Raw genomic sequence first — 72,089 nt, 5'->3', positions numbered from 1 at the left:
AGAGTGAAAGCAGGAGTTTAGATAGGAGTAGGAAGGGGTAGGGCAGAACACTGGAACAACTAACATGAGGGCACAGGGGTTGAGCAAAGGAGACTGGCCAATGGGGTGTAAAGGATTAACAAAATACAACAAAGGATTCTGGGGGTGATTTTTTTTTACTCATCACAACCGAAAGGGTTGTGGCTTAGGAGTCAGTCCTCCAAGGGACAGCAACAAGCTCCTCCCCTGCTTGTCTGGCCCCTATACTCCTGAATTCCTTGTCTTCTATCCCTGGACCCCTTTGGCATGTGGATGAAATAAACCCCATCAGAACTCCATATAGAAGACTCTTCCTGCCTCTTTTTTGCCATGGTGCATGTGTGTGTGGAATGTGTGACTGTTTGTGTGCCTGCCTGAATGCCTTATGGTAGAGATGCTTTCAGGAAGGTAGTGGCAATTCACCATCTAACCACGCTGCTACAGCTTGTCACAGTTTTGGAGACAGACACATAACAAGACACACTATGCTCATGCAGCAACAGCTCACTTTATTGAGATCTTACTTCCTTATATGCCTAAGAAGCCCATAAGGTTAGTCCTCATTGGCTGAACCAGTTACCTCCTGGTCAACCAGCCAATAGAAGCCTGAGTCCCCAACAGCTTGGACCTGCTCTTACCGGTTGAATTATATAAGTAAGGTAATAATGTAATTGATCACATAGATGCATACCGACATCCCCATGTAATGCGGTCCCATGAACCTCCCCACCTCTTTGTCATAATGTTGTCTATCATCACCTTAGGTTTGGGTGAATGGACATCACCAGACAATTGCAGTGACAGGAAATTATTTTAAATTATTGGATTTTGAGATTGCTCCAGTACTGTAAAATGATTTAACGTGTAAACAGCATGGGCCACTTTGCTTTGTGTGACTTCACCACACATTCCCTCTTTCAGTTTTTCTAACATAGGTTTAAAGTGCCATGTGCCCTTTCTACAATGGCCTGTCCAGTTGCTTCTCAGGGAATACCAGTTTGGTGGGCCACACCCCAGAACTGTAAAAATTGTTTCATTTTATGTGATGTGTATGCAGGTCCATTATCTGTTTTTATGTTACAAGGGATACCCAAAGCAGCAAAGGCTAATTGCCAATGTGCAATGGCATCCCGGCCTTTCTCTCCTGAATGTCCTGATGCCCATACGGCAGAAGAAAAGGTATCAATTGACACATGCATATATTTTAATTTTCAGAATTTTTGAATATGTCTGACATCAGTTTGCCATATTTGTAGTACTTTTAATCCTCAGGGATTAACCCTCATCTGTAATGCAGCAGTGTGACCCTGGCAATCAGCATATGTGTTTACTATGCTGTGAGCCTCTGTGGTGAAAAGCAGAAATTGTCTCTGTAGGGCTTGAATGCCTTGGTGGAAGAAGGCATCTGATGCCTTTGCCTGAGCCAGCATCTGGCCATGGTGCTGTCCAGACAGGCCCAGACAGATGGTCTGCTCTTGCATTGTCCTCTGTAATAGAACCTGGGAGATAGGTATGACTTCTGATATGGACGATGTAGTAAGGACAAGATCTGGCTTGAATAGTGTGCCACAAGATTTTAGCAAGCCAAATAATGGTGTGTTGTTAACTTCCTTTAATAGAGCTCCGTCCATTTTTTGCGTTGTATCTGGTAGCCAATGGTAGCGTTGCTAGGTGGTGCAGGCGAAGGAGAACACACTGCCCCTTCTTGGGTGCAGTGTTCCATGAGTTGAGCAAACACACCCATAAACAATAATTTGGCTTGGTGGACCAGTCAGACCTGGATTTTCAGAACAGGATCTTTTCCTTTCCCCGATGGTCTTGGCTTTCATGATGATCAAGAGGCAAAATATGAGGGAAGTTTCAGACAGACACTCACAATGGGATAAGCTTAAATGAGATAACCAATTCTGGTTTTCTCAGGGATAGTCATGGGTGGAGTGGGGGTGGAAACCATAGCATACATTTGTCCCATAAAGTCTGAGTCAATAACACCAGGGTTCACATAGATACCTTGCATCGTAGCAGGAGACCTTCCAATCAATTAAGCGGACTTAATCTTTTCCCAATAGGTCCTCGAGGTTCAAGAGGACTCTTATGCACCTTTGGGTTGCATATGGTTACTGTGTTGGATGTGAATACATCCACTCCAGCTGCTCCTCAAGTCCTTAGTGTGTGCTGGTCATATAAGCCTGCACAGGAAGGCAATGAGAAGCTTTTGTTTTTGCACTGAGTCTTTCATTTCCCTGGTCTTTGGAAGAATATCCGTTAGCATTAAATTTTTATCTCCATTGTTTAGCCACATGACCACATTTTCCACACTGATTGCAATTTATATTTATATTCCTGTGTCTGGGAATTGTCCCTGTTGAGATGGTTTTACAGGAACGATTTGATTTCAAATGGCCTTACGGTTCATATCTACAATACTGAAGTGACACTTACAGCAGCTGCTATTGAATTGCCTAATAAGGTCATATCGTGGGAATAAGAACCTACTTTAGCACAGGCATTTATTAATTCATTTAGTGATGGATTTCCGTTGGTTAGTAGTTCTATGATTTTTCTTCAGTCCTCGCTGGCGTTATCTTTTACCACTTGTAAAATTAGGTGATTTCCGATCTCTACATTAACAATTTGTTTCTCCATTGCATCTTGCAAACTCTCAATAAACTGCAGATATGGTTCATTAACTCTCTTCTTAATCTTTGAATATGTTTGGGTTGGATTTGCCATATTTGCTACTTTAAATAAAGTACTCAATTCCTTGACCTGTGCTAGAACCAGTTGCTGCAGCCTAGCCTGGAGTCATGGATCACCCACTGGTGGCAGCTTAGAAGTTGTGAGATCCCTGCCTCATAAGGTAGATCTTCAGTAGGGAAATCTAGATTTTTCAAATGCTGTTTTTCCACTCTGCTTTTCCATGCCAATTCAAAAACCATATATTGGATCTTTGAAAACATTAATTTCATGAGCTGCTTTATATCAAATGGAGTTACCTCCTCTGTTGTTAAGAAATGTACCATATTAGCAATAGCAGGTGATCCTAAACTGTGTTTGGTAATGAGCTGGTGCAGCTCAGCAAGAACTGGCCACTGGAAAGGGGTGTATTTGTTTAGAGCAGTTCTGCTGCCTCTTATTATGAGGAAAACTGCTAATGTCCCATACTCCATTTCCTAGCCCCTGGACACAGGCACATCAATGAGTTCTGCCCCTTCAAAGTCCCTGTTGACAATAGGATTGAACAAGGTTTTTGGCAGTAAGACAAGGGCGGTGTTATCATGGTGTCCCACAGAGGACACTTTGTAAGCATCCCGCATCCCTTGGTGGTGTACATTCAAGGGGCCAGCTCCAGCTCCAGTGAACTCTTGGCAGCGGCAGCATCAATTTGGGGGTTGCCAGACTCTCTGCTGCTTCCAGGCATGACATTTGTTTGGGACTCGGTATTAGGTTCTGTTTTGTTCGGGCCAGGGTTTTATGAGCCTTCAAAAGGGAATCTAATACACTCAAGGATAGCTTAGCTATTACCTTTGGAGGCGAAGAATGAGCAGGATGGCTTCTACTGCAGTGTTTGAAACAGAAAGGTTTAATAAAAGGCAAAATAATAAACAGAAAATCCGAGCCAGGTACAGAGGTCTGCTCCTGCTAGAAAACATGTTCACAAAAGCCTCGTGGTCCTTTTGTTCTCTTCTTTTCTACCTTACGGCTCAGGCGGGACTTTTTGGCTTCTATCCAATTAGGTGACCCCAAGGTTTTAGTGAAGTCTCTGGGGTCCTATAAGGTGGTTTTTCACCTGATCGTTGGGAGAAACTTCTGGGCTTCTTTCCTTTTTTGGGGGGACAAAGGCTAGCTTTGCCACTCTGTCATTAGGGGGCATTCTCCTACACTCCTACAACTCGGGTCTGGGAGGAAGCAGTTCTGGTGTAGTCGGGGTCTGTGCAGGCACTGTTAGAACTGTAAAGTGCTCCATCACCATGGGAATCGTGTGGCCAGCACAACCAAGTGCTGCCTCAGAATCCCCACTTGTGACAGCCACAGAGCATGGCTCAGTGGCAGGCAGGGCTTGGTGGCAGTCACACACCTGGCAACAGCCAGTGACAGGCATCGTGTCGCCGCAGTTGATAGCAGGGCATGGAACGGCAGATACGGCTTGATTGTAGCTAGGCATCCTGCAGCAGCGAGGGGTCTCACTGGCAACAGGCTTGGGCAGATTTATAGTTGCCAAGAATAGTTCCACAGCCAGGCAGGGCAGGGTCCCACAGTTCCACAGGGGCGGGGCAGGGTCTTGCTGCGGCTAGGTACAGATGTAGGGGTGTTTTCAGGCACAGCAAAGCACGGAGAGGTAGCTCTGCCACAGGCAGAGACAGATACAGGGATTTTAACCAGTGCATCATGGTACAGAGGAGCTGGAATCTTGCAGGGGCCAGGCGCCGTTTCTGTTATCTCAGCCAAGGCAGCAGGGCATGGCAGAGCGGCAGCAACCCCTGCTTTGTGGCCAGGCACAATCCCACAGAGACAAGGCATCTTGCAGTGGTGGTGGTTAGGTGCTCTGCAGTGGCTGCAGCAGTGATGAACCTCCCCGCCGCTACCAAGCACCACTTCTGGGGTCAGCAGGGTACAGCAGAGTGGCAGAGTGCCTGTTCAACGGGGCTTTGTAGCATGGCATCTCTATGCCCTCTGAATTGGCAGCCACGCACTCTGCTGACAACACGCACTGCTCTTTGGTGGTTATGAAGGTTTCTGCCAGCACAGCAGAACAAGGGGCAGTAGTGCACAGTGTGGGAAAGTGGCCAGTTGTTTCAGAGGTCTTGGCAGCTCCAGCAGGGCACAGAGCGGCTGTAGAATGCCCATTTAACACAGCATGGATGCTTGGGGCGGTTCCACTGACAGCCCCAGGGATCCTGGTCCTGGAGGGTGTCAGGGTGCTCCCTGGGTAGGTCGCCCTCACTTGGGGAGGCGCCATGGCTCTGCCCGTAGGCCTACTGGCACGTTGTGCTTTCTGGACCCACCCTTTTCTTTTGTTCACCCAGCACAGCATCTGCCTACCCACTGCCTTCCTCGGTGCCCTGCTTTTGCCATTTGCCTCGGTGGACAGTGCCAGCTGCAACCCCTCTGTCATCCTCACCACCCATTCGGTCTGCAACAGTTTTATCATGTTCATTACGAGTCTCCAAGGTTTAATAACATAAATGGCAGAGTCGTCTCCTGTAGAGGCAGCTGTGAAGACATGTTGGCCAGCCTGCTCCAAAGTTTATAAATTTAGAGCGGCCTGTTCTGACATGTCCAGTCCCTGGCTCTCACACCATGTCATTAGGGCTAATAAAGCCCGTTCCTCTTACTTTTCAAATATTTTCTTTAAAATAGGAGTCCATGCCTTCAGGAGGGGGTCCTCTGGTGTTGAAGCCCCTGCTCCCATGCTGGTGGTGTCTTCCACTTACAAAGAGAAAAAAGTGAAAGAAAAAAATAAAGGGAGGTCCTGACCAATCATGGCTCTATATGCCATTCTTTGCAGCCCAAAGGCTGTGGGCAACTCTTCTTGGTTGCCCCACAGTGCTGTGAGCGCGGCTCTTTGCAGCTCGAAGGCTGTGGGCAACTCTTCCTGGTTGCCCCGTCTGTCTCCCCACTCCATTGGTGGCAGCTGTTGTGATCATGTTGGGGTCCACCAATTGTCACAGTTTTGGAGACAGATACATGACAAGACACACTGTGTTCATGTGTGGGAGGTGGCAACGGGGAGGACAGAGATAGAATGCCATGGGAAGATATTGTGTAGACCAGGGTGAGAGATTCCCCATGATCCTTTTTTTGCCCATGTAAATGTATGTCTAGCAATTGGTTGCTGTTCCTCCCCTGGTTCCAGAAACTTCTACCCCTCCTGTTCCCCCATTGGCCCTCCCCAAGATACCACTCCCCTCCCCTCCCTCATTGGTTGTCATTGGGTCACCCCATCCTAGCTCCTCCCTTCTTCCCCAATCCCATTGGCTTGTTTGTACCCTAACCCCTCCTACCTTCCCCCAGTTATATGCCCTGGCCCCTCCCCTGTTCCTGGCTTCCCGGCTTGGTTGCCTTCAGCAGAGGTTCTGCTCCTGTCTGCTCTCCTCACCCTTACCCCATCCAGATCCTCAGAGCTTCCTTCAATAAACCCTGCTGGACCTACCAAGTGAAGAGTCTTCCTGTCTGTCTGGTCAGGCTTTATTTACATCCGGGCTCGAGTGCTAGGTGGGCTGAGGGAGCTGGTCATCCGGATCTAGAGGGGATCGCTCTTGGGAAGGTGGTCACCCCAACAACACCTGCCCAGGGGTTCCCACATGCATGCAGCAACAGCTCACTTTATTGACATCTTACTTCCTTATATGCCTAAGAAGCCCATGAGGTTAATTCTCATTGGCTGAGCCAGTTACATCCTTGTCCACCTGAGTCCCCAACAGCTTGGTCCTGCTCTTACCAGTTGAATTATATAAGTAAGGTAATAAGGTAATTGATCACACATTTCCATTATAAATTTGTAATTATTTACACTTTGAGGCCTACAGGCCAGCTGTAGGCCACCACAACAGCTAGCTAATCAAAATACAGAAAAGAACTAAAAGAGAAATCTTCTGTCCATGGAGAACCAGTCAATCATACATCCAGAGGTCTGTTAACTTACTTTCCCTGATTGGCCTGTCACACAGGGGATCATCAAGTGTGGACTCTGAGTGTCAAAGCTGTGGGTAACTTTGGTATTGTTCATCTCATAAAAGAAGAGCTGACTCTCACCACTGAGACCCTTTAAGGAGCAGGCAGAATAATATACAAATTAAACAGGTGGTGTGTTGTCGGGACCCAGGACATCTCTGGATGCCCTGGATGTCTCAAAACCCTGGCAGGGGCTCGGAGACCCTGGCAGGAAGCCAAAGACACCTGGAAATTCGATCTTAATTCATGGAGCAAATTGCCAACCTTATATGAAGAACTACAGGTCACAAAAGTTTAAGTAGCATAGTAGTAGGAATCACAGGGTGAAGGGAAAAATTTTGGAGCACTGTACAGAGGGGTTTTGTATGTTGTACAGGGGGGTTTGAAATTCTGTACATGGGGGTCAGGAGTTCTAAGATGGAGGAATTTGGGCGTGCCCTGTCCTTCTTCTTTCTTCTCCTTGGCATCCATGTTCAGGATGATGTTGGCATGTGTGGATTGGTTCATAGAGAAAGTGCACTTGCCAACAAGGGCAGAAAGTATTGGAAATTAAAGGTAAATATCTAATACGTAGTTTTCACTATAAAAGAGACAACCGCCCCGTGGGCGGGGGAGAGTGCCCTTGGCTGTCTTGCTGATCAGACCTCGGCTGGACAGACAGAAAAACTTTGTAGATAAGAAACAATAAACTTAACTGAAGACCGAAAAGCAAGAGTCCAGACTCCTTCTTCGAGAGTGCGGCCTGCCCAGAACCACTTTTTCCCGTGCTGGGGCAGAGACAAGTAACAGCCGACCAGTGTGTGGGCAGTGTGTGGGCATCATTATGGTTTGCCCAAACATCAGGAATTATCAAGTGAGCAGTGGATTGCTGTTAGTTGTAGTGTTAGTTCCAACTCCTCCCATAGTAAGTAATGGGGAGCCTTCTATCGCTATTGCTTCAAAGTAATATTCGGCTTATGCTACCAAAGGCTCTTTTAGTATTACTTCTTTCTCTTGTTACTTCTACTTGGCATGTTAATCAGCCAAAACCAAATATATGGATAACTTTAGCCAATTTAACAAGACAAGATACTTTATGCTTGGCTATGGCCACTCCCAAAAACCTATTTTCTACTTGACTTGTTGGGTTAACTTTAGATACATGGCCACATGTCCCTTCAGCTCATGTTCTTCATTTTAAAAATCATGCCAATGCCTGGGATCAATGCGTTCCCTATGTTCCTCATGCAACCTTTGAGCCCTATGAATTAGAATTTTTGGGATCTGTAAAAATGGACTTCTGTCTTAAATTTAATTATTCTGGGGCCAACCAATCTAAAGAATGGGATGTTTCTTCGAGGCAACCCATACTCAGAAATAAAACTGACTGGTATAATTACACTTCCACCACCATCTCTCAGTCTACTAATGATCCATTATCATTACCAGAAGCGGTGGTTTTTATATCTGGAGACAGAGCGTGGGCTGGTCTTCTGTCACCTATTAAGGGAGGCCCCTGCAGTCTAGGACGACTCTCGCTGTTAGTACCCAACACATCCATGATTTCACAACATACACTTCCACAGAGAGAGAAATACAGTATTCATGTATTTACCCCTGATTTCAATAATAACCTCTGACTTTTGTCAGAGTGACTTTCGGTCCCTAATGTGGTGTTGGGCTGCCTCCTTCTTTGTTCCAGGAGTAGTATCCAGAAAGGCACTGGGATTGTTAAACAGACTAGGCTGCTGGTTAGCTCACCAATCTAATGTTACTTCACTAGAATGAACAGAATGAACATCACTAAGGGCCAATCAGAGCGCCAAGATTCCACCAATCAGTGAGTGGATCCAAATCCCACCAATCCTGGACCTAAAGGATGTTATAAAAAGGGGAGTTTTCAGTTGGGCGGGGTTCTTTCTGTTCCATGGGCAGTGGGATCAGTTTGCGGGAGACAGAACTGGGTGTGTTTGTAACATGTTGATATCTTTGAGCTGTTGTGAGGGGGTTCAAGCTTATCTTGGACCCTCCGTTCCTTACGGCTTATTTTTAAATAAACGAGAGCCTTTTTCATTTTTCTTCAAAATCTGGCCTTGTTCATTCTTAACATCTTTTGGGGCCTCAGCCGGGATAGGCCACACCCCGAAACAGTCAGGGGTAGCCCAGGAGAGAGAGACATGACCAGTCACCTTTTTGGCTGCCAGAGATTTGACTACGTCGGACCGTGGAAGGGAACGTGCCTATTCCTGAGGCCGGAAGGAACTCAACAGCTCAAAAAGGTAAGCCCTCAGGGATTGCGTTATCCCTGAGTAACGCAAATGGTGTTTAAGGCATAAGGCATGCAAAGTGAGTGTGAATGAGATGGGGGCTGTAAATACAGATCCCTAAAGTGAGTGCGGACCTCCCAGTACTCCCAGGTTCCGGACGCCTGCGAGGGGGCCGGCCGGGAATGGAGGGAAGTGCATGTTGTTACTGAGTGAGTGTACATCTATGGACCCCTGGGAGTAGGGAAGACAGGGAGTACCCTACCTATAGCTGCCCTTACCCGCGCAAGCTCCCGCTCCTCCAGAGACTGGAGGCTCCTAGGGGTGCTTTAGTCATTGGCCCGAGCTGTTCCCCCTCAAACTAGGACTCCAGTTGAAGGGGGTCATAGAGGGGGGCACATCCGATACCCCAAGCTAGGATCCCAGCAGAAGGGTGTTGTAGGAGTATCTGGGGGTGTTAGTGGGGCGGACTTGCCCACTGAGGGGTAGAGCTCTGACTGCTAGCTAAAACCACCTGGAGGGCTGTTACTCAGGGATAGACTGAGGGTAGTCTAACCCCTGGGAAACTAGGACCTTGGGGGTGGGAGAAAATACTCTCACATGGAGATCACTTGGTAGGGTGGCCACTGTGTGGGGGAGTGCCCCCTCTTGGAGGCTGGAGAAAGGGAGGGTGCCAACCCAAGGGGAGTAGGGCCCCCTCGAACTAGGACCCCAGTTGATCCTCCTAGTTGACCCCTGGAAGGGGGTCATAGATGGGAAGTAGGCTCACCCTGAGCTAGAATGCCAGCTAAAGGGGGTCATAGGGATAGCTGAAAAGTCTTCGCAGCAGCGGTGACCCACAGAGGGGAGGTGGGCTGGCAGCTGTGGAAGGGCCCTTCCAGTCACTAGGACTAGAAGGGAGGTTAGAACCAGCCCAAGTTAGGGTGGATTTTTCTTTTTGTCAGTTGAAATCAGAACATCTAGGGCATGAGGTTCGGGGGTGAGGGCGAACCAAAAGTCCCCCGACCGCTCCTTAGAGATTTTGTGTTATAGGCCGAATGGTTGCCACTTTGAGGTTTTGTTGTGTGGCGCTTTGAGTGACAGGCCAAGTGGTGGCCATTTTGAGTTTTTGTGGTGTGGTGCTTTGAGTGACAGGCTGTGGAGCAGCCATTTTAGTGACAAATCATTATTATTATTACTATTATCATTAGTTGCGGTAAAAAGTGTCTTAGTTCTTGTAATCGCCATCTTTAGTTAAACTCTTAATCGCTAATCCCCTGTCCTTAATACTCTTTAATATTTAATTTCTCCTTGAACAAACTGTTTTATTTCTTTACTTAATTTTTTCTATTTAGTTTTCCACATTATGTAAAAGCTTAAATATTTTTAATCTGACATATTTATTTTATTCTTCCATCTCCACCATTTTTTTATTACTTTAAATCCATAATCTTTATTTCTTGAAATCCACCATCTTTATTCCGTTTCCCACAATCCAACATACTTACTTTATTTCTTTAAAAATTCGCCATCTTTATTTCAATTCCCACATTCCACCATTTTAATTTATCACTTTACATCCACCATCTTTACCTTGTTTCCCACACACTGCCATATTTATTTTATTTCTTTAAAATCTGCCATCTTTGCTCTGATTCCCATGCTCTGCCATATATAATTTCTTTAAAGTAAGTACTTTTGTTTTTGTTTCTCACACTATTTCTTTAAGATAAGTCATATTAATTTCATTAAATTTCCATCTCTTTCCTGTTTTATAATACTTACTTTTATTGATTAATATTATTTAGGCGATTCCACTCCTATAACAGTATTAGCTGAATTTGAAGAAAGTAAATTGCTTCTTAATATCTGAAAATATGGGAAAGTGTGCCAGAAAGAATACTATTAAGAAGGGGAAAGGAAAGGAAACTTTTAAGAGAATACCACTTAGCAGCCCATTAGGAAAAATGTTGGATAATTGGGATGCTAATGAGGACATAAAGAATTTGGATAAAATAAAGATTATAATGAGATTATAAGAGATATGGCCCAAAGAGAGTATAGCAGAGGGACCTGTCTATTGGCCTTGGTATGGAACAGAAGAAAGATGGTTATGGGTAGCCTTAAACAGAGATGCTAATGCCAGAGTAGAACCTTGTGAACAAGAAATTAAATATGCTACATGTTGGTTAGAGAAAGTAAAACAGGAAGAGAAAATAAAAGTATATGAAGTTTCTAAAGAAAGAGAGAAAGAAGTAAATAAGTTACCAGAGAGGAGGCGGGATGTGCTGTTGAGTGTTTTAAAAGTATAGTTGATGTTGTTATGAAAATTAGTTATTCTTTGTTAGTATAAGAAATGGTTTGTCCCTTTTTCCCCCCATGTAAACCCCTCATGATGGTTTGTCCCAAAGTTGTTTTTCCCCTGTTTTTCCTGCCACTGGTCTGCCCATCAAAATGAGTAGTCCCTTGTTCCTCCCCTCATGCCCTTATACGGTTATGTCAATCCCCATGGTGCTGCCTCCTGCCCTGGTCTGTCATGGTAACCCCCCCTCCTTTTTTTGAGAGACTTCCATGTCAGTCATCCCCAATCTAGCTGCTGATTTGTCCTTGAGGCTTCCTCCCCCCTCCATGTAACTCTCATTGGTCCCTTTGTATTATGCAATTCTCCCTTTGCCTTCACCTATTGGTTCCCTCATGTCTCCACCCCCCATGCCCACTCTCTTCAGAAGAGCTGGCCAGACTCTTCTCCCCTGACACTTGTCCCTAGACCCTCCTCGGAATGAAGTTTCCTTGGAACCTACACACACTTCCATCTTGCATTCCTTTGTCTTGTGACCTCATACCCCATGCCAGCCTGCGTCACCCACGTCGCAGCTGTCATCGCTACCTGGGCAGTCTCGGTGAGAGCCCGGGAGTGGACAGTCTTGTAGCACTCCTCTGTGATCATCCAGGGAGCAGCTAGCCGGCGCCCCTTCGCTCCAAGTGACCGCAGCGTGAGAGAGCTACAGTGGGATCCATTAGAACACCTTCCTCCTCCTCCCCCTCCAGATCCTATAGACTGTCTTCCATAGCCTCCTCCTCTAACTCCTCCCACAAATGGTCTACCTCTTCCTCCTCCAGAACTGTACCCCAAAATACTGATACTAGATGAGGGCGTAAGACAAACTACAACATCAGTTCCCATATGGGTGACAAGATCGCCTCAACCCTTGGATGCAAGTTATCATGTCACTGTTATGCCTTCCTCTGTGTCATCTCCCCTCCCACTAATATCCGAATCTATGCACTCAAGTTCTCCTTCAGTTTTACAAAGTGCCTCTAGTTCTACGAGTACCGTAACACCAGCCACCAGCACTGCTCAAAGTATCCCTACCCCAATTATGGCTCCTAAAACTTTTCAATATCTCCCTCTTTATTTTTCCCCCATATTTCAACCCATACCTCCAAATACCTCTTCCCCTGTTTTTGGACCCGGAACAATAGAAAATATTCCCTTTTATGTATCCCATATACCCCAATATCCTAAAAATCAGATACAGGAGGAACATTTAACAACAAGGGGCCGAGAAGATAAGACAGTTTGCTGCTGCAAAAATAAGGAGGAAAATAAATTAAAGTAAGAAAATGAACATGCAAAGAGTCACACTTATAACACCAGGTTTCAGGCAAAGAAAATTCAACAAAATCTTGAAAAGACTGAAAGGTTATTTCCTCTGAGAGAAGTACCTGTGGGGGGAGCTAGGGGAGGCATTGGATTTGTAAATGCACCATTAACAGCATCTGAAGTTAGGAATTTTAAAAGAGAAATTAAACCCCTATTAGAAGATCCCATAGGTATCTCACAACAGCTGGATCAATTCCTAGGACCCAATATCTATATGTGGGAAGAATTAAACTCAATCCTAGAAATACTATTTTCCTCAGAGAAGATACAAATTATTAGAGCAGCAGGGATGAAGATCTGGGAGGGGGAGAATCGAGGTGGTCCTAGGGGAGAAGACAAAATGCCACTTAATATGCCTAACTGGAATCCAAATCAGGAAGAAGGAAGGAAAAATATGAAGCAGTATAGAACTTTGATAATAAGAGGAATACAAGAAGCAGTACCCAGAACAAACAATGCAAAATTAGCATTTGATAGCCAACAAGAAAGAGAGGAGTCACTGAGCGCTTGGCTGAAAAGGTTAAAAAGGAACTTTCAATTATATTCAAGTGTGGATCTGGACAGTCCAGATTGACAGGTGTTAGTTAAAATACAATTTGTAACAAAAGCATGGGTTGACATCCGGAGGAAGTTAGAAAAGTTAGACAACTGGCAGGAAAAAGGAATGAACTAATTATTAAGAAAGGCACAAAAAGTATATTTAAGGAGGGATGAAGAAAAGACGAGGACAAAAGCAAAAGTCATGGTGGCAGCAGCAAGGGAAAGTGCAGGATTTGGAAGTAATGAATCAACTGGAGGAGGAAGAGACAGGTATAATGGGCCTAGAGGAAGTGAATTCAGAGGGGCGGGAACAAGACAAAGTTCAGGATTTGGAAGTAGTTAATCAACTGGAGGGAAAAGATAGATATATTGGACCTAGAGGAAATGAATTTAAAAGTCATTTATTGGAAACAGTGAACATACTATAGACAGTAGAACATCGTGGATGGAAGGGAGACCACCTTGGGCGGAGATTACATGTTTTTATTGTGGAGAGAAGGGACACACAAGAAATTTCTGTAAAAAGAGAAAGATAGATGAAACTATATCACAGGAACAAGACACACTAGAAAGAAGATTAAAAGGGGATGATTAGGGGTGTTGGGGGCTCTATGCTCTGAGGGATGGAATAGGTCATCAAAAAGAGCCCTGGTAAACTTAGAAATTGGCCCTCAGAGCGAAGAAATTGAATTTTTAGTAGATACTGGGGCGGACCGATCAAGTGTTGCAAAAATCCCTACAGGATATAAATGGAGTAATAGGACCTGCAAAGTGAGAGGTGCTGAAAATAAACCCTTTGAAGTACCTATTATTGAAGATGTAACAATAAAAGGAAGTTTCAGGGAAGGCTGTACTGATTTACTACATATGCCAGAACTAGATTCTAATCTTCTAGGTTGGGACTTACAAGTTCAACTAAAAATAGAAGTAGCACCCGAAGGAAAACATATGGTGGCAAAAATGATGGTATTGAGAGAAGAAGATGAGAGAGGAATTGATCCAAAGGTGTGGGCAGAGGAAGGAGGACATGGATTGTTAGACATTACACCTATTGAAATTAAAATGAAACCAGACCTTTCTCCAATTAGGGCAAAGCAATATCCAATTTCAGTAGAAGGAAAACAAGGACTAAAACCAGTCATTAAAAATCTGATAAAGGAAGGCATATTAGAACCATGTATGTCTCCAAACACTCCTATCTTACCTATTAAGAAACCAGATGGTACATATCGTTTGGTTCAAGAGCTACAAGAAGTAAACAAGCAGACATGATAACCAGTAGTTGCCAACCCATACAATTTATTGAGTAAGGTACCATCAAGACATGCATGGTTTAGTGTCATAGATTTAAAAGATGCGTTTTGGTCATGCCCACTGAGAAAGAAAGTACAAAATGGTTTGCTTTTGAGTGGGAAGATGAGGAGACTGGGAGGAAACAACAACTACAATGCACAAGGTTGCCACAAGGATTTACGGAGTCACCAAATTTATTTGGACAAACCCTAGAAGAGATAATGAAACAATTTAAACCCGAAGGTACTTCCCAAGTTCTACAATCTGTAGATGATTTGTTAATCTCTGGAGAACAAAAAGAGGAGGTACAGAAAACAACAGTTAACTTGTTAGACTTCCTGGGAGAAAAAGGGTTAAAAGTATCGAAGAGAAAATCACAATTTGTTGAATCTGAAGTAAAATATTTAAGACACTTAATTAGAAAAGGATACAAAAAATTAGACGCTGATCAAATTCAAGAGATACTATCATTACCAGCACCTAAAACAAAAACGGACGTGAGAAAATTACTTGGACTGATTGGATAATGTAAATTATGGATAGATGGTCACACAAAACTGGTCAAATTTCTGTAAAATAAATTGGTTGAGGATGAGCCTATCAATTGGAGTAAAGATGATAGGAAAGTAGAGGAACTAAAAGAGAAATTGGCCAACGCTCCAGTTCTAAGTTTGGCAGACTTAAACAGACTGTTTGAATTGTTTGTGAAGGTTGAGGATGGGACAGCTTATGGAGTTATAGTACAAGACTGGTGTGGAGTGCGAAAACCCATTGCCTATATTTCAAAACTACTCGACCCAGTTGTCAGAGGTTGGCCTACCTGTCTCCAGGTGGTAGTTGCAAGTTAACCTTAGGTAACAAGATTAAAGTGTATACCCCCCATGATTTAAAAAGTATATTAAGCAAAAGAGCATGCCAGTGGATCTCAGACAGCAGACTTTTAAAGTATGAACTGATTTTAAACAATAGCAAAAATACAGAACTGTCTACAACAAGAATACAAAACCCTGCTCAGTTTTTGTATGGGGAACCAAAGGAGGAACTGGAACATCACTGCCTTGAGACTATAGATTTGCAAATGAAAGTCAGAGAGGACTTACTAGAACAACCTTTACTAGAAGGTGATGTACTTTTTATAGACAGATCATCTCGAGTGATTGATGGGAAATGAGCATCAGGGTATGCTGTGGTAGACGGTCGTACAATGACAGTTGTAGAAAAAGGAAAACTTCCTATAAACTGGTCTGCATAGTGCTGTGAGATTTATGCATTATTGAAAGGATTAAAGTGGCTTGACAAGAAAAGTGGAACCATCTATACAGACTCAAAATATGCTTATGGGGTAGTCCACACTTTTGGTAAAATCTGGGCAGACAGAGGATTTGTTAATTCAAAGGGAAAAACCTTGATTAATGAAGGCTTTATAAGAGCAGTCTTAGAAGCTTTAAGAGGATCTAAGGAAATTGCCATTGTACATATAAAAGGACATCAAAAAGGGGACAGTAAAGAAATAAAAGAAAATAATTTGGCTGATCTTAGAGCAAAAAGAACTGCTTTGGAAGACTCAGAAAAGATCTTTAAGTTAAATGAAATAGGAGATGGGAAGGAGGAGGATAAAGAAATGGAAGAAATTTCTGTATTTGATGAAAAAGAGCAAGAGGAGCTACAAAAATATGCAGCAATCCAAAATGAAACAGGAAAATGGGAAATGCCAGATGGTAGACAAGTACTAAAGAGGGCATTAACCAGAAAGATACTGGGAGACCTACATGCCACAACTCATTGGGGAACTCAAGCTTTGCATGACCATTTTATGAGAACCTATGTATGTATTGGAGTATGGGAAATTGCAAGAATAATAACTAGATATTGCATGATATGTCAAAGAATAAATAGAAAAGTAATGAGGAGACTGCCTCAAGGGGGAAGGGGGTTACCAAAAAGACCATTCCAATGTAGACAAATAGATTTTACAGAACTGCCACAAGTACAGAGATACAAGTATATACTAGTAGTAACAGACCATCTGACCCACTGGGTAGAGGCATATACAACAAGAGAAACTGCAGAGACTGGAAGCAAGATTATATTAGAACAAATCATACCCAGATATGGAGTAATTGATAATATTGATTCAGACAGAGGTCCTCATTTTACAGCTAAAATAATGCAACAACTAGTAGATGCCTTAAATATCACCTGGAAATTTCATACACCCTGGAGACCCCAAAGCTCTGGAAGGGTGGAAAGAATGAATCAAATGCTTAATAATACACTCACAAAATTAACAGAAGAAACAAAAATGAATTGGCTGAAATGTCTCCCTCTGGCACTATTGAGAATAAGAACTAGACCAAGAGCAGACGTAGGAGTTTCAACATATGAGATGATGTTTGGCTTACCGTTTTTAACAACTTTGGGAAATGCAGGAACATATGAAGAAGGAGAAATGGTTGTGAGAAAATATATAAAGACCATCACCAGCACTTTAGAAGAATTAAGAATTAAGGGATACCTTCCTCAAACTACTCCTATTGATTTCAAAATTCATAAATTCCAACCTGGTGACTGGGTATTAATCAAAGCCTGGAAAGAACAACCCTTGATCCCAAAATGGGAGGGTCCTTTACAAGTGTTATTGACCACCAAGACTGCCATACAAACACAAGAATGAGGGTGGACACATGTAACCTGAGTAAAACAGCCGGTTTCTGCACCTAAGGAACTATCTCCAACTTTAGCTAAATCAAAGAAGACCTCAGACATATCATCGGAAGACACATAAGTTATAAGTCCTGGAATTGTTATGTAAATATTTAAGTGAAAGTCGTTAATATGCTTTCAATGAAATTAATATTTGGTGGGGAAAAATGTAAATTGTAGAAATATATGTTATTCTCTGGTATCTCTTGTTACAGATCTGAAGATCCAAGAAAAAGATAGAGCATTCTCCCACGCATCTAGCAATCTGGCCCTAAAAAGGACAGAAGAAACGAGTTGATGCAAAAGAGAAAGTAAACTCCTGTAACAGTAACTGGTAAGAATAACATGTTGATAAATAAGAGAGGAAAAAGAAGGAGGCAAGACCGGATCAAGTTACACTCTTGCCACAAAAACTCGCTGATTCTCTACAGAGAGGAGACATGATTGGGAGAGTGGCCTGTACCAGACCCTCATTCATATATATCCTCCTACTTATGATCATCGATAAAGGAGAGATGATACTGTGTGAAAAGTGTTATTACCCATTATATGCAGGAGAATCTCGGACTGCTGTCCTCAGAACACACTCTAACCCGAGTCCTAATTGTGTCAACTTTTTGCCAGTAACAACTTGTATGGAAAATGGTAAAACATATTGGCTATTCGAAAATATAGGAAATTTTAAACAGAAATTGTTGGGAAAATGCCCTATGAAGGAGAAGTGGATCTGTTCTGAAAGAAAACCTATTGAAGGACAAGTAAAACATGAGACTTATGAAACAGATTTCATAAAAGAAAAAGAGATAAAGGGAATAATTAAAAAGGGACCAAAAATCCCAACCCTGGGAGGGAAAAACCTGTTCCTTGATTTAGCACAGAAAATGAGTAATGAATTTAACATCTCTAATTGTTGGATTTGTGGGGACCCTTGTATGGCTGAAATCTGGCCATGGGAGGGCATTCCTATGAGTCGACAGGATATACTCAGGATTTTAGATAAAGAAGGATCCAAACGGGACAACAGACCTGAGGAAGAAGTATGGAACCTGAGGTCCGATTCCAGTGAGGAATGTCTTTGGAGAACATTCAGAATATATCATGTATTTGGGTGAGATCCATTGCAAAAATTATTTAGTTTTAAATAACACACATCAGTAGTGGATCCCTAGGTGTCCACATTTATATTGGTCGAGGTCCAGAAGATCACAGTGCTCATATATAGAGAGAGAAAAATTGTATGAGTGTCCCACATGAGAGCCCAATCCATTCCAGGATAAACCCCAAACTGCGAAATTTTGGAATAAAACCAACTATAAATTAGAAAGCCAACCTCAATTTTGGAGAGCCCCAAAAAGTATATATTGGCTGTGCGGAAAAATGGCATATGTAGTTCTGCCGAGAGGATGGACTGGGAGTTGTACCTTAGGCATAATAAGACTATCTTTTTTCCTCCTCCCCAGGATAGAACGGTACCATTTGGGAGTGCCGCTTTATGATGAGTTGGTTCGGAGAAAGACAGACATATCTATAGGGGGCACTCAACAATGGGGAGAGGAGGAGTGGCCACCAGAATGTATTATTGCCACTTATGGTCCAGCCACTTGGGCCCAAGGTGGGTCATGGGGATATAGGACACCAATTTATATGCTAAATAGAATCATCAGATTACAAGATCTATTAGAGATTATTTCTAACCAATCTACATTAACAATAGATCTCTTTAATGCACAATCAAGAGATTGTGCAAATGAGAACAATGATTTACCAAAACCGGCTAGCCTTAGACTATTTCTTAGCCAAAGAAGGAGGAGTATGTGGAAAATTTAACTCATCAGAATGCTGCACAGAAATAGATGACCATAGCAAAGTGATCACGAATAGAACAACCAACATCAGAAAATTAACCCATGTCCCTGTTCAAAGATGGACCTCAGTATTACAAACTGATTGGGGAAATTGGTGGAATAATCTCCTGAAGGGTGATTGGTGGAAGAAAGAATTAATTATCTTAGGTGGTACTCTAATAAGTATTGTTTTTCTTCCCTGTATGATCCCATGCCTCATCAGGGTCGTCACGAGAACTGTAATCAACTCCCTCAAGCTCAGCCTTAAAACTGGAGGAAAGGATAGAAACGCTAAGGACATTTTATTACTACAAGAGCAAGAAGTTGAAGCAAACCAAGAGATAAAGACTGCTGAATCAGCTATAGAAATGTACAAGAGATACCAAAAATTAAGACAATTATATACAGTTGAAGAAGAAACTGTTTAAAGATGGTTTAAAGGACTGAAGAAGAAAACTGTTAAAAGACTGTTTGAAAACTAAAGACTGAATGTGTTGATGCGGGCTAAAGCCCAATCAAAGTTTTAGAGGGGGGAGTTGTCATGAGTTTGGTCCTATTAGTTCTGGGGAGAATGGGGAGTTACTTGTTGTAAAGGGAAAGGGCGTCCAGGACTTGGTGAAGACACGAGATGAAAGAGGTGAGGAGTGATTGGGCTAGGGCACCAACCAATCATTCGATGCCCTGAAGGAATGATTGGCCCAGAATGAACCTCACTAAAGACCAATCAGAGCACCTAGATTCCACCAGTCAGTGCGCGGATCCAAACCCCACCAATCCTGGACCAAAGGGAGTTATAAAAAGGGGGCTTTTCAGTCAGGCGGGGTTCTTCTTTCTGTTTTGTGAATGGTGGGATAGCTTCACAAGGAAGAGAACCCAACGTGTTTGTAGCACGTTGCTATTTTTGAGCTGTTGTGAGGAGGTTTAAGCTTATCTTGGATCCTCCATTCCTTTCATCTTGTTTTTAAATAAACGAGAGCCTTTTTCAATTTTTCTTGAAATCTGGCCTCATTCATTCATCACACAGGTCAAGTTGACAGCAACTGAAAGAGGGTGTCACTTCATGCTTCGTGCCCTTTCTTCCCTGGTTTCCAGCACTTCTCCCTTAATCATATTCAAACAAACAGCCTGGTACCATCTGTACCAGGAAGAGACAGCCCATCTGTCAGCAATACAGTCAGCAGCACTCCTGCACAAACAAGGGTCCAATGTACCTGCAAGCTGCCTCCTCTGACAGCAGCAGCCAGAAGATGACAGCTTCTGCAACAGACAGCAACAGCCACCTACTGCTTGTTCAAACTGCTCAGGGCATCCACATTGAGCAGGGTACAGCTACAGATGTTCAGAGATGCAGGAGTGCACCACACCACCATGAAGCCTGTGTTGCAGGTGTGAAGGACAAGAACGAGATCCCTATGCATGACATCCCTCACAAGAACTACATATGGAACCAGAGAACTGGCCGGAATCCAGCAGAACAGTGCGACTGGGCAGACAGCATGGCTTCATCAGCTTCCCTGGGCAGAGATGCAGGGACATGGCACTGGACAGAGCAATATTGTTAAATGCAATATCAGTAGCAGGTCTCTGCTGGCGCACCACAAGACTGCAAAGGATCTGAGCGTTGTGTCCAAGAGAGAGCCTTCACAGGACATTTTTCACACTTTCCCCTTCATAATTCTTGCACTTCACTCCCTTTTCTCACACCTTCACCTTAGTGTTTCTCATGCTTTCCCCTTACTTTTTTCACACCTTCCCTCTCACATTTCTTACACTTTCCCCATCACATTTCATTGCCCTTTTCTCTCCTCAGTTTCCCATTCTTTCCTCTCTCACATTTCCAACACTTTTCTCTCACGTTTGTCTCACTTTGCCCTTCACACTGGCAGCCCTTTTTCTCCCTTCACCACCCTTTCTCCTTGTATTTCTCACACACTTCCCCTCATCTTTCTTTCCTGTGACTTCCCATGTCACATTTCTTGCCATTTCCTCTCCTAAGGCTTCCCATCCTTTCCCACTTTACATTGTCCAGCCTTTCCCTTCACCCTTCTCTCACTCTGCCCGTCACATTTCCTACCCTCTTTTTCTCTCATGTTTCCTCCCTCTTGCCCTCAAACTTCCCACACTTCTCCCCTCATGTTTCCCACATTTGTCCCCTCACACTTCTCAAAATTTCCCCAAGTTTCTCATACTTTTTTCATCATGTTTCATGCTCTTTTCCTCTCCCATTTCCTGACCTTCTTGTCCTCCCACATTTCTTACTCTTTCCTCATGTTTCCTGCCATTTTCTCCCCTCATGCTTTCCTCCCTTTTTTCAGTCCTGTGTCCTGCCTTGTCCCGTCCCCCTCACACTTCCTCCTTTTTAAATAAGTGCCAGATGACGTTACAAATTGCCTTGTGTTTCTCTGTGTATACAGAACAAAGCTGCAACACTGCATTAATGAACCTATTATCTATTAATCATTTAAACATACAACAACACTGCTCCAGGGCAGAAAGACACAGGGTCTTGGGCAGGATGGCCCCAGGGTGGTTCTGGGGACAGCAACCCCAGGAGTCTGAGGCCAGGACAGCAGCAGCTGCAAGGAGCACTGGGAGGCACCGCCTCTCTGGGACAGCATCCAGGCTGGCATAGCATCAGACCCTGTATGGCAGGTCTCACACTGGTCCCGGTGGCTGTAAGTGGGGACATCTTGCCCAGGTGGGGCTGACACAAATACTCCAAAGTCATATTGCTTACAGTACCTCAACTGGATCAAGAAAAACTGAGTTGCATTGTTTAAACTTTTAAAAACCGTAAACAAGTTGCCTAACCAAGGCAAGAGGCAGGGCAAGCCAGTAGGGCAGGAGACAATGCTTGAGTCCTGTTCTCAGGTAATGTGATGATGAATGGAAAAAGTAAGGTCGGGGAAATTCCCCAAACCAGACCATTTCCCAAACTGCATGTGCATGCTCCACTTTAAGGTATACAGCTCTGCATATGTAAATGGCTTCTGAGAAGCAGAGAATTCTGGGAATTTAAATATTATGTATGCTTTGTAACCAATAATTTTGGAACTTCGCGTGTGTTGTAAGCTCAGGAGAAGCAGTGTCCACCACAACTGACACCTGCTTCCTAATACTCAAATTACAGTGTTAGAGAGTTTTATTCTTCCTGGCATTTTAGTGACATGACAGGTCGTTTCTCACGTTTTGGTTTCCCAGACTGGGATTTGGAAATGTTTCTTTGCTGTATTACACTGCTTCTTCCTTGTACATAACATGAGTTGCCATCTCATTCATTTTATTCTAAGAAATGGGAATAAGAGTGTTCAGATGGGCATTCAAATGTTCTGTTGGTATCATCCTACAGAGATGCCAAGCCTCAGGCAGCAGACACAGTGAAGTGGGGAAGGGCCTGTTTGTTGGGGGACTCCAAGGTGACAGGCTGACACTATGGCAGGAACTGGTTCCTGAATGGGTCATGACCTTTGCAGCCTCTCCATCTGACCCAGCCTGGGGTTGCCTGAGGAAAACTGGCCAGTCACGGCTGCTACTGCACATGGCACTGGCTGGGCATTTCCTGGACAAGATCACAAGGGTTGTGGAGCCATGGGACCACTATCCCCTCAGGAGCTTCCCAGCCAGAGCCTGTACTGTGGTAAAGTAAGATAGAAAACATCTCATGGGTCAGGATGGTGGCAGTTTTTTAAAAGAAATGCAAAGGTCACATGTATGCAAAGAAGAAAACCACTGCCAAAAGGGCTGATGTCCCTATGAGTCCCAATACTCCCTCCAACCCCATGAGGGACACTGGGGACATGGGAGACAAGGGCAATGTTTGGAACATGGGGATCAGGAGTCCTGGTGGGTCCCTATGAGGACACAGGGACTAGGGAGCTGGTGGATCCCCATGGAGACAAAGAACTAGGGGGGCTGGTTGGTCCTTCATGAGGATGTAGGGACAAGGATGGCTGGTGGATCCCCATGGGGACATGGAACTGGGGGCAGAAGGGCAGGATGCCTGTGTGAGGAATGGTGCCCCTAGCCATTGGGAGGCTTCACCCCAGAGATTTTTCTGTAATGTCACAATCACGGCTATAAGCCCTGTTTTGAGGCATGAAAAAACAGAAGAGCAGGATGCCTAGGTGTTGGGCACATGTATCTTGGTCTTTGAGCTGAACAGAGTTGTTTCTGAGCTCAGGAGCACCTGAGCATCAGCTCCAAGCCTCACCAGGACTTGGCAGTCTTCAGCAGGCACCAGATGAGGAGGGGCCAGTGCAAGGAGCATCTGAGGGAAATTTAAACAGCTCCAGGAAGTCCGAGTGACCTGAAGTGAGGTGAACAGGAGTGCATAACCCAGAGCATGGCATGGAATGGCAGTGAGGGCCTGGCATGGCAGCTTGCACAGCAGTTCACCTAGGCAGGGCAGGCAGTGCGGCAAGCAGGAAGGATTCCTCTGTGATCATCTGAGAGCAGCCAATAGAGTCAGCAACAGACTCAGTGGGTGGTAAGGAAGAGCACGAAGATATCCTTTCATCCCCAATCTTACTAGCATACCAGTTATGGTACTGACATACCAATCCTCTGTGGATTCCTTCCAACTCAGAATATTTTGTGATTCTGCATGTCACCACATGGGGATGGATGGCATCAGGGACTGCAATGGGCTGCGGGGAGATCTGATAGCATACAAGGGGGACCCTATGGGACTGACAGTGGCTGTGAAGCTTGGAAGTCTGTATGTGGCTCAAATATGGGGTGCCAGCTGAGTTTGGGGGGACACAGGGGACCAGGGGAGCCATATAAGAGCAAGGGGACATATGCCGGGGCTAGCAATGACCTTTGGGTTCAGTGTATCCCCTGGTGTCACATCCTCCACACCTCCGATGCCATCAAAGCCATTTCCTTGTTTAACTTCATTTTCAGGAGTGTGACTCCATACTGATCCATCATCAACTGATGGGAGCTCAGCCACAAGGCCAGGTGTGGGGTATCCCACCAGCAGCTGTCACCCCAAATCTGTTTAAGCGCTATGGGCAAGGATTAAAGTTCAGGAGCAGACAGGGAAGAGCATGGGGGGTGTCCCAAAATAGGAATTGTGGAGCTTCCAGGGTGAGTAGGAGACTCAGTGGGTGGCAGGAGTGTTGGACTGGCGGTGTGCCCAGGTTGAGTAGTAGGTGTGTCTGAGGTTTCTGCAGTGGTAGAGGCATTTTCTAATGCATCTCTGCACTGCAATGCATGCAGTGTGGGGTGCATTAGATGGCACTCCATGGACTGTGGAGTAGGGCATCATTCCGCTCATGAAGACTGAGGCACGATTCAGAACACTGCATGTGTGAGGTTTCTGGTGCTGAGGATGCTGGGACATTTGGAGTGCCTGGGAGCTAAGGGCTGGGGCCTAGGCGCCTGCTGGGTCCAGAGATGGGTGATGGGAGCTGACTGGGTCCTGATGGGAGCTAAAGGGAGCTGAAAGAAGCACCAGGGTCCAGGGTTGCATGACAGAAGAGGGGGAGGTCCAGGACTGTTTGGTGGATGCTGGCAATATCCTAGGCTGAGTGATAGCTGGAGGGTCTGGGGCTGCAGTGAAGTCCAGAGTTGGTGATGGGACCTGAAGTGGGAAGTTCACATTTTATGACCCTTCTTCAGTCATATTTTCACTTTTCTCTTCATATTCTCCACAATTTTCCCCTATGTTTCTCACAATTTTCTTCTCACATATCCCAACCTTTCCCCCCTACATTTTCTAGGCCTTTTTCTTTCCTCATGTTTCTCACAATTTGCTCCTCCTGTTTCCTGCCCTCTTCTTCCTTCACATTTCCCTCCCTTTTTTACCTCATGTTTCCTGTCCTTTTCCTCACACATTCCCCACTTTTTAAATAACCTGACAGATTGCAGAAGCAGCAGCCTGCTTGGGCCATCCTGACCTTGATTAACAGCTCTTCTTCCATGGGACAGTACATACCAAAGGATCAAATACAGCCACAAATACCTGCGCTTTGACATACAGCCCTGAAAACTGGGCTGTGAATGTCTGTGGGATGAATTTTAAGAGCTAGAAACATCAGCTCTACTCTTCTTTATCTTGTGTGGTTCCTTTCTCTCTCCTACCAGCTGACTGTGTAATTGATCCTAAAACTAGTACACAAAAGAAACATATAAATACTCAAGTGTGTTTAATAAAGACAGTTCTGCTTGATGACAAAGTGGTGGTCTGTTATTCTCAATTGCTACACAAACAAAGTTAAAAACTGGCTTTGGTATCTTTGTACACACTGGGCATCATGAAGCCATCTCAGGGCTCTGCCTCTGGCCAAGGCAGCCACTTCCATCCCATGCTTCCACCTTCCTACAGGTGGACCTGAGGCAGATGCAGTTGAACCACAGGCAGACGCAAGCAACACTGCAAGGCACCAAGAGCCAGGTTTTATCTCTCTGTGGGGGCAGGGTGCCAGGGAGCATCACATCGATGTATTGATACCGAGGGAAACAGGACTGAACATCTTCCCACCCCAAGGAACTGCTGACAGGCAGGCAGGAGGAGCAGGCAGGAGCAAGGGCCACAGTCAGGCAGCCTCTCTCCTCAGATTCTCTTGCAAATGAACAGCCTAGTGCAGTGTGTCACTGCCTTGTCCTGGAGTGACACTGGAAGAGACAGCCCATCTGCCAGCAATACAGGTGGCAGCACTTCTGTACACACAAGCTGCCTCCTCTGACAGCAGAATCCAGTAGCTGACTGCTTCTGCCAGGGGCAGGAGAACAGCCATCACCAGGACCAGCAACAGCCATCTATTTGTCTCCATTACCCAGGGCATCCACACTGAGCAGAGCACAACCACAGATAATTCAGAGATTGAGGGCTGCACCATACCATGACTGCAACAGCCTATGCCGCAGGTGCGAACGACAAGAACCGGATCCCTATGCATGACATCCCTCACAAGAAATGCATGTGGAGCCAGAGACAGAGAGACAAAGCAGAATGGTGAAACTGGGCACACAGCATGGCTTCATCAGCTTCCCTGGGCAGAGATGCACTGCACAGAGCAGCATCTGTCTCTGCTGGTATACCACAAGACTGCAAAGGATCTGAGCATTGTGTTCAAGACAGAGCCTTCACAGGAAGTGAAGATGAGAAGCCCAGTCTGTGCAGGGCACAGACTGCCTCTGCTCAGGAAAGCCAGACAAATTTTCCAAGATTTTGAAAAAATCATGTCATAAGAGGGTGCTAGAGCTTCTGGAACCAAATTTTCCAATCATGCCGCCTTATCTGAGGAAGAGAAATAGTGGGAAAATTATGGATAGAAAAAGCTGTGCCAAGTGAAGACATCAAGGACAAAGAACTGTCTCAAAATGAAGGCAAAAGACCAAGAACTGGCTGAAAGGCAAGAAAACAATGAGAAAGATCTGTCTCAAGGTGAATACAGGAGACGATGAGTTGGCACAGTGAGAAAACTACAGTGATAAAGAACTGTCATAATGGGAACACAACAATGACAAAAACATGTCCCAAGAGAAAGATGGGAATGACAGATATCCCAAGGCAAACACAGGAGAGACAAAGACCTGTCCAAAAGGGAAGAGGACAATGACAAAAAAATTTACCCAGCAGGAAGATAACAAAGACATGTCCCAAGATGAAGGTCATTTTGACAAAGGCATGCCCTAGTAGGAAAATGAGAATGACAAAGAGGTCTCCCATGGGAAAGACGATGTCCTAACAGGAACAGGAGAAAGACCAAGACCTGTCCCAATAGGAAGGCAGCAATGACAAAGAGCTCTACCAAAGGGAAGATGACAATGAAAAAAAAAACTGTTTCACTGACAAAACAAGAAAGACCAAGATCTTTCCAAATCAAAAGATGATGTCAGCTACAGCACCTGGGACAACTCCTTGGGCCCAGTGAACAATAAGGACCCTCACACTGCTACCCAGAGGCCTCGCTGTCTCAGCAGCATGGTCACAAAGGTAGCAGGAGGCAGCTAGTGACCTGAGCACCTCTTTCCCCAGTGGGTGCCACAGCTGCTGAGCCAGTTCTGGTCAGAGCTCCTGAGGAAGGGGAGCACCATGCACCTCTTGCTGCTGAGGCAGAAGAGGCAGCAATAACAGCTTCTCTGGCCTTCAGTGTGCAGGTGACAGGTGCAGAGCCAGGCAGCTGCACTGCACAGCCCCTACTGCTCACCCAGTCTTTCACCTCAGTTGTTGGAAGCCCATGCCCCCAGCAGGCAGTGGGCAGGGACAGTTGGAGAAATCAGTCCTGTTAGTGCCAAAGACCAAGGATGGAGCCTTTGCTAAGGAGGAGGAAGAGTGGAAAGACTGCATCAACTGAGATCTGTCCCTACAGGAAATCTACAGTGTCTAGGGTCTGTCCCAAGTGATAAAAGGTATCCCAAGAGAACAAGACCATGTACTTCTACAGAAAAGGGACTCTCTAATCCTGTCCCCTAGAGGCACAGGCATTTTGCCTGCATAGCCACATACCATTCCAAGCTTTGCCTTGCCAGATGGAAGCCTATGCCCTCAGCAAGCAGTGTGCTCTTTGCTGGCAACAGTCATCCCACTTCAGAAGGGCATTCCAGGCTCTGCACAGACTGTTCAATGGCTCTGTATGGTAGCACAAGGAGAGGACAGAGGATTAGCACCCTACTGCCAGGGCCAGGCTAGTCTCTAGAGATATAGGTGGCCCAGGACCTGTGCAGCATCCTGAGGGAGCCACACAGGCTAATTTTGCTGTGGGTATTTTGATAAAAGTTGATGACTTTGCAACCCAATTTCCTCCCATGTTTCCTGCCCACTCCCCCTCATATTTACCATACTTCCCCCACACATACTTCTTGCATTTTGCCCATACTGTTTCCTTGCCCTTTCTTCTCCTCAGATATCCTGACATTTTTCCCCTCATGCTTCTCACTTTTCCCCTCACGATTCCTGTCCTAATTCCAGTCATGTTTCCCACTCTGCCTGTCACGTCTCCTGCCCTTTCTCCTCTCATGCTTTCCTCCAACCACATCACCCTCACATTTCCTGCTTCTTTAAATAGCTGGTAAACGGGGGTACAAACTGTCTTGTTTCTTCCCGTGCACAGAGCAAAGCTGCAATACTGCATTAATGGACTTATCTTCTATTAACAGTCATCTAAACATATACCTCACAGTGGAGACTCCCGCCTGCCCTGCGCTGCTCCGACCCAGAGAGACACCGTGCCTCGGACAGGCCAGCCCCAGGACGGCCAGGAGAGGTGTCGGGAACGGCAGGCACGGCCGGCCAGGGCTTTGGCCGGAAAGTCCGCGGGGAGCGGCGGGAGGCACCACCTCCTCGGAGCAACGGCCTCTGCCGCCATCTTCTGCCTGGCGCCAGCCGTTGCGGCGCGGACCCGCTCAGTCCCGACCGCTGCTCCTGGGTGCGCGCTTTCTGGGAGAAGCAGACGCTCTTTTCTGTCTCCGTAGGGATCTGGCTGCTAGCGGGGACCACCCCCGCTAGCAGCCAGCCGGCAGCAGAGACGTCCCCACTCTCGCAGCCCCCACTCCTTGTCTCCCTCCCTCAAGGGATAGCCGTGCCTTCCACGCCCATTCCGGTTTGGCGGCGCGCGGAGATTGGCTTTGCGATCCCGGCGACCGGAAGCGGGACATTTGAACGGTAACGGACTCTCTCGGCTGCTCCGCTGTGGCGTCTCTGCCTCGGGAAGGAGTAACACTCGGGACGGCTCCTGCCGGCAGCGCCCCAAGAAACGGGGTGGGACTCGAGGGTCTTCTGGCCACTGCGATTCGGGATCGCGGCGTTCCCGCGCCTTTCGCCGGGGGGCCGTGACAGGTCTGTAGGAACAGCAGCCGCTCCGCCTTCCCCGGGGGCTGCTGCTGAGTCGGTTCTTGTGCCTGAAAGCATGCATGAGCGCAATCTTCGGTCTCCCCTTGCAGGTGCTGAGAAGAGCTGCCGGCGTCCTACGAGTTGAAGAATGGCCGGAGATGACTATGAGGAAATTCTCAAGTACTATGAATTACACGGAACAGTCGGCACAGGTGGGCTCAGTCTGTGAATGTAAACAAGTGTATGTGATGTGTCCACTCACCTCGATGTTTATCTGAGAGATTAACTGTTATTTCAGAGGCCGTGGCTCATGTTTTCTCGGTGTATTTTGCGGGCCACAACTGTGGAAATGTAACTGGAAGGCAGCAATTGGTTCTTCCTCTAGCAATGATGCTACATGCTGTGCATATGGTATTTGCTTCAGGGCGACTGAGATCAGGGTGAGAAAGCTTGTCACCATGCATTTATACTGTCAACAGATTTATACATTTCTGTTTCAAATTCTAGGTGGGTTTGCAAAGGTAAAACTTGCACGACATCGTCTCACTGGTGAAAAAGTTGCAATAAAAATCATGGACAAGCTTGCTTTACAGGTAATCAAAAGCTACTTCAGAGGTGGTAATGTGCTGCTCTTATGGAGCTCTCAGGAGCACGGGTGCAACCTCTCAATGTCGGCTGGTGGTAGATGCTGTAAACTTGAAAGAATTTTAATGGCACCACAAATCCTGTGCCCTCGAGTGGAGAAGGCAATATTCTCTGCCTGTAAAACTGACACATATATTAAGTAACTAAATAAACTGCTGTGAGTCAAACAGAGAACTGATGAGAATAGTAGCAATGTATATCTGCCTCTTTGGGTTTTACTGACCAGTGTGTGAGGAGAGCAGGTGAGCTGTGACAGAGCTGGTGCTGGTTTGAGTTTGGGCAGTTCTGATGTGTGGGCTTACTTTGAGGTACAAGCTGTCAAACTACTTGGCAATTTCATACCTTGCTGTTGTGATCTTTTAGGATGACTTGCCTCGTGTTAAATTAGAAATCGATGCCATGAAGGACTTGAGTCACCAGCACATTTGCCGGTTGTATCATGTGATTGAGACACCCAAGAAAATATTCATGGTTTTAGAGGTAAGGAATGGTGTTTTTGCTAAGGCAGAAATCTCAGGGTTTAGCCATAGCAGTAGATGGCAGAGTCCAAATAAAACAATTCTTAGAAAATCATCTGAATGATGAGTGTCTCCGAGGTGCTGTAGTTTTAAAATTAAGCTGATCATGTGTTCTGTCTCTTTGTATGAGCCACTTTTCACTATTTGCATTAAACAAACTGACTAAGTCCCACCTCACACTCCAAAAAACAGCACCAGCAGGATATGTGGGACCTGAGAAGTGCCACCGAGTTGTCACGTCTTGGGCAGCTTCTGTCACCTGTGCTGGTAGTGTGATACGGCTGTGGCAAGCATCAGGCAAGAGTTGGGCCCTTGGTCTTGTTGGATCTGTTGCACTGGCCTGGGGCATGCCTGGGTGCTGCTGGGATTAAGCAGAGGGAAGGAAAGAAAACAGTGCCTTCCTGCTCTCCAGTGCCTTTGTTCATGTTTACATTTCATGACTGTATCCCAAATGTACTCTTTTTTTTCCTGCTTTCATGCAGTACTGTCCTGGAGGAGAGCTGTTTGATTACATAATTTCGAAGGACCACCTTTCCGAGGAGGAAGCTCGTGTATTTTTTCGGCAGATCGTTTCAGCAATTGCATATGTGCACAGTCAGGGATATGCCCACAGAGATCTCAAACCAGTAAGTCTGAACAGTAGTTGAATTTGCAAAAATAATAATGAACACCCACTTTTATTTCTCTGAATGGAGCTGGTATGAGTTGTCTTCTCTGTTCTCCTGTGCTTAGAGCTCTTTAGTTAACATTTGCTGAAAGAGCATTATTTCTACTTATTGCTTTGTTCCTCAACTGAGCTTGATGTAGCTGTATCTGGGGAAGGAGCTTTCTCTGGAAGAGAAGCAGAATAGTGCACTCTAGTTGAGAGTGCAGCAGAGACAGATTTGATTTTGACTGCTGGTTAGGCATTTTTGCTATCCCTTTTATTCCAGCCCATACCCAGGGAGAGTTATGGTTTGTGTCTATTGTGCAAACTGTTCTGTTCTGACATTCAAAGGAAAATGTGACTCCCCCAGTGTAAAAAAGTAAGGATGGAGGAGGGATGTGCCACAAAACTGATCCTGTGGCTTTGCTATCACCACAAGAATTAAGCATGGGCTTAGGGAATGGAAGCCTTGAGACTATGTCTCCTAGAAGGGGTTAGAAGTTTGCATGTTCAGAGACACTGATAACTGAGAAAAACAAATTCTTTGGGTGCAACTCTTTTACTACACAGCTCATTAAATCCTTGTCTCCAAAGAGCTTCTCTCCAAGCAAAGCCTTCTGTGTCCCTCTTGGTAAGATTAGAATTGTAGCTGGAGACCTGATGGATTCATAGGATTGTGAGATAACTTGGTTAGGAATTGACTTCTAGTGGCTTCTGCTTTTATCTCCTGTTTAAAACAGTGTCAGACCAAACTTCTTCATCCAGGCACATCTTGGACCTTTCCCTAGGATGAGGCACCGTAATGTTGCTGGGAAACCTCTTAGGCTCTTCACTTACTTTTTTATGAGAGAAGCATTTTCTGAGTACCAGTCTGAATGTCTCCTGAAGCTTGTTGGCTGTCATCCCACCTTGTGCTTCTCTGGAGGGGCTGGTGCTGTCTCTATGCCCCCTTTGTAGGAACGAAAAGGCTGCCGTGAGGTCTCCACTGAAGCTTTGTCACCTACAGGCTGAAAAACTATCTCTCTCTCAGCCTCCTCATGGAAAAAGTGCTCCAGCACCTTGGACAAGCTGGTTTCCATCCACAGACTTTACCTCAGTTTGCTGTCTTTCCTGTGCTAGAGGGTGGGCAGAAACTGAATATGCTGTTCTCAGTGTGATGAACAGAGGGCAAGTGGCTTCCCCCACTTTGCCAGCTCTGCTTCTTTTCACACCATCTGGGATATCACTGGCTGCATTTTCTGACAGGGCAGGCTGCTGCCTCACAGTTTTTGCTTTCTGTGTAGCAGTCCCCTAGGCCTCTCTGAGCAGGTAGGAGCTTGTATTCCCTATCTGGGATATAGGATATATTCATTAGTAACAGACCAAAATCTCCAGAGGAGAGCTTCAAGTAAATTATGGCTGGTAATGGCAAGAAGAAATAGGGTGAAAGAAAGTGTGGTTTCTTGGATACCTGGCATTATGTAAGAATTCATTACCACTTTCTCTTTTACTAGGAAAATTTGCTGATTGACGAGGAACATAACCTGAAGCTGATAGACTTCGGACTTTGCGCAAAACCAAAGGTAAGGGTGTCAGTTGCTATCACAGCAGAGCTTAATCAGCTACAATGCACACATAAAAGTTGGAGGCGTGACTTCAGGGTGCAGTGCAGAGCCTTGCCCTGAATTCGAACTGTTGGTATAGTTGTCCCGCTGCTAATTGCTTAGTAGAGCCATGCCAGTGTGAGAGTTTTTTTTGTGCAGAATATCAGTTTTCCTCCTCTTGCACTTCAACTTTCATCCCAATATAAGGAACAGATTGCCTTGTGTGTAGAGCATCTACTCGCACAAAGGTTTGCACTGTAAAGCTTATGTAGGTGTCCATTTGCCCCTGATAATTTTCAATGGCACTTGTCATTTTCATACAATTTGTTCATGTGTGGAGATTGTGGATCAAATCAGATAGATTCCCCTTACTCTTACAAAGCCTGTGGATCCACATGATGGTACTAAGTTAACAAGTTTAAAGTTCATTTCTGTGTTGCTGCTCTGTTTGTCATCTTCGCATATGAGATGGGTGCTGGGAAGAAGGAATTTCATGGAAAGAAGATCTTACTGATCCAAAGTCTGCAGATTGCTTTAGCAATCAAGTTAAAGCACCTTGCAAGAAATTGGGAGTATTAGACCACCATCTTGGTGGTACAATGTCTTCTCACTCTGATCGGCTTAAAGCAAAGCCCAGGCTAAGAAATAACATATTTTTAATATGGAAGCATTTTAGTGGTTCTTCATGAAGTTATTGCCTTAAATATTGATATAAATATCCAACCAGTCTCATGCCCAGTAGCTCTTGGATTACTGATTCCCAAGTTCCATCTATTTTTTTTCTGGTCACAAAGGGAAATATTCCTATCACAGGAGAAGCTGCAGAAAAGGCTGCTGGGAGAACATGTGAAGGAGCAGCTTGGAGTCTTGAACATTTATGGGAGTCTCCTGGTTTTGGACAGTTTTTGCCTGGTGAAGCTATATATTATACCAAAGCAAAATGTTAGGTATATTGACGGCATTGGAAAATGAAGCCTCTGAAGCCTCTAATATGTTGTTGCTAGAAGACACCATTTGTGCTACAGCCAATGCTTCTTTGTCATCAGTTTTGTCTTATTCTAGGGTGGCCTTGATTACCATCTGAACACCTGCTGTGGAAGCCTAGCTTATGCAGCACCAGAGCTGATCCAGGGCAAAGCATACATTGGCTCAGAGGTAAGTGATACAATTGTGGGTTAGGGTATTTTTTTTCCGTGCACACCATTTATTTAAAGCTGGTGGGATTCTGATATACTCCCTTGGTGTCTTTCTTCTCTGTCATGTTGCCTCAGTGGCGGTCAAAAGCTGTGTGACTGAGAGCAGTCACAGCCTGGAATAGTTCCTGACCACAGATTCTGCACCTGGCTTCTTCATCTCTGACTTATCCTTCACTGTCCTCAGGTGTTGCTCTACAAAAAGTAACTGCCTTCCACCACATTATTCCAAGCAGCAAATTGTTATGTTAATTTTCCAAGTCTTGTGGCAAATTTCAATGCAATCTTAGTTTCTTGTGTACTGTGCCTTTGAAGTCTTCTATGAAAACTTTTTACTGTGCTCTTTTTACTGTGCAGTGTAGTAAAATTAAAGAGAACAAAAACTGTAGCATTTATTCATCTTTGATTCCATGTCCAGAACATTGGGATCTGCTACATGCTTTGTCAATCCATTAAAAATGCTGCAATTTCAATCTCCTCAAACTTCCTAACTGTCTGTGCTGTTGGATGGAGTCAGTCTTTTTTCCATTACCTCCTTTGCACCACTGTCCCTGACCTCTAAGTCTTGCTTTCTTTTAGTTTTTCACAAAGTCAGTGCTTCTCACACCTCCTTTATCTTTATGACTGAATTGGGAGTTGCAGTATGAGGCACATAGACCTTGTCATGTCTATACAGAAAAGAAATGGTGGAGCTTTAAATCTGAGTGTTACTGTACTGACTGCTGTCATAATCATGAACACTTTTGAGTACAAAATCCCTTCAGATGAATTTGATTTCCTTTTTGTCAGTGAATCCCTTGTAGGTTGAAGGTAATGCAGCAATGTGGTAACCTAAGGAAAAGGGTAATGGTTTTACTAGTGCTCTAGTTTCAATGAATTGAAAATTGTGTGCTTTCACTTGGACTGTAAGAGTTCTGTCCAGGGTTAAGGAACATGCTTTCCACAAGTTTCATGTGAGCTTTGCCAAAAGAAGGCAATATGCTCAGTCTCTAAGCCATTTTAAACAGATGAGGTTTGTGAACTCTCACTTTTATGTTTTAGGCAGATATTTGGAGTATGGGAGTACTGCTGTATGCTCTGCTGTGTGGCTTTCTCCCCTTTGATGATGATAATGTCATGGCTGTCTACAGGAAGATCATGGTGGGTATTGATGATACTAGAATACATGAAGAACAGGAATCACAAAGCATTATGGGAAATTTTTACTTTCTGATTTGAGCAAAAAAGGCTTATCTGCTGAATTTTGTTATGCTTTGCTTCTCTTTTGATCAGCATTTTAAGGATTGGTTTCTGTTTTCCCTCAGCCTGTGCAGTACTCTAGCTTGGTCCTATGATACAGTAGAAAAGTGAGTTTCAGGAAAAGCATTTTCTTGCTAGTGGGCTGGACTTTTGTATCGGAGTGTTTATCTGTCTTCTCCCTAAAAATTACTAAAAATACTCTTCTTGAATGGTGGCCACTCTCATGTCTAAGAAAAGCAGGATTCTGCATCTGCTATTGTACTTTCCTTTTCCAAAAGGAGTTGAATAAATAGTAAACAGTATAATTAAGTTTTTGATTATTTCCCTGTAAACTCCTCTTGATGTGGCTAAACAACTATTGTTCCTCATCACACATGCACCTCTGCCAGCCACTTCTGAGCTGCCATAAAAATCTGTGTTGATGAAGCTTGGTCTGAGTAGGATGATGAACAGCCGTGTAGAGTAATGGCTTTCTATTCCTCTACCTCATTCTCCTCTCACCAAAAGTTCTATATGTCTTTAAAAAGACATCAAAAAAACCCTCGAGAGTATTCAAGGACCACTTTGGCAGAGAGCAACTGACACTGGTTTGCACAGGAAATGTTTTCAGAGTGCATAACAGTCTGATCTCTATGAAGCACCTGATTATTTCAACAGAGTGTATTTTAATCTGAAATTGGAGTACACTTGAATACCTTGAGAGAAGAAAGTACTTTGACTAGGAAGCTTAGTTTGAGTTATTGAAGAGAACTTTAAAAAATAAAGAAAAAGGAAAAAACAAGCCAAGACTACCTAATCCAAAGAGATTGTGTAAAGGTGCTAATGTTCAGCTGAGATGCCAGTAAAATTACACGACTTCCCAACTCATATAGTTGTAGAATATCTTGATTTGGAAGACAGCAACTCCCTGTTCTTTGCGGGACTACCTAAACTAAACCATGTGATTAGGAGATCAGGAGTCTTGTCCAAATAATGCTAGCAAGCACTTAGTTTCTCAGTGAAGTTCCTATGAAGTGTAAACAACGTGGTTGTTGAGCTGCTTTTCCCTCTCTATTTGTGGTGTGAACTGTGTTGTCTACCCAGAAGGTCAGAGCACATTGAGAACATGTCTACTTGTAAGCATGCTGTCATAGGATGACGAAACCCTTTTTGATGCTCATTACACCAAGATGCAGAACCTGGTAAATGATACAGCTGCTTAAGGCACCCACTGAGCTGAGAACTCAGATGTGAAATAGAGATCTTAATTAAGAGTATCAAAAATGATTCTGTGTAGTTACCATTATCCAGCTTGGACAGGAACTATGAACTGAGTTGTTTTGAGCAGCTCAGTGTCTGCCAGTGGAATGTGTTGAAGTGAGCTGAAACTACAAATGAAGTTTTAAAGCTTAGTCTGGGAGCAGTCAAAAACTAGTCACGTCGCAGGTGTTAAGATGCATACTTGCTATTTCCACTCTGAATTTGTTTTAATTTTATGTGGTTGTAAATTGAAAATTGTTTCAAATGAGGACAACCAATATTATGGAATTAGTTTCACACATTTTAAATCCTGAAATTTATTGTAATTTCATCTCGAACCTGTTGCTCCAAGTCAGATCTGCTGCTTGAATTTAATTAAAATTATATGCCTTACATGCAGTGTTAATTCCCGGGACTGTTCTCTTCATTTGTGAATCAGTGGCTTGACTTTTTGACTGAAAAATTAAGCTGTGGTATAACTACTGTAAAAAAATAATTACTTCTGGTATGACCTTGTGTGCCTGGCAGATATGATAATCTATTTACCATTCAGTATTGCCCACAGTACGAGATGGGAATTGCTCTTTGTTATGTTATGTTCTGTGGCATTATACTAAAGCCAAAATGTAGATTACCTGTGTTACTTAGTTTCATAGTAAAGCTGTGTTGTAAAACAACCTATAGAACAATTCATTAATAACTTACTTGTAGTGTCTGTAAAGATGTAACTTAAAGTCTTTAATCTGTAATGTCAACACAATACATACTGTACTTAGAAATGTGGCTGCATATAATACCAACTGATTTGTTATTAAGGCATTTGTCTGTAGAAAGAAAACTTCCATTACGAAATGATAGTTATGTTACTTGACAATGTACTGATTTTTATTTTTTTATTTTTGTACTGATTTTTATTTTTCTCTCAGTTTTCATTCGGAAATGAATGATTCTTAGTGGTGACTTTGGTTTGGTTTCTAGCTACTGTTAGACCTCACATCTGGGAGTTGTTTCGTTTTTCCAATATTCTTCTAAACAAAAATTAAAGAAAAACAACCGTAAATAATAACTGTTATTTTTTTTGTATCTTGAAAAAAATCTCACTTGCTAGATCTGTAACCTTTCTCCTGTCTGCTATATGAGATTGAAAGTTTAGCATTAGATGTAACCTATTCAAAAAAGAATATCCTAATACTGAGGATAGTATAATTTCACTGTCTGAAAAGTAGTGATTTCAGGGAATCTTCACATTGCAAAGTGCTAATATAATCCAGTATGTTTGTACTTCTAGAACTTCAGTACTAGGCTGATAGGATGAACCAAGGCAATGGCAAAAGGAGCAGGTTAGCTGCAAAAGTGGGCAGAAATGGGCACAAGCAGAGTGGACAAAAACTGCAGCTGGTGATTCAAACATGGCATTTTCCGTACTAATGCTGCTGGGTTCTAGTACTGCCATGACATTTATGCAAGTAATTCTTTAAACTAAATTCACATCTTCCTGCTGTTCTTTTTTTACAAAGTACAGATATCACTATTGTCCAAATAATTTAGTAGCTCCTTTTGAGGCTCAGTGTTAGTTCTAAGTCCTCTTCTTTTTTTGCAGAGAGGAAAATACAGTACTCCAAACTGGCTCTCTCCTAGCAGTACACTGCTCCTTGACCAAATGCTGCAGGTAAAGATTATTTTTTCTGTTCAATAAGTGTATAAAGTACTGTTTAATTGGTTCAAAGTATTACATCAATGAAATATTTTAAAAACATTATGTGTTTAAATAAGAAGTTAAATTCTTACAATTTTTTGAAGAAAATGTTACCATTGCCTTCAGCAAAAAAATCTTTGGGACAAATGTTTGATTTCAAAAATAATTAACAAAGTTTACATGATTTAACAAAGTCTTCAAACAGCATGCATTTGGTTCTTCATCATGTGCTATAAAAGCAAGAGTTGTTTTGTAGCCCAAACATATGTTTGGGCTACACCTGAGGAATATAGCCAACGCTGCATATCCCTGAGAGATCTGTTGTAGCTGTAGGTTCCATAACTGCTCTTCACAGCTAAGATCTTCCTTTTGTGAAGCTCTGAAAAAGTATTGGTTTCTGGTTTTGTCCCTAACCACCCTAACATTCTGTGTGGAAGATCGTTTCTTCACTTTTTCTCCACAATTGAAATATCACTTTGATTTTTATGACATACCAGGTCAACCCAAAGAAGCGGATTACAGTCCAACATCTATTAAGTCACCCTTGGCTTATGCAAGGCTTTTCTGATACTGTTCAGTGGCAAAGTAAATACCCAGTAAGTACTTTAGTCAGATAGATACTAAAGCATTTAATGTAATATTTGCTGGCTTACTAACATCCTCGTGCATGGTGCATGGTTTGAAATTGTTTGTTACAAGATGAACTTTGAGATGATTGTGGTTCTTTTTAGATTCTTTTAGCTGTCAAAATATTATTACTTCATCTTGATTTGTCTTGAGAAAAAATTTCAAATGTGTTTTCCTTATATTCTGCAGCTGAATATGCAGAATAACTGAATTCTCATCAAAAAATGAAGTACCTCCACATATGAATGACCAACTCCTTCCCTAGGCTGATTCATCAGTACTTTCTTTAATGTGTAAAACACAAATATGTTGAAGGTCATGCTGGATGTGGTTATGGTTTATCTTGTATGTAGTCCTGAATGAAAATTGGAATTTTCAAAAATTCCAATGAAATTAAATGAAATTAAAAATTTTCCAATTTTTAATTGGAAAAGTAAAACTTCATTGAAAGAATATTCATCCTGTCTCTCTGTCACTTGTCTTACTTATGTGATAGATGAAGACAGTATGGAGAGGGAAAAAGCCAAAATAATCTGGCTGTCAGCAGAAGGTGCTGCGAAGTTCCTGCATGTTGGCAGCCAATGTTTCCCATTGCCACTAGATGCCACTGTTACCCTAGATAAAGACAGTTTGACTGTGCTCACACCGTCAGTGCAACCTGGCTGTGATAGAGATGGTCGTAGCTTGTAGCTTTGGATAATTATAGGCAGATGAAAGCATACCTTCCATTCTAGTAAAAATCTTACCGGCTTTTGGATGGCTTATTTGAATTTATAAACTATCACCTGTGAGGATTAAGGCTGTGATGTTGTTGAAGTTGTATGACTTTTTTGGTCTGTTTCCTACAATGTTTAGCTGTGATGCTAAACATTTGGAATACAAGGTGTAAAATCATCTATTGACTATTGACTCAGCCCACTGGGTTTCACAATAGTGTCACTGTCAGGTATGGATTATGGGGTAAATTGAAAACCTCACATTTCAATATCCATTGTGTTGTTGCAGCTGGGAGATCTTGATGAGGACTGTGTAACAGAGCTTTCTGTCTTTCATGAGCAGAGCAGGGAGACTATATTGCAATTAATAAAAGAGGTAAGAAGTTTATGTCAGTCATTTACAGTAATTAAGTGCAGTAATAGAGTAAATAAATGTACTCTGCTATCAGACCAATACTTACATATTCCAAAGTATGACATTTTACATATATTTCAGATTTAAGGAGGCTCTGCAGAACTTTAGAATCTGGCTGTAGCTTGTAACTACAAGCTACTGGTTCGGAAGTTCAATTTTATTTGTTTCTTGTACTCCTTTAATTGTGATCTTCATGTTTCCTAAATCTTACCACTAGGGTAAAATCCTTCTGAATCTCTGAAAGTCAGAAGAGACTTGTAGAAATTTATAGTTTAACAACAGATACCATTTGCTGGGTTAACTCTTTGCTTTGAAATTGTTCAGTAAAGAGTAGGAAAAAAAAATCAACAACATCCAGGCAGTCTACAAAATACAGGGGCTTTTTGAGTTGCTAGTCACAGATTTTTAAAAATAGTGAGTATGTTTAGTCATTTTTGATCACAAATGACAAATGTTTAACTGAATACTTCTGGAAAAATTGTGCAAATGTTAGCAGTAACATTGCAGGCTGTTAAAAAGACTTAAAGCATAATGTAAACTCCAGCTTTTACCTGAATCTGAAAATTCTGTATTAAAACTGAATTTTCTGCTTCTTTGTACTTCTTAGCAGTGACAATAGTTTTGGCTTTTTGAAAACACTTGGATTTTCCACATAACTGTAGCAGAAACAGACTTTTAAAATGTGTGTGATACTTATAACAGGCTTGTGGAGTTAATTCTCTTTGTTTCTTAGTTATAGCAAATAATCAGAATAACCTGTTTACAGAGGGGAAATAAGTTCCAAATAAGTTTGTGATATTTGCATAGTCCTTTCCTGGAAGACTTCTAATCCCTTATAAGTTATTCAAACTAACTACACTATACTGCAAACCTGCCAAAAGTGGTGTCTGTGTTCCTCACACACACAGAGTTGCTGAAAATCATGCAAAAAGTTGGCAGTTAGGAAAGAAGGGTTACTTCCAAAAATTCATACTGTTGTTGAAGTATTGAATAAACTGAATTACTAGGTTTGCATTTCCTTCAGTAGATAGATCTTCATTCCAGCATTTCCATGCAACTGCATGAACTACAAACTAACTTGCAAAGAACAACCAACATAGTGCCTTTTTCTTGATTTCAGGCATGTAATGCAAGTCACTTAAAGTCTGAAATTACAGTTATGTGTAATTAAGGGTTGCATATCAGGTAGAAAAACTTGTAGATACATAGAAATACTCAGAAGGCTGAGTATTTGACTTGTACTTGCAATGTTTCCAATGAGATTAAAATACTTTTTCTTTCTTTTTCTTTCTCCATGACCCCACAGTGGAAATATGACCACATGTCAGCAACATACCTCTTACTTCTATCCAAGAAGACTCGTGGCAAGCGTGTTCGTTTAAGGTTTCCATGTCGAACAGAGCATGCCGGTACCGTGATGTCGACAGTCCTTGAGGTAAACTTGAGTTCAGCAGGACAGCATCTTGCTTAAAATCCAGGTCTGCATTGACAAAGCTCTGCCTGGGGAGACATTCTGGTGCTCTAAACATCAGGAAGAGAGCATAAGCCTGAGTACAGCTCAACTGGTTAGAGCATGGTGGTAAGAACACCACAGTGGTTTTGATCCTTGTACAGCTATTCTGGTTTGAAAGCAGAACCAGTGAGATACTCCAAGTCAGAAATACAATTTATTAGGAAAAGGGGAAAAAAATCAAACAAACCATAATGCATGCAATAATACAAAAGAAAAACCACTGACAGAGTCAGAATACAACCTGACACCCTGTTGGTCAGGGTGTTTGTTGGTAGCAGTCCAGTTGGATTGGTGCCTGCAGTCCTTCTAGAGTGCCAGATGTGGTTCTGTTGGAGCAGTGATCCTGAAGAAGGGTGTAGTCCTCTTCGGAAGATCCAGTGGAAAAGGCAGCCTTTCTTCTGGGAATCCAGTGGAAAGACTGCTTGTTGTGTCCCAAAACCCCAGATTATATCCAGAAGGGGATATAATGATGCTCCCTGCGCGGAGCATCTCACAAAGTGTTATCATCATTCTATTAGTCATGCGGTGGGTCCATTCAACAGAAAATGGCTCCTGGAGGGAGTTGTCTCTGACTCATGTGGAAAGGTGTTGTTGGGCCCATTAACAGGAGATAAGGAAAAAACAATGCCCCTCCTGGTTTCAACAGCTCTTGAGGATGGGAATAGAATACATCTGTATATTGTAACCTAGGACAACAGCCCATTCACTTGAGTTGGATCTTTGAGGGTCGCTTCCATTTCAAAATATTCTGTGAACTACACAGTCAGCCAAAGTCTTGGGCATTAAACAGTTCAGTCTCATTAACATGATTTAGCAAGCTAGGCTGCTTCTCTGGATTGGCTTTACTATAATAGTCATCTTTGAGGATTTGATGCATCAAGTATCACACAGAATCCCTCCTTGCTAATGAGCTCAAGTCCCCTCTTTTGTGGCCTGGATGATTCCAGATCTTGTTCTGTGATGACTAACTGCACTCTGTTTGTCTTTGTTTTTTTCTGCCTTGAGGGTTGCATTTGGTAAGGAAAATCTTTTGCTACCTCATGGTATGTCACCTGGGCAGTGTTCTCTGAGATGACATAGGCACTGTGGGAGCTGGTGATCAAATCAGAGGGAGTCATCCCTTTCTCATCTGTTTCACTTGAGAACATAATCCTATACAGGAAGCTGTTTACTTTGAGTAAAGTAAATGTGTTGCTGCTGTTTTTCTGATTATTGGGATTCTGAAGTAGTTTTGTATCTTAGGGAAATTTCTATTCCTGTAGTTTGGTAGTGATAGGGCCTTTCAGAAGGTGGCTAGAGTTGCTAAATTCCTTGTAATGTTGTATATAATACACAAATATATGTGACATCAGCCATACTAGTCTATTCAACAAATTCCAAAGCATTCAGTGGAGTTGCAGACTTGTATAAGCTGTTTCCCCTTGAGATACAACATCTGTGAAATGGTCTGAGTATGCTTTCTGTGTTAGCAGCAAGCACTCAGAATAAACACTTTGTGTATCTGATTCAGTTGCGTGTAAATCATTTCAGTTCACCCATACAGCTTTTTTGCTATGAGAATTCTAGGACTACTAGAGCTGCATAATAGATCATGAATTGCAAGTTTTCCTGAATATACATAATGTGATTTCCATGGTCATGGTGGGTTAGCCTTCTACACTCTGATGATTAAGGTGGTGGTGTGCTAGGTTCAGTTGTGCTGAACTGTGAAGCTACTTCATCTCTAGTAATGTCCAAGGTAAATTGGCAAATGCTAATAATTAACATCTGCATTATGCCTTCCCAGATGATGGTGAAATTCATGTCTACACAATGCAGCAATCCATTAGTCCTCCTGCAGTGCTCAGAACACATTTAACTTGCCTACGCATAGCTCCCAGGTGAACGTCAACTGAATTTGCTAAAACACCCAGCTAGCAAAACTCTCTAGCTGGACCTGATCTAATGTGAAGACAACCAAGCAAACAGAACCTTTTACTTAGCCATTTCTGAATTTGGTGGCACAAGCTTGTATGTAATACTGCTTGACTTCAAGCAGTTTAATGTAAAAGAATATTGCAAAATAGTCACTGTGCCATGAATTACATCTAGAACACAGCAGCTGAGGTATCCTAATCATGCATTCATGTTTAACGGAATGTGCTTTCTACTCAGTATCAGCTTCTTGTAGTTAGCAAACCTCTGGTCAGGTCTTTTCAGTAAGGCATCATATACTCTCTAGAGTTTATCAGACAGCTCTCTATTCCAGTAGTAATGAGAGATCAGCTCATTGTGATATCCTTGATCATGGGGCCACAGAAACTTTCCTACCAGCAGAACATAGGTTACTAAAATGTCATCCATTCCAGCTTTTTTATAAGGGTGTCCATTTCAGCCAAAGACTGACAATTTAAAATGACTGTGTATAGTTTCACTGTAATGGTATGAAGCAAGTCCTTGGGAAGAGCTTCCTGTAAGTAACAAAACTATGTTAGAGAGTAAGGATGCTTTGATGTATACCTGCTTGTATGTGATGTGAACCATGAAGGTTAGCAACCTTGGCTGAAGTTACGAATCCCTTGATTTAATAACTGACAGCTTTTGGGGAGGGCAGAGCTAGCCATCAGATGAGGGGTTTCAAATGCTAGTTCCAATTAGTATTGTGGATTCAGTAGTCATATGTTTTGGATATATGTGTTTACCTTTATCCAGCCCCTTTTAAACATTACTCCATTCTTCTCTTGGACTCTTTCCAAATTATTACTAGGACTTCTGATAAAAAGAGGTTGTGATCCAAGCCTTGAACTCAAAGATGGCTATTTCTGTGAGTTGCTTCTCTTCATGACACCAGTCAAGAAAGATGATTTGGCAATGATGCTTTGAGAATAGTTTCACATCTGTTTTTGATACAAATGACAAATCTACAACAACATTAAAGTAATATTATAAAACCTAGGTTGCCATCATGGGAACTTTCATTATTAGGAACTGATTTAGACTTTAATGGTACTCTTTTCTGATGAAATCTTACTTTTAAGTGTACAGTGGAATCTCAACTGAATATTTCTTTTCAGTCTGAAAAAACTGTGATGTGTGAAAATATGCCAGAGTGCAGTGAAGTGCCGTGGGCATTTGTATTCATGGAATTTACGGACACAGCTTCACTGTTTAAAGAATCTCCATTAGAAAAAATTGGTATAAATACTCATGGATTGAAGCAGGTGTTTGATACAGTGTTCTTAATCCAAAATATCTTATTTTCATTCTAAATAAAAATTAGTGGATATGTAAATATTTGGTAGACCCTAGCCTAGTGGAGTTAAAAATGGAGTAAAGAAGTATTTTAAATATATAGGTGAACATACATTTTGCCTTCCTCTAGCTGTAGGTAATTTGACTAAAACTTGAACTTTGATCATCTAGAAAATGAGTAAATAAGGATTTTAAAACCAAATGGGAAAAATAATATGCAACAAACAAGGTCTCAGACCTATGCTAGAGTTGGACAAGTCTCTGAAGAAGTGCAGCCTCTTTATATTGGACAGGAAAATCAAATGAAGCAATGAAAATTTTACAATTAAACCAAATGGAAATTCCTAGCTGTGCTTAGGTGAGCTGGTGAGGAATAGCCTTAAATGTGCAAGCTAAAGAATTTAGAAGAGCTGGTAAAGAAGCGGCAAATTACTTGCAAACCTTATGAGCAAATTGTAGAGGGAATCAGAAGTATTGAAGAGTTTTTAAGCATTGCTTTATAGTCAAGCATTGTATGATATTTTTACCCTGCTTCAGGATTTCTGTGTCTGTAAAGTTCCTGAATGTGATCAGAATACAACAAAGGATGGCTTTTTTCTTTTTGTTACATCTCTTGTAGCACTCAAGACCTGATGCCCAACTGGAGGATACGGAATTCACACTGTCAACTCCAGTGAGCAGAAAAGTGGCATCAAAGAAGCATAAAAACAAAGAGAATGTTGAGACAGTGTCAGCTTTAAAAAATGAAACGCCCTTTGCGCTTCCTGCTCCCAAAACTCCTCTTGCAAAGAGTCAGATTGAGACACAGGTACAAGCCGTTCCCCTTCAGGCACCTGCTTTCAAAGGTATGTAGAACGTAACTAATGAAAGCTTAGAATATGTATGTTGCTTGGGAATCAGTGAAACTCAAATATAAGCACAATATTTCTTCATCCAATACATCTATGAAACACTTATGCAACACCCAGTTTGTTCTAGTACATCTGGTAGGGTGCTGCAAGAGTCTTAACCATCCATCAGGGCATGTTGCATTGCTGCTCACAATTATCAAGTGTGAGCCCCTTTTGATATACCCTAACAAGGAGCCAAGCACTCCATTGTTGTTAAAGTTTGCACCTGGTTCAACTTTTCCATGAAGGTTGAGATTGCAGTTTCCTCAACACTGTTTTTCCTTTGTGATTATCTTGAGTGAAAATAAAAGCATACTTTTAAAAATTAAAGCGTACTGCTTTCATTGCTGGTTCTAAGAGAAATCTAGCTTTTGGATTTCTTATGGTTGCATATCAGCATTTTCACAGGGGCAGTCCAGTATAGCAGTGAAAATGCTTCTGTGAACAAGATGCAGGTGTTGCAGCTATGCAATAGACCACAGAAATCTGTATAAATTTTGTCAGCTTTTCTGAGTTACCAGAGCTTTCTGTCATCAGTCTGTCTAGTCATCTACATATCCCATATGTTCATTACCATTTCATTCAATGATTACCACTATAGTTTTGGTGTTGATACTGTAAATGCTAGCTCTCACCTTCAAATGCCAAAGGAGACGCATTTCAGGTGCTAAGGAGCATTGGTTCAGGAACAGTAAGTCTTTGCAGGCTGATTTGAGGAATAAGGGATTTTGAACATACTGCTATTTAATGAGATCATTTATAAAGAACAGCAATACAAAAACTAGTTTATGAGTGTGCCTTAAGATTGTACATAACTTATAAGTGTGACATCTGTGTATGTCTAAAAATAAAAAAGATACTATCCAAAATGGGAAGTGTAGAAACACTTCTAGCTCATTTATTTATTGACGTTTCTGAGGATTAAAGAAAGTTAATTCTTTGCTGTGTTGAAAGATCTTTGATTCAGGAAATAGAGAAGTGGAAGTGGAAGAATGATATTCACTGGAAATTTTGAGGTTGTTTGTCTGGAGCCAGGTGCAATTCCATAGAGAGCTGAAACTTTGAACATTGAAGTTGGGTTTAATTGTGACAACTTCTTTGCTGACTGTTTCACTTGGTGTTTTCTCCTGCGCATTTAAAACCATGCTCTGCATACACTGACTTTTTACACTGTTGTGTGGCATGTACATTGTATATTGCAAATGATTATGTAAACTTACACCCTTCATATAAGGCAAACGGATCACTGAAGAACACAACTAGTCAATGCAGTGGATTGCTCCATATTTATTCATAGACCAGCAGCAGAGCAAGAAACCAATTCTAAGTCCTCAAATTTCTAATATTGAACTGCAATGGTTACTCCTAAGATTTGACTTGTAGAGTATTTTCCCTGGGGAAATCAGTCACAGTTTTAATTTATAGAGTAGAGGTAGTATTAAAAACATATTTTATAATTCCCAAAATATAGACCTGAGATGGAAAAGGGGATCTGGTGTTAGAACTACGTTGTTAATAATGAGAAATCGTCAGTGAAGAAAAGAAAATCATTTTACACAAAGACATATCTAGTTTGGCTTGGACATTTTCTTTCAGAGAGCCAGTTCACTGCAGTCACTCCAATTAGGAAACCTGCCAACCCAACAAATGCAGATGAATTGTCAGCAGCTGAGATTCTTCCTGAAGGAAGGTAAGTGTCCAGTTGTTTGTGTACATTCCTGATTAAGAGCAGGTCTACCTTAATCCATGTGCTGCCTGGGAAGCCCTGTTACAACAGCAAGCTGCTGTTCCTATTCTTTTGGTAAAAACCTTTCTAAAACCTCTTTTTACAGTCACTAGAAAATAATGAAGGTAGGAAAAAGTTTTAAAACTATGCAACTCAATACCATCTATTTTTCATAATGTACGTGCCTTCTTATTCCAGGTCTCCAAAGGACTGCAATTTCTAGATATATCTCTGGGTTTAAACTTCAACACACTTTCAAACAGAAACTCCTGTAATACATTGCACTTGATTTAATTTTCTTTGTTCTGTCATGTCTGCTGATATTTTAGTGACATCTTTGAAATAATAGTTTTTCAACACGGAGGGAAAAATAACAGATTAATTTGTTCACGTAACAGGTGTCAGTCAGTGGAATTAGATCTCAACCTTGCAGATGTGGATAGCAGCCAAAAGAAGAGAAAAGCCAAAATATTTGGAAGTCTTGAAAGAGGCCTAGATAAAGTGATCACAATGCTTACACCAAGTAAGAAGAAACGATGCACTAGAGACTGTCCAAGGAAACTTAAGGTATGGTTGCTGCAAAGGTCTTACATAAAGGAGGTATTATTACAGTATTAAGAAATTATATTAGTTATGTATTAATTGTTATCTTACAGTAATTATGATTGAAAACATCCAGTAGCTTCAGCAACGGTTTTGTGAAAGCTTCTGTGACCTGTCTTGCCTGAATTCTACAGTCAAGTGTTCTTACAGTATTGCTGATAACAAGACAGTTGCCCCAGTTACCACATTCAGTTATCTGTTAGTCTGGCTTCAGGCAACAGATCCAGGGAGGAGTTTGGCCCTTGTTGCTTGTAGCCCATCTAAACCAAATATGAAGGAAGCAGCATGGTTTGAAAGGAGCCCTACTGGCCAATTTTTAATCATGTTATTTGTATAGACATCACTCACTAAAAGCCTTTTCTCATTCTACTGGAGAAAAGGCACAAAGTGTGCACAGGTTAATGGCCTGTGCACAGGTGGGTGAATAAGAAGAGACAGTTAACAGGCTGTGCTGAACTAGGGGGCTGAAATGGACGTAGTTGTGGCTTCAGAACCATCCACCTACAATGGAGACCATTGAGCAGGAGACACGTTGAGCCCTTGTGACCCACAAAAACAGTGCTCCAATTCCATTCCACATGGCAACATTCAGAGTGAAAGCACATATGTGGTGCTTTAAAGGTTTTAGATGTCCACAGGCAAGGTTACCATAAAAAGAAACATTGAGTACTTGCAGTGGGCAACTCTCTGTTAAAGGGCACAGAGACACCCATCTGCTGGCCTCATAAAGAGTGACAAGAAGTTTGCTGGCTACCAGACACTAGGATCCATTCCTGTGAAACCTGCTTTAGGGGACCCTGACTTGACAAGGGGATTGCATGATCTCCAGAGGTCCCTTCCAACCCTAGTGATTCTGTATACATCATTCAAATGCAACTTATATACTTCAGAAGCTATACAAGAAAAAAATTGTACTTGAATATTTAGGCAACATGTTTGAAAAACATAATAACCGTGAAAGAGGGCAGGTTGTTTATTGAGGCATAAACAGTTGTGTAGAAGCCAATGATGTGCCCCTTCAACTGACTGGCTGCTGGAATACCTACTACACACTGAGAACTGTCTGTCAATCATGCATGTTCAGGACAAGATGTTGGGCTACAAACCTGACCAGCCGCTCAGACAGGAGTCTAGACTGTGCAAATAATCCCGGAAGCTAGATATTCTTTCTCTAAATGCCTTTAGTCTCCTGCCTCAGTTTCTCATGTCTATAGTCTATGCAAAATTACTGAGGCATGTCTAGAGACACTGTGCTACAGTATGGCAAGAAAGTGTTACAGCAATTATGTCAGAGTTGCATACCTTTAAATCCATATAAGGACCATAGGAAGCACTCTTCTACTGACTTTGCATCCTCAATCTATGTGTATTTTTCAAGCTTTTTTCCAATCTTTTCTTCTCTTGGCTGCTTCTGTGATGTCAGAAGCCAGATATAGGACATTTTGATATGTTACCATTGTCATACTCTTCCTCCCAATATGTCCGGGCATCTGCTAATTGTTCAAGAGGTGATTTAGTGCACAAGATCGTTAAATGAAATACTAGATGTGATTAAAACCGCCTATAACAGTAAATTGAAAAGTAGTAAGTAACTTCTTTACACATGAAAAGTTGCCTGGTGTATGTCCTGCTTCTTGTCATCAGAAGCACTCTGTTTCAGCTTTCGGCCATTTCCCAGCTCTGGACCATACAGCAGGATGATAGTTTTGGGATATTGAAGCATTTGTCACCATGGTTAGCTGTTCTGAAACTTAGTGAAAACTTTTTGCAATGTCTTCAGTTTTAGGAGTGAGATTTTTTTTTTTTTTTAATTCCTTGTTTTAACAAGGCGATGTTACTTTCAATGTTACTTTTAGGCACACTGTAACATTACTACCACTCATCTGCTGAATCCAGATGAACTGTTGAATGAAATAATCATTGTTCTTTCAAAGAAGCATGTGGAATATGTTCAGAAGGGGTAAGTGTAAAATATGATTAGTTCAACGTGTATTTGCCTAAATGGTTGCTAGTCCAGTCCTTAAAAAGCAAAGTATTAAAACTTGGTTTCTTGACCCTATTGTAAAATAATCTTTATAGAAAGTGTACAAAGCACTAAACAAATGTATGCAATAAAACATGCCCAAACAGTGCAAAACTATGTTTAGTGTGTTATAGCAGAGCTCTTTCACCAATAGATATAAACCAATAGTAGCAAGGTAACGTTTATGAAAAAATCACATCAGCAGCTCATGTGAAATTTTAAATACCAAAAGTTCTTTTAGGTACAGTCACATAAACACATGGGACAATTTTGGAAAATAGTGTAGATACCTTTTAACTCTCATTCTTGGCAGATAAAAGACATTAGCCTTTTAGGCAAGAGGTCAGTCTGTTTTAAAAGGTGTGCAGAAGCCACACAGCTTTTTGTGGATTATTTGAATTTGTACTGTTTACTAGCTATGCTAAGCTACTGATTGGTTCAATTGGTTCTTACTTTTGATCAAACTGAAAGACTATTTCCTGAGTTCCCAATGCATGAAATAACCATTGTGCTTGCTTTTCAATATGCATTTTCTCAAATTCTTGAGTATTTCAGTGTTGGGTAGTGGTAGAACATCAGAGTATACATCAACCTCTGATGTATTTCCAAACTCATAATATGAAAGGATACTGGATTGCACAGCAGCACCTGCTTCCATTGTAATAATTCAAGCTCTGTATTCAGTTTTTCCTGTTTTCACAGTGGCTGAGCTGCAGCCAACAGAGAGGAGAGTGTTCTTGTTTAGTAAAAACATGGGAACTTTCCATTGTTCCAGCTCTGAGGAGAGGGGCCTTTGGCTAGCAGGGGCTCTTGTGGCTTTGTAGGACATTGGTGCTGCATATTGGTTCTAGGGCATAATAATAAATATGGTGCCCTGAAACCACAGTATTTACAAAGCTCTCAGATGACTACATTGTGGACTGTTTCACAATATTCTGAACAGCAATGGGGTATTTTATTTAAAGTGCTTCTATTGATGTAAAATAGCATTGCAAAACAAATATAAAATGTTTCTGCTTTCCCTTCTTTACAGTTATACCCTGAAATGTCAAACACGGTCAGATTTTGGTAAAGTAACTATGGAGTTTGAGTTAGAAGTATGTCAGCTCACTAAGCCTGAAGCAGTGGGTATCCGGCGACAACGGCTTAAAGGTGATGCCTGGGTCTACAAGAGGCTGATAGAAGACATCTTATCTAGCTGCCAAGTGTGAGTGGCAGAGTCTTTTATCACGATGTTTTAGAAAGGTCTTTTCAGACAAGTAATTCTTTATCACCATCACAGCTATATGTGAAAAATCTGTCATCTTGGGTTTTTAACCTCTCCTTGTACATATTCCTTCTGTATGCTTCCTTTAATATTAGGTTTTAATAAATATTCTGCAACTGCAACTTTTTCTGAAACAAAATTCTGTAAGCCATTCCCTTGCTTATGTACTTTTAACATATCCGGGTTTAAAAAGTGCTGGTTTTATGTGCTGAAGCTTATTGTGGGATGTCTTCAGTTATCAAGTGCATGGTGCACAGTAATAGTCATTTGCATAATTCTCTTCCTGTCTCTGCTTAAGTAGGATTTATTGAGATCATTAACTAAGTCACAGCTGTGGTTCCTAAAGTTCCACTATATGCTCAGTGTTGTACAAAATAGGCTGGGCTTCAGTAAATGTGAAGTCAAGAGTGCTAGGATTTAAACTGATCCCTTATAAAGCATTGTGCTATCATGTTATGAAGCCTCAGTGATGCTTAACAAGCCTGTGCACTTTCTCATGCTCTTGTGTTAACATGATGATAGGAGGATCTCTGAAGAACACCACCACCTTTGAACTGTTCTGAATAGAGAAGGCATTTGTCAGTCAACTGTCTACAAGGAATTCAGTGACGCCTTTAAGATAACTTAAGCACCAGAAATAAAACTAGAAATATGCAGAACAAAGCAAGAACATCTAAGAGTTGGTTGGGGGGATTGCTATCATATCTTAAAAACAGATGCGTATCTCCTTATGCTTGTGCCAGGTGTTATGTGGTGTGTTTAATTCTGCCTTTAGTTCTGCTACATCGGAAACCACACCAGGCCAATCCCAAGGAGCAGCAGCAGGAAGACACACGTTGAAGCCTTTCTCTATGCAATGACATTCAGTAATACATAGACAAGTTGACAGTGTACTGAAGCTTTTTCTTAAATAGGAGTTAGCTGCCATTTGCTGCATGTAAACCCCCCATTACTCCTCCCTAAATAAAGCCTGAGGCACATCCACCAAAGGGTTTAGTGGGTGAGAGGGCTGAGCATTGCTGGAAGCTTGTATTGAGATATGTGAGATCTGGCTGCTAATGAAAGCTGTCTGCTTGTTCTCTATGACCATTACCTCAGGAACTGGAGGGTTATTTTGTCTGTATCAAGATAGAAACATTCATCTATTTTGTTTCCAATGCCAGCTTGTCCGGTTGCTGCTTCATAGACAGGTAAAGGAACAGGAACATTTATAGCAGATTTCAAGGAAAAGAAATGTTGGGAAGGAAGGAGAGCGAAGAGAGAACTGCTGCTCCTTTAAGTGTTTCTGGTCAGGAACATTTCAGGTGCAGAAGGGACTAGTAGGATATGCGGGACAACATGAACAATGACACAAACCCACTAGAGAGATGGTGAGAGAGGTAGTAATGAGAGCCAGGGGTGGCTGGTCCCATTAATTAATAAGAGGGTGTGGAATGTTACCACTTTGGAAAGGTTATCTAATCAAGGACCTTGTCAGATGGGATACTAAGGAAAATTCGGGAAAGTCAGAAATTAAAATAGAGGGATGTAAATCTGACAGGCGTCCTTCAAGAGGAGTAGGACTTTATGGTTTTGATTCCCTTCAATTTGAAATATTTTATGTCTAGTCTGTGACAGAAAGACAACAAAACAACCCTGTCAATCACATCTAGTGCAGAGGCTCTGGGGAAACTGCATTAAAACAGAACTTTTCACTTAGTGAGGCTGGAATCTTGAAGGTCTAGAGTGTTGAGAGTGGTGGTGCAATGGTGCCAACTGATGGAGCAATGCACAGAGGTCAGCCTGGTGCTGACTATGCCTTCCCCAACCCAGGTCTGTAACATATATTCCCCAGCAAATGAGAAACGACCAGCAAGAAAGTGGGAGGCCTCAGGTCTGGGCAGGGGTATCACATGGGCAGAGGGTGGGTGCTGGTTTTGAGGGGGACACAGAAGCCTGGAGTGTGCCCATTCAGCACTTGCACACTGCCACTGGGCCAGTCTGCAAGTGCTGAATGCTTGCAGTGAGCACCACACTGAACCAGATGGTGAGTAGGGGACCCATATGTGTCAGGGTCCAGAATAGGTTCTGGGGTACTCTTTACTATGCCTGTGCTGTAGTAGGCAACTATGCTCTTGACATCCATTAACTGCTAGTACTGAAGTGTGAATGGTGATGCCATTCCTCCTGTGCAGATGCCAGTGCAGATCTCATATGTAGTGCGTGACTGGCACATGAATTAAAAATTTGTGTTGGTAAAAGCAGAGCTAGCTTATTTTTCTAATAAATAGGTACTTAAAGATTTACATCAGCACTTAAATACTTTCAGTATAATCAGCAGCAACGTGACACTCCTGTTTAGTTTCTGCATGCTGAAATTTGAATCTGCAAAATATCAGATATCCACTGGAAATCAGCTAAAACTGTTGCTGGAGCAGCTGAGGGTTGTAGCTGATGTGTATCTGGAGTGCTGCAGTATCATGTGATCTCTGATTTTCCTTGCTTTCTTTTTTCAATACAAACTTCTCCCCAAGAATTTAGCTTCTGCCTGGAATTTGATCAAAATTAAGAAAGGATAGAAGATGGAAGGGCTGTTAGAAGGAGGCATATTGATAGCAGTTTTGCTAATGAATAGCATGACATTTTAAATCACCAGTCACAGTCAAAAAGCGCAAAGACTGAAGAATTGAAACATTTACTTGCCTTTCCATTCCTTGAGTTTTAAATACAGGAATGACTACAGAAGTATCCTGTAATACCCCAACTGCCACTGCTCAAAAGCACATTCTCTGTGTGTAACTATCTTCTCCCCATGGTGACAAAACTGATGTTGTGAACAGACAAGAAGTAATTAGCATGTCTTGTTCATTCTTTTTAAGCTAAAGATCACTGATTTGATTCACATTGTCTTACAAGCTTTGATGTGTGAAATAAGGTTCTTCTTCATAGGCTACCATCCTGACTTTTTTTACTAATATTCCTTTCTGTGAATGCATAACATTTGGTGATAGGAATTAGAAAAGAGGCAAGAAACAGGAAGCATGTATGCCTTTTTTTTAAAACCGAACTGCTGTTTCTACATCACTAATTTTTTCTTACTAACATTGCTGGAAATCTATTTCCACCTGACATCAGTACTGCTGGCCAGGTCTATGAAAAATCACAAACGGGACGGGACTGCTGAGGAACGCATCTTGAGTTGTTTGTTTTCCAGCATCAGTCTCATTACATGGTTATGACAATAGGAAGATGCCAGCAGCTCACATCCCCAGCAGCAGACCGAGAATTCAATGTTACAACTTACATTAAAAGTTTTTTGACTAATCACGCAAATCAAAAGCATATTGACGGTAGTTCTGTCTATCCAACTACTATAAGCACACGGTCTTTTTGTTAAAACATGCTTGCTTATTTTGGATATACTTGTTTGTAAGTCTTAAAATATAATGTACAGAGCTCCATTATCAAGCTTAGGACTTCCTAATATCTTGTTAGATATACTTTTCTGTAGCTTAGGGAGTTATTCCAGACAAGCGTTAATACATAGTCCATTGTTCTATTTGCCCTTACTTTCTATTTATATAATTTTTCTGCTGACAAATCTTATGGCTGCTGCTTAGCTCTAATCTCAGTTTTACAGTCTCTGAGGCCTGTCTTTTGCAACTTTCCCAAAACCTTCTGATTTTAAGGATTCCCACAATTCCCCCTCCCAAAAACAAAAGCAAGGATTAACAAATAAAGGAGCTATGTGGATGAGCAGAAGCATGGGTTGTGTGCCAAGCTTCTGGAAGCCTTTGCACAGACAAACACAGGGCCAGAAGGTTTGTCTTGTTAGCCTGCATTCGCTCAGCTAGGTGGTATAATGTCATGAGTATCTGTCAGTCTTTAAAGCGTGCTTGCTTTGCTATTCCTAGGCATGTGTACTAATGTCAGTCCCTTGGAATTTCTTTTGGAATCTAAACTCCATTTACATTCATTATTGTCCTGGTTTGGGCTGGAATAGAGTTTATTGTACCAGGAGCTGGTACAATGCCATGTTTTGGGTTTAGGAGGAGGATAACTTTGGTAACACACATATATTTTAGCTGTTGCTGGACATGCTTAACCTAAGTCAAGGGCTTTTCAGCTTCTCATGCTCTGATAGTGAGCAGTCCAGGGGGCACAAGGATTTGGGAGGGGGCACAGCCAGGGTAGCCAAACTCAACTGACCCAAGGGATATCTCCAGCCATAGGGTGTCATTGTCAGCATTTCACCCTGAGGGGATGTTGTGGTTTGACACTGGCCAAATGCCAGGCATCCATAATAGCCACTCTCACACCCTCCCCCGCTGCAGCTGGGCAGAGGAGAGAAAATTTAATGAAGGGTTCATGAGCTGAGATAAGGAGCAGGAAAAAACACTCCAAAGGCAAAATGGGCTGAATTTAGAAATATTAAGTGAATTTATTACTATCAAAATCAGTGCAGTAAAATGAGAAATAAAACAAGCCCTTAAAAATACCCTTTTTCCCCCTAACACTTCCCTCCTTCCCACCAACAGTGAAGGGAGATGACATGGAGGTCAGCTCATCACACAAGGTTTTCTTCTGCTCGGCTTAGGGAGAGAAGTCATTCCTCTGTGAGACCATGGTCTCCCTTCCCATAGGAGGCAGTTATCTGAGAATTTCTCCAGTATGGGTCCCATCTCACAAGCAGCAGTCCTCCCAAAATGGCTGGAGGGACACTCTTCTGTGAGGTGCAGTCCTCCAAGGACAGGCTGCTCCAGTTTGGAAGCAGGGGTCCCTTCTCACCACCAGGTCTCCTACTGCATCACAGCCTCCTCTGGGCATCTACCTGCTCTGGCGTGGACACCTCCAAGAACTGCAGGTGGATCTGGGCATCCCTATGGGCTGCGGGTGGATCTGTACCTCCCCCGTGGATCCCCATGGGCTGCAGCCACACAGTTGTTTCACCATGGTCATCACCACGGCCTGCAAAGGAATGTCGGCCAGGAGCCTGGAGTGCCTGGAGCACTCCTCCCCGTCCTTCTGCATTGACCTTGGTGTCTTCATGTTGTCCCTCTCACAGGTTCTCACCTTCTCTTCTATAGCTAGAATTAAAACTGCATCACCACCTTTGTTTTTGATTTCTTCTTAAATATGTTATTACAGAAGCGTTACCATTATCTCTTATTGGCTCAACCTTGGCCAGCAGCATATCCATCCTCAGAGCCATCAGGAATTGTTTCTGCCAGACGTGGTGGAAGCGTCTAGCAATTTCACACAGAAGCCACCTCTGTGGCCCCCATGCTACCAAAATTAGGCCATGCAAAACCAACACAAAGAAATAAGAAGGGAGGGACAGCATTTGTATTCTTGAGTTCTGGTTAGGCATGAAGGAGTCTTGTCATGGCTGAGCACCTTCCTGCCCATTGAAAGGGGGGATTTAATATCTTGATTTACTCTTGTGCTTTTTCTTTGTATAGTAAACTGTCCTGATCTCAAGCCAAGGGCTTTAACTTTTACCCTCCCATTTCTTTCCCCCATCTCACTGAGAGCAAGTGGCTGTATGAGCTGTCAGCTGTGATGAAATCATGGCAATTGTACATGAACATGGTCTTGACATTACCATTGTGCTTAAGTCTTATCTCTTGATGATGCTACCATTTGTCCAAGTATATGAGTCATTACAACTTACCAATGAATGATTTGTAAGACTGAATTTACCAAACTTTGGGGCCTTTTCTTGACTCTCCATTTCATCATCCCAGTGTTGAGGTGATCTTGGTTCATCTTGTTTTAAAAGAAGGTAGTCCCATTCTTGTAAGTCCCTGTATGGATTTCATGCAATAGCCACACTCCTTGTTGTTTTTCTACTGCTTCTAGTGCTTTGTGCTGTGGATATTCATGTTCTTTCTGGTGTACATGTTCTCTGTTTCTCCCTTCTGTTCCTATCCAATCATCTTCAATTTTGGGTCCATCATGACAAGAAAGATACATGTCTGTTACTGAGGCAGCATCAGTGGCAGCTGACACAGGTCTAAGAGTGAGAGTTAGATTCATCTGTACAGGAGGGTACCTGATCTCAGGGCTACTCAAACAACAGCCACCTACCCCATCCAGACCTGGAAGCCCTTGGCAGCCAACGAGTAAAGAGGGGGCAGTGCCAGAAGCAGCAAGGGAGATTTAAAGTGGTTCTAGGGAGTGCAGATGATCCAGAACAAGGAGAACAGGAGTGAGAAAATGGGAACGTGCCATGTCAGTTTCTGTGGATAGGATGAGCAGGATGCACTACTCTTCAGCTCTCTGTAAGCAGCCAATAGAGACAGGAAACAGACCAAATAGTTGATAAAGGGCATAAAGACACCTTTTCAGCACCAGTCTTAATAGTGTATCCTCTCTCAAGTATAGTTTTGGCATGCCACAGAACTGCCGTAGTTTTGGCATGACCCTGTGGCTGCTGAAGTCACTGCACCAGCCATGTCAGAGGCCTCAAGACAGCCAGACCCACTGATGCTACATACAGCTCTCCAAGTCTCAGGTTATCAGGAGTGCTGGATGCCTCTCTGTGAGGCTCAATGATTCCTTTTTCCGGTGTTGTTGATGTGCTGCATCACCAGATGAAAAAACAATGAAAGGAAGTGAATACATAGTATCTAAGAGAATGAGAGATTGATGACTTCTCAGAGGTGCTACAGCCTAAGGGGTCCTGAACTTCTGTTTTAGTAAAGAGCCAGATGGATTCAGAACACTGTCATGTATCTAGTCAATGGTCTGTTGAACAGGAGAGCTGGAAGCTGGTCTCTGCCAGTTCTAGGAGAAAAGCTCCTCCTCCTGAAAACATTATGATGACCAGTAGGACTGGCACTTTTTGTAACAAGCAGGAAGGCCTGGAACAAAAAAGTCAATGGATGAGGTGTATGAAGGTACTTCTGGGATGGAGTGGGGCCAACTAGGGCAACACAATCCACCTCCGCATCACACCCTGATTTGTTAAGAGGAAAATAATAGTTCTCATTATTCCTTCTAAGAGGAACAGAGAGTTTGATATGGAGCCTAGACACAATTTACAGAGAACTATACTGTTTCCCAGAAGGTCAATAAGGGACATTACTGGAAAACTCTCCAGTCTACTAAGGCTCTCTGATTATTATCTGTTACTGGTTCTTCAAGTCAGCAGTGATGAGACAACAAAGAGAAGTCTGAGGGTAAAAGGATTTTCAGGACCTAGGGATGATTGTTGAAGGATCAGGACCACAGATAATGTTTTCCATGGTCCTTTCAGTACCAAGGAATAATATTCAAAGAAACAATATTCAAAGGAGCAGGCAGATCCATCAGATCAACACTGGGCTTTGGGGCTGATATCATTAGAATAATGGTGGGTTTTTGACCATGGGATGGTCTATACAACACCTGATCAGTTGACACTTGAGGGGATGCACTTCTCAGAGGGGAAAAAGGTTTCTTGCATAGGAACTAGGAAGATTAGTCGATAAAGCTTTAAACTAGTTTGGAAGGGGGAAGGGACAAATCCAGGTAGTGAGAGGCAGTGGGATGATGCACCAAAACTTGAGGAATTGAGTGCTGGTGGGAGATGTTGGCTACAACAGACCAGAGCTGAAGTGTTTCTGTTCCAATATATACAGCATGAAGAACAAACAAGAAGAGCATGGATCCTTAGCCCAGTCCCAGTGATTTGACATCACTAGCATAAGTGAAACCTTACCTGGATGTGTCCTATGATTGATGTGCCCTATTGAACAGTTACAGCCTCTTTAGGAAGAATAGGCAGGGCAGATGAGGAAGAGGGAGGCATCATATGTAACAGAAGGGTTAGAATATAGGGAGGTCACAGTTAAGAACCTCTGGGAAGGAATCAAGGGGCACTGAAAGGATGCAGATGTCTCTGTGAGAGTTTAGATCTCCCAGCCTGGATAATAACACCAACCGAACTATGGGATACAGAACTAAGGAACTAAGGGTTTTTTCTTTGGAGAACTAAGGAATGCATCCAAGTCAACTTCCCTTGTCCTTCTGGGATACTTCAGCTGGTCAGAAAATAACTGGGAGCATCACACAGTTGGTACAATCCAGGCCCGAAGATTACTAAAACACCTGGATGACAACTTCACATACAAGTGCTAGGGGAGCTGACTAGGAAAGATGTCCTCCTTGATTTATTGCTTGTTAACAGAGAGGATTGCATGAATGACATTATTGGTGGCTATCTTGCTCCAGCAGCCACAAAGTGATTTAGTTTAAAATTTCTGTTGCTAGGAGGAAAAGTGTCAGGAAATTTTCAATTTTCACCCTTGGACATGAGTAAAGCAGACTTTTGGCTGCTCAGGGAAATAGTGATCCAGATCCGTGGGAAAATTCTTCTGAAGGTGCTGGGGTCCATTAGTGTGGGTCACTTTTCAGGTATCACCTCTTATGGGCACAGGAAACAGCAATTCCAAAATGTAGAAAGTCGAACAGATGAGACACAAGGCTGGTTTGGCTGAACAGGGATCTTCTTTTGGAAGTGAAGCAGGAAAGAAAGGGGTATGCCCAGCAGGAGAAGGTTGGGTGGCATAGCAGGACCACAGAGATGGTGCTCTGCAGGAAGACAATTTTTGCAGCCAAAGTGTAACTGGAGTTGAAACTTGCCAGAACTGTGGGGGACAATAAAAAGAGGGTTTTAAAAACAGTGGAGGAATTACATTGGCCTATTCCAGAATGAGGGTGGTCACCTCACAAACAGAGAATTTAACAAGGCAGGGAGATGTATTGTTTTCCTTACCTCTCTTCAGCATGGGCTAAGGGAGTTCCAGTGCCCTGAGCTGAATGACCATGGCTTGAGAGTGACAAACTCACAGTTGATCCTGAAGTTGTAGGGATCTGCTGCACCAGCTGCATCCCTGTAAATCTATGGAGCCTGATGGGATTCATCTGAGACTACTCAAAGAGCTGGCTGATGTCATTGTGAGGTTTCTCTTGATATGTGAACATCTTGGAAATCTGGAGAGGTCCCAGTTGAGTGGAAGCTGTCATAAAGCACAAGGAGGCCGACCCTGCAGTGCCTGATAAGGTTCTGGAGAAGATTATTCTGAGAGGTATTGAAAAACACCTGGAGGGCTGCATAGGCATAGGTCACAGCCAGCATGGTTTAATGAAAGTCCTGCTTATCAAATCTGATTCCTTTCCTTGACAAGGTAACCCACCTAGATGATAAAGGGAAGCCAGTAGAAAATAATTTTTTTGATTTCAGTAGACCTTTTGATACTGTGTAAAGAGACTTAAAGACCACCATTTCCTCAAACACTAAAATTGCTGAAGACTCTACTGTAGCAAACTGTGCAATCTGTCACCACCAAAGCCCACTCCCCCATTTCCCTCTCCACCATTCCCCCTCCCCCTTTCTATCCCATCCCAAATATACCTCCTGGATTCCTGGAATGTGGACTGTTAGTTAAACCACCTAATGGGAACTTGAGATAACACAAAGGTGACACTATTGTCCATTTATCTCAGGTCTGAGAAAAGGTAAACAAGTCTTTGTGTATCCACAAGGAAAGTGCACTCAGCAGCTAGGGTGAAAATCATCTCTGACAGGTCTTGCAGGGGGATACCATAGCCCACTGATTAAAGCAAGAAACCCACTGAAATAAATGAAGAGGAAGACAGCATGGGACAAAGTAGAATTGGAAGAGAAAGAATCATTTAACCAATAGGACAACTGTGTAGTCAATTAATTTCTTTGTTGCTAAAATGTATAAATGGTGAGAAGTTTTGAGGAACCTCAGGATCCCTACCACTAAGAAGCCCAGGATGAAGAGGAATGCTGTCTGGATCCACAGGGATGGTGACTATCTTTCTACTTCATCTGTCTCTTTCTCTCACTCTCTTTCTCTTCCCCCCTACTCTCTTTTCTATTTTTTTAAATCTCTGTCTACCTCACGTTATTAAATAAAATCCATACTATTGACGGTGTTGCTTGCACCTTAATTTGGGTAGAGGCATCTCCCTCTGATAATCAGATAGTAACATATTATAGCTCAACATCTTCATAAACATCTTGGCTGCAGGACTCAAAGGGATGCAAAATAAGTTTGCACATGATTCAGTTACAGGCTCCCCAGAAAAGTAGTCATAGCACCAAGCCTGACAGAGTTCAAAAAGCATTTGGACAACGTTCTCAGGCACAGGTGTGATTCTTGGGACTGTCCTGTGCAGGGCTAGGAGCTGGACTTTGATAATCCTAGTGGGTTCCTTCCAACTTAGAATATTCTATAGATCTGCAGGATTGTGTCCACAAAAGGACAATGGAGCTGGGGAGAACTCTGATGAGGAGCAGCTGAGGGAGCTGGAGGGGTTCAGCCTGGAGAAAAAGACGTTTGATGGGGACCTTTTTGTTTTCTACAACTCTCAGAAAGAAGGTTATAGAAAGGTGGGGTTGGACTTTACTCCCAGTCAACTAACTGCAGGATCAGAGGAAACGGCCTCAAGTGACAACAGGGGGGGGTTTGGACGGGTATTATATAAAATTTCTTCACTGAAGTGGTGTTAGGTCACACATAGGGGGGTGAGGGGCAAGGATACAGAGACCACTCACCCCAGATGTTCGTGTGGCACCAAGAGTTTTATCTCCCAACCCCTCCTTTATATAAGTAATTTGAAAGACCCAGTCTGGATGCTCCCATTGGTTTGAATCCTGCCCCCTTCAGGTTCTGGCCAGTGAGGTGGCTGCAGCATTGAGAGATATTTGGTTGGCCAACACCCTTGTCAATCTGTAACAGAGTGGTTGTCAAGCCTTGGCACAGGCTGTCCAGGATAGTCATGAAGTCACCATCCCTGAAAGTGTTCCAAAGATGTGTGGATATGGCACATGGGGACATGGGTTAGTGGGGATGCTGCATTAACCCTTTGATGTATTTGATCTTAGAGGTCTTTTCCAACCTTAATGATTGTGTAATTCTGTGATCTCTCACTTTGCATATTTCTGTAGTGCTTCTTACAGTTTGTGTCTAGGCCACTAATAAATACACTTAGCAAGAGTAGTCCCAGACAAATTATTGAAGAGCCTACCAGAAGTTCTACCCTCTTCAGCAGATGATCTTTAATCTTTCTTACTCCCTTATCTCATTAATTCATGGAGTGACCTCTGTCCTTCTGGCAATCACACTTCTTTTTTTTTTATCTATTGCAGTATGAAGTGTCTTTTGCCTTTTTCTTACAGATTACTAAGAAAACCAGTTCACAAAGCAGGACTGGAGTAATTTTGATGTCTTAAACTGTGATATGTTGATCTTATTTTGAGGAACAGAAAAGAGGGAACCCTCCCTGCTTTACCCCTACCCTACCAGTTCACATGTTTAAATTATTTTTCCATTCAAATCTTGATGTGCATATCCTTTTTAAAAAACTGTGCGTTAAAATTAAAACAAGGAAGATATATTTCATAGAGACTGTCATTCTTGTTGGTTTTCTTTGTCTCTTTCCTTCAGAACTTGTCTAACTGGATGGCTTTGCAGAAAAGTAGATGGTTCAGATGCAAGGGGCAGAAGAACTCAAATGAGAAATTGCAGCTGGTTTGCTTTAAGATAGAAGCATCTGCATAATATAAGTAGACAAAAATAGAATTAAATTTTGAGAAAGAAGAATCAAAATATGTTTGCATATTGAAGTTAAGCTAATTATTGAGCTCATAAAGTGAGTTTTGGTGTAGATGCAATGCAAAGGAAAACCACACAGACTTGGCTATCCAGGCTTGGTCAGGGTTGAGGCTATTAGTCTGGTTGTTTGCCTTTTGTTTTACTAAATTAAAGTCAATATACTAACTGAAGGAATTACAATACTGATATATGAAATTTATGAAAATAACAAGTTGAAAAAACAACTGGGAATGCTATATGGAAAGTTATTTCAATGTCTAAATGCAGCCAATTTTTTGTTGGGAGAGATGGATAATAAAATTTTAGTTGTTTCATAATAATGTATTTGGTAGTAGGTGCTGGTCCCTAAAGCTTTAAGTTTGAGAGCTGTAATAGCAAACAGGCTTCAAAAAAGTTTTGCATTAAACTCTCTTGTTCCTAAAGTCTGCTGAATGCTTGGGATATGTTTCCCATGACCTCAGAACACATCTTTACATTCACATCTGACAGTTGCCATCCATCCCACACGCCACATCCCACCCTTCTGCAGGTGCAGGCATTGCATGAAACTGCACAGCACAGTGATCTGTTAATGATGGTGCAAGAAGAAACACCCCACTGACAAATCTCTAGCTGGGCATGAGAGGTATGAAGGCACTTACAGACAGGATGTGTTCCTTTTCATTTCTGAGCATCGGAGCAGGAAGGAGATTCTTCCCTTTAGGTGTGAAGGTAGCTGCACTGCTCAGAGCATCAGGTCAAGGGAGAGTATTTCCCCCACAGCTGATGTCCTACCTACAGCACTGGGAGTCAGAATGAGTGAGCTGCAAGTTCTTAGTGTTTGTCTGGAAACCAGGTACAGAGGTGGTGAGTGAAGCAACCAAAACACATTGTCCTGTTCTTTATGAAAACTGCCTAGTACACCCAGCACAGCAGGTGGTGCTCCCAGATCCCAAGTACCTTCTGAATTGTAAAAGCCATTCAAGCTCACCTGAAGGCTGTCTTTGGCTTGGTGAATGGGTACATTTTGATCAGTCAGATCTTAAAGTAGATTTGAATACAGCAACTCAGTAAAAACCTCTATTTCTGAAAACATGTTTTGCAGTGGTTAAACCTTAAAGCTCAATCACTAAGCTAAAATCTGAAAACGTAAAGAGTAAGCCAGCTTTCCCTACATCAGAGATATTGGATAGACCATAGTGACTTATTTTGCATATTCTAGGTGAATGAGGGATAATTGTACATTTCAACAGCACCGTTGTAGTTTGTTAATAAAGTATGCAGCATCATTCACACAGGCACCCGTCAGGTTAGAAAAATATACCTGGCAGACTTTTATTTATTTTTATCAGTCAACTCTGGTTAAACCATGTAGACTTGGACACCCTGTGAACTGTTTCTTTGATTTAATATGGGTGCTGCACTTCACTAGGGAAAATAAACTCATCTACTGCCATTTTTTGGTTTTATCATATTAGTGTTTTGGCAAAGAATTTATTCAGTTTCCAATACTTAGTTATTTATGTGCTACTAACTAGCTTTGCTACATTCCCTAGAGGAAAGTGCATTAAAACTCTTAATGTGACACCACATATTTTTAGTAGACTAGGAAATAGTTGCAATTTTAATTTAAATTGAAATGACTGTGTAATGGCTGGACAAATCACTCTCCAATCCCTAGAGTTCTTAATTGTAATTCTCCATTGTTTCCATGCATAAATTTTCTTTTTAAGTGCTCATTCTGAAATACTAATTTTTTTGAATGTATTATATTCATTTAATAGTTTTTTTATGGTTAGCAACTTCATGATTAAACTTAAACGTTAAATATAAAAAGTGGAAATAATATGCCTAATCAAGTGTTGGGAAAATAAACTGTGTTTGTATCTTTAGATGACAATAATTTAAGGACCTTCTCTTTGAGGAAGGAAAGGGAAGGGGAAGAATTTTCTACTGGAAGTAACGGGCAGAATTCATTGTGTTTCTGCAGCAGAGAAGCAATAATCATAATGAGAAATTCTTCTTTAGCCCTTCCTACTTCCTTGAGTCATCATCACAAGAAAATAACCATTTACTCCTCAAAATAACCAATATGTCCTCAAAAAGAAATGAAGTCATTTATATGTTGCATCAACAACCTTCTGATTTGTTTTGGGCTAGGCAGAACCAGAGGTAGCTCTTACTTCCTGGGAGCTGGGCAGCTGTCCCAGTCCAAGGCCTTCACAGAAAGCTGTCACAAAGTCTTACCTCATCTTCCAAAGTCCATGTAAGACATACAGCTGCCGAGCCCTGTCCTTGGCATTAGCTCTTGGGGTGTTTGCTGTCATCATTGATCACAAACCTAGAGATGCAGACTGTGGCCTTTCTCTACTCTTAGTACTACTCTTTTGCTATGGCAAATTTTCCTTCCACTCAATCTCGTGCCTCACAGCCTTGTGGCCCTTCTTATCTGTATCACCTTCTTTGTCCTCCTCCCTGCCTGTTCCACCAGTTTCTCCTTTCTTCCAGAACTCTTGTGCCTTCACAGTTCATGACAGCTCTGAGGTCCTTTGTCTCCCACTCAAAGCCTTCCTGTGAAGGATGCTCTTGGCCTGCCTTCCCCAAGGGCTCATTACATCCCAAAATCTCTCCAGGTACTTGGCTGCTTCTCATGGATTACAGTTTTCTGTCTCTCCTTCCTGTCCACTCCCCTCATCCGGGCTTGAGTTTTCTGAAGTGATTGCCACTTTTCCTGAAGGCAGTACAGAAAAATGAGTTAACAACCATCCTTTCTAGGACAAAATTCTCCCTTTTATCTGCTGGTAAAAGGAGAAAAATCTGTCATGGACAAACTTTTGGCTTCAACAGCAAGATGAGGTTAAACCTTCAGACTACATCACAATCCCAAGAAAGAACTATGATTCATAAGAAACTCTGTAAAGAGAACTAAATACCCCAAAATATCCTACAGGAGACAATTCCCATGTCAGATTGCTGATGCCAAGCAATATTCATAGAATTAAAAAAACCTTCAGGTTGGAATAGACCTTTAATAACCATCTAATCCAACACCCCTGCAATGAGCAACAACAACTTCAAAAGCTTTCTTTTTGATATAAATGTGATATGTGATATTTTATGATGCTTATAAAATCATATGTGAACACTTGTCTATCCCAATCAGGAGGGAGCTTACTCATACATGTGGGAGAGCTGTTCATTTCAGGGGATTTGGACAAAGTAATCTTTAATATCCCTTCAGCTCAAACTGTTCTGTGATTCTATGATTTTATGAATGCCAGTGGTATTTGCAAGCTGAGATACAGTAGCAGGCTTGGGACCTCCGGCACTGGAAATTATCTTGAACTCTACCAGGCCTTCTCCTGGATTGCAGGAACTGGATGTCCCCATAAAGGTCTGGCCAGGGAGAGAATTCCCTACGTTTAAACTCAGAGAAGATCCCTATCCACACCAGACAGTACACTCATGGTGCTCAGGAAACACCAGGGAAGTTTTAAGGGGTTTCATGAGGCTGAGAAGCAATATAGGAAGCAAGCACTGAGAATAACATGATTCGGTAAAGTTGGCCCTAATAAGAAAAAGCAATAAACATTTTCCCAAGAAGAGAAATTATTCAGATTTACCTTATAAAATGGTGCTAGCAATGGTGAAAATCAAATTTTTGTTTGCAATTTGAAATTCTCTATAAGACCATAGACTATCTGGGAAAGGAAGAAGCAGAGGAAAATATTCAGCCTTGCTCCAGTGTTTCTTTTCAGGGTTTCAGCTTCACAAGCCAGCTAGGAAAATGTAGCTGAGTTCCTGGATGTGCTGATCTCGAGTGCTGGCAAAGGGAAATTTAGGTAGGATAAAGGAGAGCTCCCAAATGGGAAACAGTAAAGTGGCTTCCTGCTGTTGGTAGCAATATCTTCATTTTGAAACATGGAGATCTGCACTCAAATCTTCTAAACTCTCTCTATATCACTGTGCAGCAATACTTTACAGCCTCCTCATACAAATGATCAGGGTAATACAGGTTTTCTTTTAATTAAAAGCTCAGCAGCTAGGAACTCATCCATTTTTAATTAGTTGCATAGTAATAGATTTTCTGTTTTGTTTAACTTGTGGGATAAAAGAGAGTTTTAACATTGGGATCTGGGCTGGTTAGATAAAATCCTGTTCAGTACACACTTACAGGAAAAAAAAAACTACCTGTGATGTGTGAATTCTGAAAGGCCAACTGTAAACCTGTATATTTCTAGCTGAACCTGCTTATACCATAATCCTTTAGATACAGACTGTGACCAGATCTGAGACTAAGTAGACCTAGACTTCTCTGGAAAGCTCAGACAAAGAGAGAGTCTCACCAAGGCTTGTGACTCAACAGGAGAGACTGTGACTCAATGATACTGTAATCTATTGCAATAGATGAGTTACTATTGTTATGAGTTGTTATTTAGATACTTTTTTAGATAGTTTTATGTAGATATCAGTAATACTTAGATACTCTACTAGCAATAAACTTAATCATAATCATCCCCAAATTGTGTCCCACTTCTCATGCATGGCTAAGAGCCTCCCCATAGCTGCTCAGACACAGCACCACTACACAGACATACTCAGTTTTATAGAAATAGTTCTGTGACAGGTGTGTGTGTGGATAGAAAGGAAAGGACATTGCACTAAGAGGGGACCTGACAGGATGCTGGGGAATCCCAGCCTACTGCAGCACAGGAGTCAGATGAACAATGTCAGATGCAGAACCCCAAAGGGCAGCAGTGAGGCACAGATCCAGAGTAGGATGCTAGACCCAGGGGCAGTAGAGGGGACATTCCTCCTATGCTCTCCTGGGAGCTCATGGTACAGAGGGGGTGTTGCAGGCTTTCTCCTCAGGGGCTGGCAAGTGTTTTGGGAAAGACGGGAGAAGAAGGCAGTGTGCTGCAGCGGAAAGCAAGCTCCTGTTTTTCTGTTCATGCATGACCCTCTGCTCTCTCCCTTGGCAAGCACCAGCTTGCAATGAAAAGTCTTGTGCTGGGGAGAGCCTTGGTGGGGAAAGTACCTGAGACCAGGCAGCTTCTGCAGAGTGAACTGACCCTGAAGCAGAGCACTGAAAAGGGGCTAGCAGCCCCTCTGACAATGACAGTGCTTTGGGCCAAGTTGCAAGGGCTTTATGGAAATGTGAATTTTAAGTCTGGAGAAGAGAACTGCAAATGCACTTAAGGTGCAGAGTGGGTCACTTCTGTACCCCAAATCCTGGAATCCTTGTTTCGTAATATTATGAGTCCACAGCCACCCAGCCACACTAATGGCATGGGCTGCAACCGACTGAGCTTCCATAAGGCTTTGGGAATAGGGCTCAGGCTCATGGATAATTTATCCCTGGAAGTGGTCAAGACCAGGTTGCATGGAGCTAGAAGCAAGCTGATCTAATAGAAGTTGTCCCTGCCCATGATGGAAACATTGGAACAAAGTGATCTTTAATGTTCCTTTCAACACAAACTATTCTGTGATTATTTGATTAACCTTGGTTTACCTTTGATTACCTTGGTTAATCTTTGATTACCTTTTCATGAGTTTTCATGAGTAGGGAATGGTGAGCATTACCTGCATGCTCATCGCTGGGCCTCCAGTGATGTGGGAAATGAGCAAGCAACATGGCAAGCTGTGGTAAAGGGCTGTGCAGATCGCTATACTACTCTGGTATGAAGCAATCACTCCTCGGCAGGGGTTTTCCTGTGACCTCTTCGGGACCAAGCCTGTCCTGCCCATGAGCTTCTCCATACATCTGGTCTGGGTGCTTAGTTTGCTGATCTCCTTTCCCCGTGAAAATTCAGCCAAGAGTCATCATAAATAATTCTCCTTGACTTTGTTTTCAGGGTCAGGGCAAATGTTTTGTTCAACCTGAAGCAAAACGCATATCTTGACTTCAAGAGATCTCCCTTAGTAAGCAGAGAGGTCATTTCAATGTAGTAGCAGGAGGAGAGAGGTCATTTCAATGTAACTTCTGGGGGATGTTGTAGTTGTGCTTTTATACTTTGTAATAGTTTTGATTTTGTATCCCCTTATTTTCCCTAAATTATGTACCGCTTTTTGTACCCTCTTCCTCTACCTGTGTAATCATTCTCCTGTGTTGAGATAATTTCCCAAATCCCCGCCCTGGCTCTCAGTCACTCAGCATCCCATCCCCTCTATCTAGAACTGTGATTAGTCCAAGGCCAGGGCTCAGCCCCCTAAGTATTATTTTATATGCCATCCCAAATATCCATCCCTAAGGTTTCATCCCTGGAGGGTCTTTACTGGTCAGCAAATGTATCTACCCTCAGTTTCCTCCCCCCCTTTAAATGTAACCTTGAGATTCCTTTTGTTTTACTCTGAGCAGGGCACCCACTGAGGAGTGGGGCTCCCTCAGGAGCTCCAAATAAACCTTGGACTGGCTCCCTGCTGAGAGTCGGCCTTTTATCCTCTACCGATGTCTCCAGTGACTCTTCTGCTGCAAATGAGACTAGCCTAGATGCCCTCGGTACCCTCGGGGCACCAGAGAGTGTCCCCCGCTGTCGGAAGCCCGCTCTGCAGCCTTGCAGCCTGTGTCGACTCTGGAGATGGCTTTGATGAGGGTGCAGTGGGCAGCAGTTCCCCCTCTTGGAGGTGCTGCTGTGACAGAGACCAACATATCACAACCTGCTGGGGATAGTGTCTCAGTCACTTGGCTTGCTTCCAAGTTGTGTGTCACTCTGTGTGTAGCTTTTTTCAATGTGCTGTGGCTTTGCAATTTTGACCAGTTTATATACGGTATAGTCAACTCTTCCTTTTTCCATCTCTTTTCCTGTGATTTTTTTTGCAACTACTTTATAAACTCAAGGACTGGTGTGGTACTTCTGCCCCTCTTTTTCTAAGTTGGAAATCTTGCTAAAAATGAGATACTGACACTCATGAATTATAAATCATTATTTAGTGGGAGATTATTTAATTAAAACCTTAGTAAAGAAATGGCTATCTTACTATACTCCTCCATGGATGTTCCATACTGGGATGATCCTATCACAATGAGATGAACTGAATAGACTTGTATGGCTGTTCTTACTGTTCTCTTTTTTTTGAGAGAAGTGAATCTATTCTTCAGGGGAATGGTTTCACTTAGAAAAGGTCATAGAGAAAAAGCTAGTTTCTTCTTAAAAAGACAAACCAAAGAACTTTTACAACTGTCTTGGTTTAGGGCAAATTTTGGAGGAAACTTCTGAAGTGGGGTCTCTTTAGAAAGCAAATCTAAGTGGCTCCTCCCCTAAAAGAAGGTCTGGGGAAAAAAAGATTTGGCAAAAGATTTCTTTGCAGAAAAGTGAAAAAATATGCAAAGCATTTACTAGCACAAAAAATGAAAAATATTAAATGATAAATCTTCGCGCCTCTCTGAAGGGATGACAAACTCAGAAAGTCTTCTTTGTGGGCTGCAGCTTGGCTCACTCAGTCTGTTATCAGTCTTTTTGGCATTGGAAAACTGCTGTGGCCTAGGCTAGGCTCCAGTGGGCTATAGGTGTGACCTCTCGGTGCTCTTCTGAGTTCTCAGTCTAGAGCAGGTTTGAACAGTTCTAAGAAAAAGAAAAACTATAATCTAGGGAACTTCTCTGCTTTAGCTAGCTAGAAACTAACTAAAAAACAAAGGAGAGTTCTCTCTGCTGTCTGTCTGTAGACAACATAGTCTAGGAGCATGATGCAGACTCTGCGCTTCTTCTCTTCCCCTCTTTGCTCGCAGAACCAGTCTTAAAGGTACAAAACTTATTTCTGGGCTAAACAGACAAATGGGGATACTAGCATCATAAAGTCATCCCAGGACATTAACACACACAAACACACACAAACACACACACACTCCCCCCTTCCACCAACATGTAACAAGAGCATCCATTGAGCTTTTGGTGTATCATATGGATTTGATTAAAGTTGTTTTCAAAGATTGTGTAAGGTAAATTCATTAAATCAAGTAGGGCTCAGGTGGTCATGGGCAGGTCACAATGGTCTCCGGGATGCTGCTGGCATGGCAAGGTTTATTAAAATGATAAAGTTACAAGAGGAGATGATCCTGCTTGCTATGTACAGAACAGAAAGGGAAAAAAAAAGGTTAATCAAAAAGTCATAATCATACAAATGAGCACAAGCTCATCCTGAAAAGCAATTACTTTTTATTTGTCCTATCAAATGTAAACAAAAAAAAATCACTTGCAAATACATCCTCTTTGGTGATTTTCATGTATTAAAACATTTTATGATAATTTAATCATAGAAAGGATCTTTAAGGATACGCCTTGTAAATAATTAGTAGAACTCCATTTAACAGCAGTGTGCCAAACCTGCCCCCATGGATTGCAAGCACTGTGTTCTATTTTCTGCAACCAGAGATCTGAATATCACTTTGGATGCAACTCCTCCAATATCAGCATCAAGCCCTCTGCTGAAGGAACTCAGCTAGGCTTCTGTCCCTTTTGAAGTTATGAGGGATTTGCATTTTACCTGTCGTTTTGAACATTTAACATGGGAAAGCAAGCATCTTTACATGCTCTCTCGACTCCTGACCGGTTGATTTACACTGCCTCCAAGGTGTGAGAGGTGTTGTTTGCCCATGCATATGGTTTGAAATGGTCTTTTTGGTTCTAGGAGGTGTATGCAGGGAAGAGAGGATTTGAGCTTCAAAATATTGATAGAGAGATAAGATAAGGTCTATTTGGGATAGCCCACCTCTCCAGACATGTCAGTTGTTGGGAAAGACAAAAACCTGGAACCCTCTTCAGTGTCTTAGGATTGAAAAATGCTCCTTCCCATTGCAGCTATTGTTTGGCATGATACAGGAAGACAGGGCACATGCCCACAGACCATGTTGTTTAGTTGTTCTCTTGCACTGGGTGATTGGGAATTTGCACAGAATAGTCTTATATTGCACTGTATAGCTTATGTTATATCGTGTGGTTTGTTACCCCATTTCCCCATCACAAGGTCTTTCCCTCACCTGTCCCGGTACCACCTGGTGGTCTCTCCCCTGGGTTACCCCTCCCATCACCACTCCTCACTGGTGTCCCATTGGCTGTGGACCTCTCCCTCTGTCCCCATCCTGGGGGGGTACAAAAGCTCCCTGCTGCTAGGGAAAGCCCTCTTTTCTCCTGTGGGTTTGTCCGCCTGATGTGTGTCTTGGAATAAAGGACAATGTTTCCCACATGGAGGAGAACGCTCCTCTAATTTTTTACCTTTGTCTATGAATTATCATGTGGGCAAGGGTCCCTAGCTAGCCGGAGTGGACTCCAACAGCCCAGGCAATACAATTCTTCAAGACCATATATTGCAATGAGCCCTGCAAGGGGCTGTGCTGAACTGCTGTCCAGACACTGTCCAGACACATTCAGTGTGTGTTTTTCTAAGTGTGCAAATTGAGACTTCTGGTTCCATCCTCATAGTGTCACACCTCTGGTAAGACCATCTCTGTTTAGCTGACTAATACAAATGCAACTCCAGTTATTACATCCTTCTCTTAGAAGGGCTTTTTTTTTTATTTTCACTCTGACTAGATGCCAACAAGCCAGAGAAGAACCTCGTGAAGTTCAAAAAAGTAAAAAGCTAAGTACTGCCCATGGGGAGGGATGACACCACAACCCAGCTGGAAAGCAGATGGCACAAATAATATTAGGTGTCCTGCTGAACACAAAGTTGAATCAGCAGAGAAGGCAATGGCATCCTGGGCAAGAATGTCTCCAGAAGGCTGAGGGACGTGAGCTTTCCTTTTTACTCACTGCTGGTGAGACACATCTGGAGTGTTGTGTCCAGTATTGTGGCCTCCCGCAACCACAAAGGTGATGAAGAGATTGAAGCATCTCTTCTATGAGGACAGGCTGAGAGAGTTGGGACTATTCAGCTTGGAGAAGAGCAAGCTCAGGAGGATCTTAACTATGTGTATAAGTGATGGAAGGAAAGATGATGAGGAAACCAGGCTATCTTCAGCAGTGCCAGTGACAGGAGCAGAGACCATGGG

The 72,089-nt window shown here is 42.6% G+C and overlaps 1 protein-coding gene and 1 long non-coding RNA gene across 9 annotated transcripts; both read left to right on the top strand.

Annotated features, from left to right (window-relative positions):
* Positions 1–11,802: 11,802 nt before the first annotated feature.
* On the top strand, positions 11,803–19,945 carry LOC135290365 (uncharacterized). Of its 6 annotated transcripts, XR_010353144.1 has the most exons (5): positions 11,803–12,531; positions 17,331–17,449; positions 18,104–18,223; positions 18,576–18,727; positions 19,183–19,945. It is a non-coding gene; the product is annotated as an uncharacterized LOC135290365 (long non-coding RNA). The 6 variants fall into 6 exon arrangements; XR_010353146.1 differs by lacking the exon at positions 18,104–18,223; XR_010353143.1 differs by having other exon boundaries at positions 18,104–18,727.
* An 8,647-nt stretch (positions 19,946–28,592) lies between these two features.
* On the top strand, positions 28,593–71,719 carry MELK (maternal embryonic leucine zipper kinase). 3 transcript variants are annotated; one of them, XM_064403942.1, is made up of 18 exons: positions 28,593–28,746; positions 28,851–28,952; positions 29,248–29,333; positions 29,749–29,865; positions 30,386–30,529; positions 32,043–32,111; positions 33,195–33,287; positions 34,367–34,465; positions 37,404–37,472; positions 37,997–38,095; positions 39,132–39,218; positions 40,564–40,692; positions 44,621–44,846; positions 46,488–46,581; positions 47,016–47,184; positions 49,077–49,180; positions 50,277–50,450; positions 71,629–71,719. In XM_064403942.1, exons 2-18 carry the CDS (start codon positions 28,889–28,891, stop codon positions 71,702–71,704), a joined length of 1,899 nt encoding a protein of 632 aa, XP_064260012.1. In that variant the 5' UTR covers positions 28,593–28,746; positions 28,851–28,888; the 3' UTR covers positions 71,705–71,719. The 3 variants fall into 3 exon arrangements, with proteins under 3 accessions (XP_064260012.1, XP_064260013.1, XP_064260014.1); XM_064403943.1 differs by lacking the exon at positions 71,629–71,719 and adding an exon at positions 51,033–52,377; XM_064403944.1 differs by lacking the exon at positions 71,629–71,719 and having other exon boundaries at positions 50,277–50,966.
* The last annotated feature ends 370 nt before the right edge of the window (positions 71,720–72,089 follow it).

Source organism: Passer domesticus, chromosome Z (assembly GCF_036417665.1).
Source record: "Passer domesticus isolate bPasDom1 chromosome Z, bPasDom1.hap1, whole genome shotgun sequence".
NCBI lineage: Eukaryota > Metazoa > Chordata > Aves > Passeriformes > Passeridae > Passer > Passer domesticus.
This window is presented reverse-complemented; position numbering and strand designations above follow the sequence as displayed.

Bases quoted from the DNA above. Each gene is read 5' to 3' on its own strand.
- MELK (XM_064403942.1), top strand. From the start codon at position 28,889: ATGGCCGGAGATGACTATGAGGAAATTCTCAAGTACTATGAATTACAC. The intron at 34,466-37,403 runs GTGGGTATTGAT...CTTTTTTTGCAG, and splicing joins CTGTCTACAGGAAGATCATG to AGAGGAAAATACAGTACTCC. The intron at 44,847-46,487 runs GTATGTAGAACG...ATTTTCTTTCAG, and splicing joins TCAGGCACCTGCTTTCAAAG to AGAGCCAGTTCACTGCAGTC.